The 60,948-nt window shown below is 44.0% G+C and overlaps 3 protein-coding genes and 2 pseudogenes across 6 annotated transcripts in view; 2 read left to right on the top strand and 3 right to left on the bottom strand.

The window, feature by feature from the left end:
• The first annotated feature begins 464 nt into the window (after positions 1 to 464).
• On the top strand, positions 465 to 10,467 carry LOC132690489 (uncharacterized). Of its 4 annotated transcripts, none has more exons than XM_078438521.1 (5): positions 465 to 705; positions 1,904 to 1,980; positions 6,587 to 6,707; positions 6,946 to 7,032; positions 8,227 to 10,467. In XM_078438521.1, the coding sequence occupies exons 2-5, from the start codon at positions 1,972 to 1,974 to the stop codon at positions 9,702 to 9,704; spliced, it is 1,695 nt and encodes a 564-aa protein (XP_078294647.1). In that variant the 5' UTR covers positions 465 to 705; positions 1,904 to 1,971; the 3' UTR covers positions 9,705 to 10,467. The 4 variants fall into 4 exon arrangements, with proteins under 4 accessions (XP_078294647.1, XP_060506938.1, XP_060506935.1 ...); XM_060650955.2 differs by having other exon boundaries at positions 465 to 1,205; positions 6,949 to 7,032; XM_060650952.2 differs by having other exon boundaries at positions 465 to 1,205.
• Positions 10,468 to 11,599: 1,132 nt separating this feature from the next.
• LOC132690490 (uncharacterized) lies at positions 11,600 to 26,072 on the bottom strand. Its single transcript, XM_078439256.1, has 5 exons — positions 25,843 to 26,072; positions 24,216 to 25,505; positions 20,247 to 20,375; positions 12,576 to 13,650; positions 11,600 to 12,128 (listed from the first exon to the last, which is right to left on the bottom strand). Exons 1-2 carry the CDS (start codon positions 26,070 to 26,072, stop codon positions 24,530 to 24,532), a joined length of 1,206 nt encoding a protein of 401 aa, XP_078295382.1. The 3' UTR covers positions 11,600 to 12,128; positions 12,576 to 13,650; positions 20,247 to 20,375; positions 24,216 to 24,529.
• Positions 26,073 to 31,525: 5,453 nt separating this feature from the next.
• Positions 31,526 to 33,354, bottom strand: LOC144614561 (histo-blood group ABO system transferase pseudogene; annotated as a pseudogene).
• Positions 33,355 to 42,330: 8,976 nt separating this feature from the next.
• Positions 42,331 to 42,460, top strand: LOC144614725 (U1 spliceosomal RNA; annotated as a pseudogene).
• A 17,296-nt stretch (positions 42,461 to 59,756) lies between these two features.
• Positions 59,757 to 60,948, bottom strand: part of LOC132690947 (uncharacterized) — a 2,605-nt gene continuing 1,413 nt past the window's right edge. The window contains exon 2 of the mRNA XM_078438522.2: positions 59,757 to 60,948. This exon is cut by the window's right edge and continues 751 nt beyond it. Coding sequence (XP_078294648.1) covers positions 60,559 to 60,948 — 390 coding nt within the window. The 3' untranslated portion in view covers positions 59,757 to 60,558.

Here is a 60,948-nt window from a genome sequence, read left to right as displayed (position 1 = left end):
ATATTGTAAGCCTTAAGAAGAATCTAGGTGGTGTCACAGTGTTTTTGCACACTACTCTTGCTATAGGAATTAAGCACCACACCCACAAGATACATACCGAGGTGGAGGCACACTGATGAATCTGATACACACAAGTACTTGAAATACACAAGAAAATTCATAGCCACACAATTTATCATTTAAAAATAAGTACAATTGAAATCAACAATTACAAATTAAAAGAAAGTAAAGGATAAACCCACAGATACACCCGCAGTAGGCTGCTTTGGCCTGCGGACAACTGCAGGTGGCGCGCGTTTGGGTGGGCGGGGCGAGGTCAGCGCTTCTGGAGACAGAGGTGGGGGAGGCTCTGCCCGTTATCGGAGGAGTGAAGATCTTTTTCCTCAAAGCGTTCGCTCGAGCCTGTCATTTCTGAGTCCTTCGAGGACCTGTACGCGTGACGGCGGCAGTCAGTGTCACAGCCGCGACGCGACCGCACACATTTCCGGGAAGTGGCGTCTGTGCGCTGACAACTGTTGCCATGAAAGCCCGGACACAGGGCATTTTAGGGAACGACAGGACTGGGCAAGCGGACGCCGAACACTCAAGACCCTCACGTGCTGACCACAGTGGCCCAGGCTTTTGTACGAGAGGAGACCTTCCGCTGGCAGAGGCCAGCTCTCCGCCGGCACCAAGCAAGGGTGGCCCACGTCCCGGCAGGAGGACGTACGCGTGAGCAGACCGGCGACCCGGAAGACCTTTCGCGGCCGCCTAATTTTCTGGGAAGTGTAGTTTCGTGGTTCGGGCGCCATTGTACTTAAGAAGCAAGCAGAGGGCGATCCTGTTGTCCCCTGGATACTTCGCGTGCGCGTCCCGGTGGAGCAGCTTTGCGACGAGAGCCATCCGCCGGGGCGTTCCTCAGACAGCGCGGCCGTTTTTCTCGCCGGGCGCCCGGAGCTCGCACGGCCGCGCAGCCTTCTGGGAAGTGTGGTTTTACGGGGGGACGTACGAAGCGCCGGTAACTTCCCTGACGCGGAGGCGTCTGGGAAATGCCGAGCTGGTGTGGGCTCTGTCCTCCGTCCACCCCGCGGTAGTGTCGGGAAGGCGGCCGAATTTTCCAGGGATAGTGCGGTTCTCGTGACGGCGGCGGCCCTGGTCCGCGGAGGTGCGGGCTCTGGTCCGCCCGGCCCGGGCCTCGGGGCCAGGGAGGGCCCGCCGGAACTCAGGCAAGTGTGAGTCCCAGCAGGGCGGCGGGGCGCCGGGCACGCTGGTGCCTAGTCTACCCCGCGGGGGGAGCACCGCCTGGGCCTTAGCCTCCTGGACCTCTCTGTAAAAGGGGTATCGCTTACCGCCTAGAGCTGTGACAAGGAAATGGGCGAGTGAGTGTGCAGGGTACGCACTGAAAGAAAACCCCATCCGCGGTGGTGTTTAGCCAGTCCGGTCATGAAACTGACGCTTTTCACGTGTGCAGCCTTCAACAGATGGGTTCAGTATCGCTTAGTTTCAGTTTTCTCCCCCTTTAGAAGAGAAATATGGAATAATGTGAATGTCCACCATGCATAGTTGTGAAGATTGAACGAGCTCTTCACATGATTGCTGTTGTTCCGTGAGCCTGTCTCTTGTGTGTGTGTATAAATGTATACTTATATACATACACACATATATATATATATATATATATACATATATATATATATATACATACACATAAATACACACACACACACACATATATAGTAGATTTACACACCGTTGGCGCCTGGTGAATGATTACCTCGTGCTAAGGAACACTCTGCTAGTTCAGGGGAAGAATGGAGTCTTAGAAAGTGATTCCCAGTGTACTTTTCCTTGCAAGTGTGTTACAGAGCTGCAAGATAAGCCTCATTTTTCATGGCTTCTTTTTTGTGTTGATCTGCCTTCTCAGGACACTACTCTTCTTTAAGACAAGAGCCTGAAAAGAGGACTGTGTTGACTATTGGAAATTGCAAAGCCATGTTCCAGGTAAGTCGGTAAGGTCCCCGGATCTTCCTGAAACACCTTAGCAGAACTCTTGAGTGTTTGCTTTGCTTCTCTTGCCAGTTCCTACCTAACGAAGTCCATTTAGGGACCGGATCTATGATTCCTTTCATTATAGCAAAGGATGGAGCCCACAGAAGAACTCCCAAAGTACTGTCTACTCTCAGTGCTCCTCTTTTGCCATTTTTCTGCTTGAAGCCTCTGTAGAATCTTGAGCAAAAAAAAAAAAAAAAAAATTTTAATTACAATTCAGAATTCATGTTTAGAATTTTAGGTTATTTGCTTTACAGTTGTCAAAGCAGTATCATGTGGTCTCAGTTAATGGTATGCCAGTCCTTTCAGTTGTTCAAGTCAAGAGATGTTTGGAGTCATCTTTGATTCTTTCCTTTCTCTTGTAACACATTCAGACGCCCTAGTTGAATCTGAAATACATCCCGGATATCTACAGAATCTCACCAGTGGTTGCAACATCACCATCACCACCACCGCCACCACCATCCTGTCATTCCTCAGCTTAAAACTCTTCAGTGACCCTAACTCAAGTCAGAGTTCTATAGTGACTTTAAACGCTTTGTGCAGGGGCGCCTGGGTGGCTCCGTTGGTTAAGTGTCCAACTCTTGATTTCGGCTCAGGTCATGATCTCACATTCGTTAGATTGAGCCCTGCATCGGGATCCTTGTTGAAACCTAAGAACCTAAGAGTCTCTCTTTCCTTCTCTCTCTGTGCCTCCCCTGCTGGCTTCTTGCATTTGTTCTCTTGAAAGAAAGAAAGAGAGAGAGAGAGAGAGAAAGAGAGAGAGAAAGAAAGAAAGAGAAAGAAAGAAAGAAAGAAACCAAAATGCTTTGTGCAATTACGCTTTTATTCCTCTGATCTCATCTTACTACTCTGTCTCCTTGTTCCCGTGAGCTCTAGCCACACTGGCTACGGCTTCCAGGCCTTGGAAATTGCTGTACCATCTGCTTGGAATATTCTTTCCCCAGATATGTAGAAGCTTGATTCTTACCCCCTTCATAGCTTTGCTCAGTGGTTACTTTCTCAGGAAAGCTTCTCCTAACACCTGCAGTCAACTTTTCTAACAATCACTTCTACTCCTCCTCACTGCTTTGTTGTTTTCCAAAGTGGTTATCACTCACTAGATAACACGCTATTTAGTAAGTGCATATGCTCGTTGTTGGTCTCCTCCCTCTAGGAGGGATTTTTTTCCCCCTGTCTTGACTGTTTTCAGGACCCAGTGTGGCATCTGACACAAAACTGATGCTTGGTTGTTCAAAATAATAAGTTTTCACCATAGCCGCACTTTTGTTTTCATGGAGGAAGACTTTATTAATTATAAGGGAATGGGAATATAAGGAATTAAACAATTATAGTAAACATAAAGAGGGAGAGAAGTATAGAGAAGAACAGAGAAGGCTTAATACAGCAAATCAGGTACTTAAAACATCTGACCTTCTGGCTCGGGAAACCCTGCGGTGACCAGCCCAGTTGGAGTCCCAAGGGTCCTGGAAGGAGCATCCTCCCCTCAAGTGAGACTTCCGAGTAGCTATCCTGCCAGGGCAATATATACATATACTACCCTTGTGTGATTTATGGTTAGTCATTAAGTTTGCCCAAGTGCAGTGCTGAGCAACCTGTTTTTGTTTCTCTTATCGTATCTCACCCAGGAGCCTGGCATCTGTATATTCCTTTTCCCTTCCTGATCCATTCTAGGAGGCCAGCCTGATTTGGCTCAAGGAGGAACATGAGGCACATTAATCCCTCTTGGCGTCAGGAACAGAAGGGCCAGTTTTGATCTTGAGGCCAGATACGGCATACAAGCTGACTAAGCCCCCATGATTTGTATGTGTGGCTCTGGGCAGAAATGCGAAACAAGTCACATGAACAGCTTTACACGGAACATTGGTAAATCGTTGTTGAGTGAATGAACTTTGAAACAAACGGTTAGGATCCTTGAAAAAAAAGGGTAGGATCATCAGGTGGAAGGTGAAGCCTGGCATAGTGTTAGTGGCATATGTACACGTTGGGCAGAGTCTGGTTTCTTGGGAATATTATTAGATAACTAGGGAAAAAACTTTTTAAGTAAAAGCTAAAGTGAACTAGTTGCCAACATCATTCATTGATACATTTTGTAAACACTTGTGAAATATCTGTTGGGAAGAATCTTACATAGGTTTGAGCGTCCTATCCCGTGACATGTAGGACTTCGTAATCTAGTGCAATACTAAGAGAACTTTTCTTTTCTTTTTTCTTTTTTGTCTTTTATTTCTTTTCTTTCTTTCTCTTTCTTTCTTTCTTTCTTTCTTTTCTTTTCTTTTCTTTTCTTTTCCTTCCTTCCTTCCTTCCTTCCTTCCTTCCTTCCTTCCTTTCATTTGTTTTACTTATTTAGAGCACAGGAAGGGCAGAGAGAGGAGAGAGAGGGAATCCCAAGCAGGCTCCTCACTGTCAGCGTGGAGCCTGATGTGGGCCTCGAACTTGTGAACCATGAGGTCATGACCAGAGCCAGAATCAAGAATTGGACACTTAACTGACTGAGCCACCCAGGCACCCCCTAAGAGAACTGTGGTGGAAATGTTCTTTTTGTGTACCGTCCAATATGGAGCCACCGGCCCTATGTGACTATTGAGTACTTGAACTGTGACTAAAGTGACTCAGGAACTAAATTTTAAAGTTTAATTTTTAATTTTTATTAATTTAAACGTACATAGCCAAATGTGGCTAGTGGCTACTGTTTTGAGCCAGTACAGGGCTGGTAGAAAAGTAAGAAAGCATAAGAAATTAAGATAGGTGCTGGAATAAAGATCCTAAGTTCTTCTGGGGACAAAGATGAATGAATATCCCAGGCTGCCCAGGCAACTGAAGGGGCAGGAAGAGTTGAAGCATCCCTGAGGAGGCAAGGCTGGAACTGGTTTTGGTGACCCAGGGTACCAGGGAGGCAGAGATAGGAGTGAAGTTATACCAGACTGAGAGAACATCTTGAGCACAGGTACATAGGGCTAAGAATCTTTCAAGGAACTGTGAAAATTTTCTAAAGTGGTGGTTCTCCAACAGGGGTGATTTTGTCTCCTTTAGCCCTACCCATAGGGGACATTTGATAATGTCTGGAGGAAACATTTTTGGTTGTCACAGCCCTGGGGTGCAGCGGAATGGGTAGAGGCTAAGGGTGCTACTAACTAAACACTCTGCAATGCATAGGACAGCTCCCACCACGATTATCCAGCCTGAAGTGTCTATTGACATTGGTCAATAGACCAATGTACTTGAACTGTGACTTCAGCTCGGGTCATGATCTCACGGTTCGTGAGTTCAAGCCCTGCGTTGGGCTCTGTGCTGACAGCTCGGAGCCTGGAGCCTGCTTCTGATTCTGTGTCTGCCTCACTCTCTGCCCCCTGTCCTGTTCACACTCTGTCTCTGTCTCTCAAAAAGTGAAGAAATGTTAACAAAAATTTTTTAAAAGTAAATAAATACACTTAAATAAATAAAACCAAAGACCAGTATCACTAATGAATATACAGGCCGAATATCCAAATAAAATAATAGAATATTGAATCAGCCACTTGGAGTGAAAAATGTATCATAGCCAAACAATGTCCACATCATCAATGAAAGATGATAATAATGCCATTTTAAATGTATACATTTTTTGCACATATTATAGTTTGACTAATGAGTAAGCTGTTACTGAACATTTAAGCTTTTTCTAAAGGTTTGCTATTTTGCTATTTTCTAAAGGTTTGCTATTCCTTGAAATGTGTTCTCTGATTCTTTGCCTGTACTTTTCAATGTTTTTTTTTGGGTTTTTTTTTGGTTTTTTTTTTTTAATTTTAGTGTTTATTTTTGAGAGAGAGAGAGTGCACAAGTTGGGGAGGAACAGAGAGAGAGGGAGACACAGAATCCAAAGCAGGCTCCAGGCTCTGAGCTGTCAGCACAGAGCCTGACGTGGGGCTGGAGCCCACAAACCCTGAGATCATGACCTGAGCCGAAGTCGGATGTTTAACCGACTGAGCCACCCAGGCGCCCCTCTTTGCCTGTACTTTAAGGTCCAATTCAAGGACTGCCTATGGCATGAAACTGTTCTTTAGTTTTCTTGCCCATGGGTCTCAATTTTTTTAAATTTCAGATCACCAATACAAGGTTTAATTATATACCATAAATGGTTTTTGTTTATAAACTAGTTACATATGTATCTTTCTTTAATATAAAGATGTCTTTTTTCTGAACATACTGGATCATTCTTTTGAACCTTATTGGATCATCATTTTTTATTTACCTGTCATGTAAGCTATAAAAAAAATACAACTAAGTACTTGACTGTATGCTGTCACATGTTGAATGCTGATTTTAAAAATTTTAGAATTTTCTTCCCTTTGGCAGAACAAACTCTCCTGAAGCAAAAGCTCTCATATTTCTCTTACCCTTATTGTAAAACAATGCCAAACACATAATTATCCAATTACTATGTAACTTAGATCCCTGGTCATTGCTATAACTACTGAATCTTGTTCCCTTTCTTCTACAACCAGGGTAATTTTGTTCCTTAGTCAGTGACAGAAGTGGCCCTGGCTATGACTGAGCCTAAATATGTTTGCTCTTTCAGGTGACATTTAGTGATGTGGCCATAGACTTCTCTCATGAAGAGTGGGGATGGCTAGATTCTGCTCAGAGGGATTTATACAAGGATGTGATGGTCCAGAATTATGAGAACCTGGTTTCTCTAGGTAAGCACAGCTCCCTCTCTACCCCAGTTGGGGGAGACTTTCTGTCAATTACTGGAGATCCTCCTGAGTAAATGGCTGAAATTTTGTTTCAGATTCCCAAGGATGTGTAGAGTTCTTTTGTGCCCTGCCTGAAGCTTATCTTCCCATTTCAGTGAAACTTCCTTTCGTTCCTTTTATGATGATGGCCTCTCCTTCATGAGGACCACAGTTTAAACAGGTTCTGTATTTTTCCTGTAAGCAGGTCTTTCCATACCTAAGCCGTATGTGATCAGTTTATTGGAGGATGGAAAAGAACCTTGGATGGTGGAGAAGAAACTGTCAAAAGGTATGTTTCCAGATGCGTCGTGGAGAATCAGGCAAAAGAAGTCTTTGTTAAACATGCTTGTGGAAAGTATGGAGGCATTTTTGCATATTTTAGGGGTACTCTCTTCAGAGACCCCAAATGTAACATATGAGGGATCCTTAGATTTCAAAACAGCCATTCCTCCACCCCGGGTTATTATCTTTCTGCATTACTTATGTTATCTAATAAAAAATGGAGGTTTTGCCATCATTATAATTCAGATTGTTATTTTACTTGCAACAAAATAAAGCAAGTTATTCTCTTTAAGTCCACTTAAGGAAAACTATACCAATGGTTTTAGGCAAAGAAAGGCTGTCAGTCAGATGGCAAATGAGTTTTCCCCTAAGGCTGAGCTTCGAGGGCCAAATGTGGACATGAGTGATAGAGGAAGTGAAGAATGTATAAAAAAGTTTCTAGGAACAATGTTTTCTAATGTCCAATAAATGATACGATTTTACACAGATCCTACACAAACAAAGCCTAAATCTTTTAGAGCGATAAAGAATATTTATTTTGTTCGTTGTTAACTGTGTAATGCAGTACTGTAAATTGTGCATTTTGGGGAGATGGGGTGGCTCAGTCGGTTGGGCATCCAGCTCTTGATTTTGGCTAAGGTCATGCATGATCTCATGGTTTATGGGATCAAGCCCCATGTTGGACTCCGGACTCAGCATCGAGCCTGCTTGGGATTCTCGGTTTCCCTCTCTCTGCCCCTCCCCTGTCTAAAAATAAATAAATAAACTTAAGAAAATGTGCATTTTAAGCATACTAACTGACAGTAAATTGAGAATAACTGAAGGTTGGAGAACCAAGGCTGTGAGACCAAAACGTGGTCTTTCACATAAGTGTAGGTACAGAATAGAACGTTGGCTTGGAATCCAGAATACCTTGTGCGTTTTTTTTCCTTACAGTTTCACTTTTTTTCCACAGACTGTTTGCCTGTATTTAACTCATTTTCCTTATTACTCTCTGTTCCCGTCTCTCTGAGCTCTCTCTGTTTTCTGCTCCATTTGAACTTTGTTCAGAAATGATTGAATACATGAGAATTGTCAGTTATGTGCTTTCTGGGGATGAAGATGTGCTCTATTTTTCCTCTAGTTCTCTAATCCTTCCATAGAAGTTTCTTTTTAAGAAGTACAGAAAAAAGCAGTGTTTTGCTTTCTTGATATATTTCAGATTGGGAATCAAGATGGGAAAACAAGGAATTATTAATGAAGGAGGATATTTATGATGAAGATTCACCCCAAATGGTAATAATAGAAAAAATTACAAAACAAAATCATGAATTTTCAAATTTTAACAAGGACTGGGAATTTATAGAGGCGTTGGAGGGGAAGCATGAAAATCAGGTAGAACATTTCAGACCTGTGACCCTCACCTTTAGAGAAAGTCCCACTGGGGAAAGTATTCACAAATTTAGAAGCATCCTCCATTTAAAGTCTATTCTTTCTGAACCACAAAGAATTTCTGCTGAAGGGAAATCACATAAACATGATATATTTAAGAAGAGCTTACCAAAAAAACCTGTTATAAAAAATGACGGTATCAATGGTGGAAAGAAACTTTTGAATTCTAAAGAAAGTGTGGCAGCCTTCAGCCAGAGCAAATCTCTTACCCTTAACCATTCTTATAATAGAGAGAAGGTCTATACATGCAATGAATGTGGGAAAGCCTTTGGCAAGCAGTCCATCCTTAATCGCCATTGGAGAATTCATACCGGAGAGAAACCATACGAATGTCATGAATGTGGGAAGACGTTTAGCCATGGCTCATCCCTAACTCGACATCAGATAAGTCACAGTGGAGAGAAACCTTACAAATGTATTGAATGTGGGAAGGCCTTCAGCCACGTGTCATCACTTACTAATCATCAGAGTACTCACACTGGGGAGAAACCGTATGAATGTATGAACTGTGGAAAGTCGTTCAGTCGTGTTTCACATCTCATCGAACATCTGAGAATTCATACTCAAGAAAAACTCTATGAGTGTCGAATATGTGAGAAGGCCTTCATTCATAGGTCGTCTCTCATTCACCATCAGAAGATTCACACTGGAGAGAAACCTTATGAATGTAGTGAATGTGGAAAAGCCTTTTGCTGTAGCTCACACCTTACCCGACATCAGAGAATTCACACTGTAGAGAAACAGTTCGAATGCAACAAATGTCTGAAAGTCTTTAGCAGCTTGTCATTTCTTATTCAGCATCAGAGTATTCATAATGAAGAAAAACCTTTTGAATGTCAGAAATGCAGGAAATCCTTCAACCAGCCAGAATCACTGAACATGCATTTAAGAAATCACACTAGATTGAAACCTTATGAATGCAGTATATGTGGGAAAGCGTTCAGTCATAGGTCATCCCTGCTTCAACATCACAGAATTCACACTGGAGAGAAGCCCTATGAATGTATTAAATGTGGGAAGACCTTCAGCTGTAGTTCAAACCTTACTGTACATCAGAGAATTCATACTGGAGAAAAGCCATATAAATGTAATGAGTGTGGGAAGGCTTTTAGCAAAGGTTCAAATCTTACTGCCCATCAGAAAATCCATAATGGAGAGAAACCCAGTAGTGCAATAACTGTGGAAAAGCCTTTAGGCCACATGAACCTTTCTACGTGTGAAAAACCATATAAGCGAGAAACTGTATGAATGCGATATTTGTCATAATACGCTTAGCCATAGATCCTTCCTGAAAATTTATACCGGAGAAAAGTCTTTTGAATGTAATGAATGTGGGAAGGTCTTTAGCAGTAAAACAAGCCTTACTGTCTATCACAGTTCACACTGTAGAGAGAATGTTTATTGCCTTCATAAAGGCAATAAATACGGGAAAGCCATTAGCCACTGTTAATCCCTTAATTGACAGAAGTAAGTACACACAGGAGAAAAACCCTATATATGTAGCATATGGGAAAGACATTAGGCAATATGAATCTCTTATTGAACACACAGGAGAGAAGCAATATGAATATAAAAATTGTGGGAAGTCCTTCAGTGAAAGTGTATCCCTTATTCTGTCTCAGTTCACACTGGAGAGAAAGCTTGTATGAGAAATGTAGCAAACTGTTCATTGCGTTATCTTGCTAGACCTCACAAGATTAATGCTAGAACAGCCTGAAAGACGTAGGAGTTATGTGTAAATCTTTCTTTACAATGATGTTATTTGTAAGCAGTTCTACAGGAGAGCAAATGAGTAGATTATAAATGAATATGCATTTCTTATAGCAATAGCAAACAATTTTACTCGAGTCCTGCATAGAAGTTTCTTTAGCTAATGGGCATGTGAAGATAATTTAGTCACCCAGTGGATCCAGGAAATGTTTTAAAGTTAAAAATTAAAGCTGCAAAAGAAGTAAAAGGTGGTGTGAATAAAGTTTTTGGTCTCTAATAAAATCAGTTTGTATATAATGAACTCTTTCACTGTGACACTGATATTTCTTGCAAAGTTTTTTACTTTCCTCTTGAAGCATTAAGCCTTTCCTCTTGAAGCATTAAGGAGAATATCCTTATCCTTACTGTGTGCTTTAGCGGGAGACTAGCTAAGCTAGAGAAAAATGGCTTGATCTCTGTGCTGAGAATATCCTTATTTTCGTGAAGATAATTCACAGTCCATTTCCAGTTGGCTTAATTCACACATTTTAATTACCAGTGCAGTGAGAACATAGCCAAGAAACAACAAACTATGAGAGATCAGAGCAGGCTTAATGGTGGATGTGCTTTTCAATCTGAATCTTAAAGGATGAGTACTAATTACCTGTGTGTGGGCACATACACTCTGGGAGTCGTTCTAGGCAAAGCACACAGGCCTGTTCTGTCATGTTAACTCTATCTGGACTCCATGATCCAGAGTCTAGTTTCATGCTTTGTGGCTTTAAGGTATCCCTGCTGGGAGCATGACTGATAACAGCAACAGTCATTTCTCCATCCTGGATCATAGTTATGGGAGTTTACATTGAAATTAATAGTACAGAGCTGTCCCCATTACCCTTCCTCCAGCCTGCCTACCAAGTTTGAAAACAGCTACTTATAATATGTGCCTTCTTGAAATGCTTGAGAGGCATTTTATTTTCTACACTGAACCTTGACAGATAATTATGGTTTGTAAAGGGGCTGGCTTCAAGTAGTCTTAAGTTTTAGATAAATGGAATAGTCTTACTTGTCTCATGGTTTCCTATCTTGTGACTAGAAGGATAGTACAGAATCCTGTCTGGATTGGATTAGGACTGTCTGGACACTTGGGAGTAAACGACACTTATGTAGCTTATATTTCAGGTTATGCTCTCTATGGTGTTTCGTGTCATAAGAAAAATTATTTTAAAAAGGAGTATTATATCACATGTAATTGTGATGTGGAATGAGTGATAGGGTTTCCAACTTTAGACAAAATACTCTAGTATATGTGCAACCCTAACAAAGCCAAGAGATGAAGGCACATTCCATAGCAATTCTCAATAGAGATAGTAGATTTGGAATGGGATGGTGAGTTTTTAAAAAGCAGACATTTATCTTTCCTTTGATTTAGTTTTATTTAAGAGATTGTGAAATTCTAAGGAATGTTGAAGGATCTTTGAGAGACTTAAGCACAGCATGGTGTCAAGGATTAAGAACTGTTATAATTATGGATAGATTGGCCACTATATATGTACAGTTGTGGGATAATGGCAAGTGTTCTGTTTCTCCCATTCTTTGTCCTTCCTCCTGTCTCAAGCACTGGTACCACACAGTTGAAGTAGTACTTTAATCCTAGATTTTGCTTTCACTGCATGTAGTTTGATGTTACCTTGTTATTTTGTTATGAGAGGATTCATCCAAATATTCAAACTTTGAATGAATTAAACACATACAATTAAAAAGCATAAGCATGCACATGATAACGTTTTACAATTCTTGGTTTAAAGTGCCTTCACAGTGATACTGTGGTTCAGGTTGTGCAGATTGTTGTGTTAATCCTCATACCGGTTTTCTAGCAAGATAGTTTAATGTTGATCTGGCTGCATTTCAGGGACGAGAGACACACAAAAAAACTTCATGCTGTTCTGCCATCTTGGCCCCTCTCTTCACAGTGATACTGAACTAGGAAAAGCAAGCCAGGGTTAAATCAAGACAGTGAGGACTTAAAGTGGTGAGAGTGTATTACCTTGCTGCAGATTGGGCTAAGATCATGATGTTACAGTGTCACTGATGGAGAATCCTACTCCATCATTTCTGTTAACCATTTCTTGAGCATCTGTGAGCCAGGTAAATAAAACACACTCTATACCTTTCAAGAGCTCAAAAGTGTATGCCTGCATGTGTGTGAAGACTATGCCCAGAAGTCATGTCACCCGACTATAAATCCAAGTTGCATGCTTTATATGATCTTGGACAAATTACTTCAACATCTATAAATGGTGATAGTAATACCTCACAGGATTTTATGAAGATAAATGAGTTAATTTGTATAAAATGTTTGCAGTGTCTTGTACCTCAAAAGCATTCAGTGAATATTAGCTCTTAATTTCATCACTCTTATCTACTTACCGTTTCACTTTTCGCGGGGTCCTTATAAGACACTCCCATTTCCTTCCAACACATCCACCTTTCATATTTGAGCCATTTCCAGAGGGAATATGTTTATTACCCCGTATACTCCCAAGGAGACACAAAGAGCACCAGATAAGAGAAGATGAGACGAAAATCCACCTGGGCTGCAGGAAGGAAGAATGGTGCCCTAAAGATGGTTTTGGAGAAAAGGCAGAATAAGGGAGACATTGTCAATTAAACAGTAATGTTTTGAAAATGATCTTTTTTCTTTTCTTTGAGCAGTACTGTGGACGTAAAATACTCAGTAAACCATGTTGTAAACAGATGTGCTGTCATCAGGCTTTGATGTTCCATTTATAGAGCACAGGCAGAGCAGATTTAGCATAATCCTTAAGGGTCCTAGGATTTTCAGAATGGTAAATGAACACTGGTTTCTGCTTAAAGTCATCAGGTGCATTTGCCCTTAATAAGAGTCAGCTTGTTTGAAACTGAAGCCAGGCATTGACTTTTCTCTAGCTATGAAAGTCCTAGATGACATCTTTTTCCATTGAAGATCTTTTGCTTAGTGTAGCCACCTTCAGTAATGATTTTAGCCACATCTTCTGGACAACTTGCTGCAGCTTCCACATCAGAACTTACTACTTCACCTTGTACTTGTACAGAGATGGCTTCTTAAACTGCACGAATCCACCTCCGTTAGCCCCATTTCCTCTCTGTAGCTTCCTCGCCTCTCCCAGCCTACCAAGAACTGAAGAGTTCGCACTCTGGATCAGGCTTTGGTTTATGGGAATATTGTGACTTCTGTTCACACATTTGTGTGTTCACTGGAGTAGCACTTTTAATTTTCTTCAAGAAATTTTCCTTTGCATTTACAACTTGGCTGTTTGGTGCAAGAGGCCTAGCTGCTTTCAGCCTAACTTGGCTTTTGACCACCTTCCTCACTAAGCTTAATCATAGCTTTTGATTTCAAGTGACAGATGTGTAACTCTTCCTTTCACTTGAACACTTAGAGGCCATTGTAGGGTTATCTGTTGGCCTAATTTCCATATTGTGTCTCAGGGAACAGGGAGGCCTAAGGACCAGACAGAGATGAGCAGGTGGTTAGTGGAGCAGTCAGAACGCACTATTGGTTAAGTTCATGGTCTTATATGTGTGCAGTTTCTGGCACCCCAAAACCATGACGACTGTAACATCAAAGATCACTGATCACAGATCACCATAACAAATATAATAATAAAGAAAAAAAATATTGTGGGAATTACCAAAATGTGACAGAGACATGAAAAGACAAATGCTGTTTGAAAAATGATGTTGACATTTGTTTGATGCAGGATTGCCACCAATCTTCATCAGTTTGTAAACAATGCAATATCCGCAAACCACAGTAAAGTGAAGTACAAGAAAATGAGGTGTGCCTGTATAACCTCGGGGAAGTCCTTTCATTTCTCAAGCCTTGATTTCTACATCAAACCAAGATTAATTCCTATTTTACCAGGTGTTTTTGAGAATTGAAGAGAAAATACTCCTAAAGCAAACAGTGGAGTGCCTGGTACATGTGAGTTGCTTGGTGTGTTTTTCTTACTTTTATTAATCCTCCCACTGACTATGAGGTGAGTGTCATAATCATCTCCATGGCATTGTCCGCAACCTGAGATTTGACAGCTCTAGTAAGTTTCCCAGAGTCACACATCTCAAACGTAGGCTAAATTTGAACACCCCCCCCCCCCCCCCCCGCCAAGAGACCATGCAACTGCCTCATGACGGTACTGTGTCTCAGAAGATTAAGGTTTCTTTTGCAACCACACAGGTCCTCTCCTGCCTTTTTGAACAAAAAAATATTCCCTTTAGCATGCTGTTCCTTCAGCCTAGAATGCCCTTCTTATCCCCCTTTTTACCACGCTCATCTGTCAGAGTGACTACTGTTCACCTTGCAAAGTTCACTTCAGTTGTCACCCAGGCTTGCTCAGGCACTAATTGAGGAAATGAGGGATAAAAATGCTGTCGGTCATATAGAAAACCAAGAGCAAAAAGGCAGAAGTTCTTACTCTCCAGTAATTACTTTTAATGTAAATAGATTAAGTTCTCCAATAAGAGATTGACAGAATGGATTAGAAAAATGTTCCAACCAGATGCTGTCTACAAGTGAGTCACAGTGGGCCCAAAGACACAAATATGTTAAAAGAGTGGGAAAAGCTCTTTTATGCAAAGAGTAACCAAAACAGAGCTCTGGTGCCTATATTAATATCAGACAAAATAGACTTTAAATCTAAAAGATTTCAAGTGACAGGATCACTGTATATTACTAAAATGTTCAACACAGGAAAAATATATACCAATTATAAGCGTTTGCACATCTAATAACAGGCCCATAAAAATATGTGAGGCAAAGTTGACAGAATTGAAGGGAGAAATAGACTGTTGTATTAATAGTTGGAGACTTCAGGACTCCACTTTAAATAATGGGTAGATCACCACACAAAAGATAAAGGAATAAAGGACATAAACAACTCAACAAGCCAACTACACCTAACAGACAAATAACATTCCACCTCAAAACTGCACCATACACATTCTTCTCAATTGCACATGGCATATTTTTCATGATGGATTTATATATTAGCCCATAAAACAAATATCAATAGCTTTAACATATATAAAGTAACTTTGTTGATCATAACAGGAGGAAGTTAGAAATTAAGGAAAAGTGGACAATTCACAAATAAGCAAAAATTAAACTATACACTCATAAATAACTGTTATGGCCTGAATGTGTCTTCCCCCAAGTTCCTATGTTGAAGTCCTACTGTCTGATGTGTTGGTATTAAAAGGTGGGGCTTCTGAGAGATGCTTAGGTCATAATGGTAGAACCCTCATGAATGGGATGGGTGCTTTTAGAAAAGAGATCCCACAGAACTCTCTTGTTCCTTCTGCCTGTGAGGATACAAAACAAATCCTGCAACCTGAAAACCTGACAATGCTGGCACCTTGATCTCTGACTTCCACCCTCAAGAACTGTGAAAAATAGGTTTATCCTGCTTACAAGCTATCCAATCTCTGGTATCTTATTATAGTAGCCTGAATGGACTAAGAAAACAACCAATGGGTCAACGAATAGATCACAAATTAAATCAGAAAATACTTAAAGACTAATGAAAACACAGCATACCAAAATTAATGTCGTATAGCAAAAGCAGTGCTAGGAGGGAAATTTGTAACATAAATTGCCTATATGAGAAAAGATCTGGGAATCCATAACCTAACTTTACACCAAAAAGCTATGGAAGAAGGAAATAATAAAAGACAAAGTGGAGATAAACCAAATAGAAAAACAGAGAAAATCAGTGAAACCAAAAGTTGGCTCTGAAAAAAATCAACAGAATTGACAGAACGTTACCTAGACTGACACAAAAAAAGAAAACACAAATAACCAGAAATGAAAATGGAGATCTTGCTACCAACCTTACAGAGGTAAAAAGGATTATAAGACAATATTAAGAACAACTGTACACCAACAAATTATTTTCTTTCTCTAAATTTTTATTTAGATTCCAGTTAACACACAGTGTAATATTGGTGCACCAACAAATTATATAATCAAGAAGTGGTCAAATTCCTTGAAACACAAAGATTACCTAAACTAACTCGAGGAAATAGAATATTTCAACAGATCTGCTTTATAAAAGTTAAAAAAAAAAAACAGATTTACTCTATAAAAAGTAAAGAGATTGAGTCAGTAATCAGAAACCTCCCAACAAAGAAAAGTCCTGTACCAAATGGCTGTACAAGTGAATTCTACCAAATATTTAATGAAGATTTAACACCAATCATTCTTCTCAAGCTTCTAAACAATTAGAGGAAAAAAATTCTCTATGAGAACATTGTTCTCATACCAAAGCCAGATAAAGAAATCACATGAAAAGAAAATTACAGAGCAGTATTCTTTGTGGATATAGATGCAAAAATCCTCAACAAAATATTAGCAAATAGAATCCACCAGTATATTAAAAGATTTATTCACCATGACCAAGTACAATTTACCCCAGTAATGCAAGAGTGAGAAGAAAATCAACCAATGTAATCCATTCCATTAATAAAATGAAGGAGAAAACTCACATGATCATCTCACTTTATGCAGAAAAGGCATTTGACAAAACTCAATAACCTTCATGATAAAAATGCTCAGAAAACTAGGAATAGAGGGAAAACTCCTCAACATGATGAAGGCTATGTGTAAAACCCACAGCTAAAATCATCTTCAGTGGTGAAAGACTGAAAGCTTTTCCTCTAAGGTCAGAAAAAGACAAGTAGACCTGCTTTCACAGTTACTATTCATCATTGTTCTCAGAGTTTTATCTCAGAGCTATAAGGCAAGAAAAGGAAATAAAAGGTACCCAAAATGGAAAGGAAGTTGTAAAACTATCTTTTTGCAGTTGAAATGATCCCGTATATAGAAAGGATTCACAAAAGAATTCCCCAAAACTAATAAGGCTAATAGATGAATTCAGCAAAGTTGCAAGGAAAAATCAATACCCCAAGTCAATGGTATATCCATGGAACAGCAATGAATGATACAAAAAGGAAATTAGGAAAGTCCTTCCATTTATAATAGTACCTACAAGAGGAAGATATTTGGTAGTAAGTCTAATCAAGGTGAAAGATTTGTATGCTCAAAACAAAACAAAACAAAAATGCTGGACAAAATCAAAGATGACCCAAATAAATGGAAAGATATCTCATGTTCAGAAAAACCCAGAAAGACTTAACATTGTTAAGATGTTAATACTACCCAAAGAGACACACAGATTCAATGCTATTAAAATTCCAGCTGCCCTTTTTTTTTTTTTTTTTTAGAAAAGGTAAAGTCAATCCCCAAATTCATACAGAATTATAAAGGGCCCCAAATAGCCAAAACAATCCTAAGAAGAATAAAGAATAAAGTTACCCAACTTCACAATTTATTACAGTGCTACATTAATTACAGCAGTATGGCAGTGACATAAGGACAGACATACAGACCAGTGCAATAGAATAGAAAGCCCAGAAATAAACCCTCACATGTATGGTCAATTAATTTTCAACAAGATGCCAAGACCTTTTAAGGGGAGGGACACTCTGAAAAAGTTGAAGAGCAGGCAACATTTCCTAACTCATTTTATGATGCCAGAATTGTCCTGATACCAAAATCAGACAAAGATACTATAAGACAGAAAGAAGGGAAGGGAACGAGGGAGGGAGGGAGGGAAAGAAGGGAAAGAAGAAAGAAAGAAAGAAGAAAGAGAAAAGAAAAGGAAAAAGAGAAAGAAAGGAAGTAAGAAAGGAAAACTACAGACCAGTATCCCTTACAAATATGATGCAAACATACTGAAAAGACTAGCAACAAACATTTCTCCAAAGAAGATCTATAAATGGCTAATAAACACATGAAAAATGGTCAATATAATTAGTCATTAGGGAAATGCAAACCAAAACCACAATGAGATATCACTGCCAGGATGACTATGAGGAATATTTTAAACAGGGAAAATAAGTGTTAGTGACATTGTGGGGAAAATGGAATCCTTTGTGCAACGCTTATGGGAATGTAAAATGGTATGGCCCTTGTGGAAAACACTGTTGTGATTCCTGAAGAGGTTAAATATAGAACGACCATATATTTCAGCAGTTTCACTTCTAGATATATACTCTAAAGCATTGAAAGCAGGGACTTAAACAGATAATTGATCACCAACATGTATGGTGACAGCATTATTTACATTAGGTGAAAAGGATGAAAAACAATCTAGATATCCACAACACATGAACTGATAGACAAATTGTGGCATATACATGTAATGGAATATTATTCAGCTTTAGAAGGAATAGATTTCTGATGCGTGCTACAATATTTATGAACTTTGGAAACATGCTAAGTGAGATAAACCATACACAAAAGGACAGATATTGTATGATTCCATTTATATGAGGTACCTAGAGTAGGGAAATTCATAGAGATATAGAGGTTACCAGCCGCTCAGGGCAGTGTGGAAGGGGAAGTTGTTGTTTAATTGAACAGTTACTGTTTGGGATGATGAAAAAGTTCTGGAAATGGATAGTGCTGATGGATGCACAGCACTGTGAATGTACTTCATGCTAATAAGTTGTAAATTTAAAAGTGACTAAAATGGTATATATCCTACAATAAAAAGAAAAAAAACCTCAATGCATAATAACATAGCCTTCTTGTTCTTGGGAAGTTCAGTGCTTTGTCTTGATTCCAACAGAAGTAAGGTAAAAGGGAAAAACTTAAGCAAATGATCCAAATCTTCTATAAGATAATATATATTTCATGGTAATTTTCAGAGTGCCACAAACCGTACCTGCTAGCTTTTGCCTCTTTTGGAACTGAGCTAACTTATCTCTGAGGGAATTCATTAGTAGACAAGTTAATGGAAATTACACAATAAGACTGGAATGGAACATGTCAAGAAAATACAGAAGTCTGTAAGTACTCACCAATCACACTGAGAAGAACCTGATTTTTGGAAGGGTGGCAGGTTCTAACATGTAAACACATTATTTGGAGTTTTATTTCTCCTTTAAACATTATTTTTGTAGGAATAATAGTCTCATACAGGATTTCTCATTGATAGTCAGTACTTATGCACGAAAATAACGAAGTGTGCAACCATTGTTGATGACCTTAGGTTGCTAATTATGTAATTATTTAAATTTTGGAATTGATACGGAACATACAAACCCATTTCCTCATTGTAAATCTTGGGAGAATTGAGGCATTGAAATAAGGCCTAAGACATAGACGTGGGAAATGTTCAGAGAATATGTGAATTCTGGTAATAATTGAATGAATCAGTAGTTTATAGTATGGTCCCTGGACCTGCAACATTAGCATCACTTTGAAACCTGGGGTAAATGCAAATTATCAGAACATTGTTCCTGGCAGAGAGAAACACCTGAACAAAAGCCTGATAGCTGGACAGACTGGGATTTAGGGAGGGAAAGAAGGTCTGTTGGGAAGATATAGTTTGGGGTGGTTGGGACAGCATTCATCAAGGTAGAGAGGGGAGGGGTTGGAGCTTAAAGTATTTTTCGTGATATATTAGGGGTTTGGATTTCATCCCAAGAGCAATGGAGAATCTAGAAATAAAAGAGAACCCTCTTCATGCCCCAGGGACAGACTGGGTCATTAATAAGGGGAAAAAATGCTGGGTATGGCTATGGTGTACTGAAGAATGGACCACCTCTAGAAGGCCCTCTTGCAGACTTCCAGCCTCTATAGGAGGGTCTTCTAGTTTTTCCACAGGAGAAAAGGCCCAGAGCTATTTTAAAATTACCCAGATTCTCCACAGTGGAAACTGATTCATACTAGTTGTTTGTTTGTTTGTTTGTTCACATACTGTCTGGGGAGACTAAACCTACCCCTCTAGGCTGAAGGTGGACTCCCAAGAAATAACCTGGTTGGAGACAGAGCAGAGTTTGGTCCTCTAAGCCATTTAGTTACACTTCCATATATCAGATACACATACACTCAGTGCAAATAGAAGGAGTATGAATAGATTACTCATGACTATACAAATGCTATACATCTGAAAAGGTTTCCTTTTACTAAAACATAAATGCTAATCAGCAATCACCTGAGCCGCCAGGAGACATACTAGAAGACAGACTTACAGGTGCATAAATGCAGAGAATAGAGAGAGATCTTCATGGCCCTTCTGAGGACCCACCTTTCAAAGGTACTTCCAGAGTTGTCAGTTTACATTTGTTTATGTAATTTTTGCAAGGATGCCAGTCTTCCCACTGGAATATTTACAGAAATACAAACATATTCACAGATCATGTCTGAAATCTAATAAAAAATAAGTGGTGATACACAGAAACAAAATATAACCCAACTGAGGAGAAAAATCATTCGAAATAAGCACAGAATGGCAAAGTGGAAGACATTAAAACAGAAAAATGTAGGGGTGTCTGGGTGGCTCAGTCGAGTGTCTGATTCTTGTTTTCGGCTCAGGTCATGATCTTGAGGTTGTGGGATCAAGTCCTGCGTCAGTGCTGAGTGTGGAGCCTGCTTGGGATTCTCTTTATCTCTCCCTCTGCCCCTCTTCCCCACTCACCCCCTCTCTCTTCCTCTAAAAAAACAAAAACAAAAACAAAGACGTGTTCCATATGTCCAAGAATCAAGAAGACTGAACATGTTAAGTAGAGACATGAAAGATTTAAGGAAGACCCTAATCTAAGTAAAAGAGATAAAAACTATAAATTATGGTATGAAATGATGTCACTAAGGGCAAAGTGGACATTGCAGAAGAAAAGATCAGGAAAATGGAAGATGTAGCAGTAGAAACTATTCAAAATGAAACAGAAAATACTAAAAAAGAAAAAATTATCAATGAGCAGTGAGACAACTTCAAAAGAACTACTACACATATATAACTGAAGGCCCTGAAAGAGAAGTAGAGGGACAGAAAATCATTGGAAGAAATAATGACTGAAATATTTCCAAATTGGTGGAAACTATAAACCTAAAGAACAAAGGAGCACAAGAAAATTTCACCAAGGCTGGAGCTCGGGAAAATGGTGGAATAGGAGGAAGCTGAGCTCATCTTGTCCCACATTTTCAACTTGGATCCAAAGACGGGCAGGAAAACTCCACAACTAAATACAGGGAAGAAGCTGTATCTCAAAGGTTAGAAAGGTCAGAAAGGTGAAGGGAGGCTGCCTGAAGGAGGGAAGGAGCTGCACTTGCAAAGAGGGCAGAGAAACAGGCCCTCACACCAGGGAGCTCACATGGGGGAAAACTAAGCCCCATAGCATTTGGCTTTAAAAAAACAGAGGGGCTGAGGTGAGCCTGGGTGTATCAGTCAGTTGAGCATCTGACTTTTTATTTTAGCTCAGGTCATGAACCCAGGGTCGTGGAATTGAGCCCTATGTTGGACTCCATGCTGAGCATGGAGCCTGCTTAAGATTTCTCTCTCTCTCTGTCTCTCTGTCTCTCTGTCTCTCTCTCTCTCTCTCTCTCTCCCCTCCTGCCCTTCCCCACTTGTGTGCGTGTGCACTCTCTCTCTCTCAAATAAAAAAATAAAACAATAAAAACCAGGGCTGAATTCTGTGAGTTTGTAAAACCAGTGGGACTTGGAACCTGGAGGTTTGGAGGTCAGCTAACTCAGCATTGGGGGAGCCAGGAAGGTGAGTGATAACTGGGTTGCTGCCCTTAAAAGGACATGAGCCTGCATGGAGAGACAACATAAAAATGGCAGTTTGCACAATGCTGGGGGCAAATAGGAGACAGATCTGTTCATACTGATTTTGGAGTGTGTTAGGGGGACTTCTCCTAAAACAAGGGAGCTGGCACATGCCATTTTCCTCCCTGTCCCCCTAGCATAAGCACAGAGACACCTGCAGGGAGCAGGGCTGCACAGAACTTGTTACCTAACCCACTAGCAGTGTGCCACACCCATGAATTCTCCTGAAGACTTGCCCATTCCAAGCTTGCTAGCCTAGGCCCTGGGCTCAGGGGTTTAAATTTGTTAAAGCCATGAGCACCCTGCCCAGACTTCAAGTGCACATCCACCATGCCACACCCAGTTGTGTGCTCTAGCCACCCCCATGTTTTCCCCAATCACACATGCCAGGGAAGTGTCCCATTCTGTGCCCAGCCACAACTCACGCCCCACCAGGAACCATCAGATGGCCCACCCAGTCATGTGCCCCGACCACCTTTGTGGGTTGTGACCAGTCATGCACCCTGTCACCAGTGTGCACTGTGCCGAGCCACCAGGTGCACAGGTGCTGCCACATGCTGCACCCAGCCACCACGCCAGGCCCAACCACTGCACTCCACCTAGCTTCCCACCCCAGCCAATGTTGTGCACCATGCTCAGACTGGCACATCGAGCCACCGCAGTGATTAGGGAGATCCTGCATAGGACTAGCGGCCCAGTGCAAATTTAGCTAATTTGCTCCCAAGTTCCTAGGCAGGTACTACCCCCAAGAGGTGTCCTGACTGGGTCCCACTAACACCACAGAGAACAAGCACAGCCCACAACAGGCAAAGTCAGTGTAGACAGCAGCACTGAAGAGAAAACTGACTCAGACACAGCAGCAGGGCATAAGCAACGCATGTAGGATACTCTCCTGAAGTGCCAGGTTCTGAACAGGAGACATTGCACTGTAGGGCACTCCAGGACCTCTTCTTCATAAAGTCATACTTTCAAGAGCAGAAGACACAGCTGACATTTTTTTAGCTTTCTTTTTTTTAATGTTTATTTAATTTTGAAAGAGAGGGGGTGGGGAGGGGCAGAGAGAGAGGGAGACAGAAGTTCTGAAGCAGGCTCTGTGCTGAGAGCAGAGAGCCTGATGAGAGGCTTGAACTCACAAACCACGAGATCATGACCTGAGCCGATGTCAGACACTTAACCAACCGAGCCACCCTGGTACCCCTTTATCTGACTTTCTTAACACACAGGAACAGAAACACAGGAGCAGGCAAAATGAGGAGACAAATTTATCCCAAATGAAAGAATAAGACATGGCTATCTATAGCCAGAGATCTAAGCAAAACAGAATAAGTAAATGCCTGATAGAGAATTTAAACCAAAGATAAGGATACTCACTGGACTTGAGAAAAGAGTGGAAGACATGAGTGAGACCCATAACACAGAGATAAGGAATAACAAAGCAGAGATAAAGGACACAATAAATGAAATGAGAGACACACCTGATGGAATGAAGAGCAGAATGGAAGAAGCTGAGGAACGAATTAGTGATCTGGGAGACAGAGTAATGGAAAGTAAGCTGAATAAAAGAAAGAGAAAAGAATTCTGCAAAATGAGGATAGACTTAGGGAACTCAGTGACTCCATCAAACATGATAACACTTACATTATAGGAGTCCCAGAAGAAGGGAGAAGGGGGCAGAAAATTTATAGGAAGAAAGAGTAGTTGAAAACTTTTTTAAGACATGCTCCCCCCCCCCCCTTCCCTGCGGATAGATTTGCTAGCTCTCACCCTATGGGCAATCTGGCAGTCCCAGTACAAGCTCCAGATTTAACCTCTACTGATGCACAAACCCCATCGAGTACTTACAAACAAATTGGCAAAAGCCGTGGAAGACCTAGAGTCCCCAGACCATAGAGCAGTGGCTTCAAACTTTCTCGAAAAAAGCCCGATAACACATATATATTATAGCTTTGTGGATCACAGATCTCTGTCACATATTTCTCTCTCTCTCTCTGTCTCTCTCCCTGTGTGTGTGTGTGTGTGTGTGTGTGTGTGTGTGTGTGCGCGCGCGCGCGCGCGCGCGTGTGCAGGGGTGTTACAACTAAACTTGCCAGCACGGTTCTTAGCTCTGGGGTCTTACAAACACAGGCCATGTGTGGAATCTAGCCCACAGGCCTCACTGTTATCCTAGTACCAAATATTGCCGAGAGAAAATTCCAAAGCCCTGAATAGATGGAGACACAGAGCATCTTTGCCGCCTGGATAAGTTAGCGTGAGTAAACTGCCGAGTTGGACTAGGATTCCGAAGCCTGGTCTATGGACTGATTCTAAGAACTGTCGGTGCCTTCCGGGCAGGAGTTCCCGGGGCAGGGGACCCTGGGCCCCTCCCCCTCCCCCATGTGCACCCCTGTCCCTGCACCTGGGAGAAGACGCCTCACTGACAGCCGCGTGGTTTGCTGCGCGACTCAGTTCCGGGAGCAATCTGCCACCGAGATGTTCTGACCACGCGTGGCCCCCGCCCTCATCTTCTGAGAGACGGAGGCCCGGTGTGCCCAAGGCACACTTGCAAGTGCCCCCGAGTTGGCCCTCCGGGGCGCTCATCCATCACTCGTGTGCCCCGGCGCCGAGCGCCCTAAGGACCATCGAAACAGAACACCACGAAGTAATTCGTGACGTGTGCATGACGAGGACTCGCCAGGATCTGATGGTTCCAGGAGCGCCAGGCAGCCCGGGTCAAGCCCTGGCAGGGCCGCCACCACCTGGGCGAGCCGAGGCAAGTTCTGGGCCTTGAAGACCGTTCGCCCACATGCGTAGAGCTAAGTGAAGAGGCCCTGCCCTCCGGGACCGGCTGACGTGGGGGCGGCGGGCGGGCAGGTCGGGGCACCTGGGTGCCACCTCAGGATCCCGGCGGCCCGGCCGCGGGTGCCGCGGGCTCAGCTTCCCCGGGCGGCCGCGCCGCCGCCGGCTCCGGGATGCCGGGCCACCCCGTGAAGCATCTGCAGGTGGCTGTCCCGGGCCCTGGGCTACCCGCACGCGGCGGCGGGGCGCCGGCCTAACTGCTGTCCTCTGCGGCGGCGCTTGGAGAGACGCGCCCGGGGGCTCTGGCGCCCGGGGCCGCTCCGTCCCGTGTCGCTCAGCACCTGGACGCTGGCCCCGCTGCCGCCTGCCCGGCGACCTGGGGCTCTCCCTCCCGGGGCCAGCTCCCCCACGTCCCCCGCATCCGGCCGAACCCGGCTGGCCCCGCCGCTGAGCCCGGTCCCCCATCGGAGGGTCCCGGCTGCCGCCCTCGGGGACCCAAGGGAAAGGGCGGAGGACCCAGGGCGCTGAGGCGGCGGTTGGGCGCCCACGCCGCGGTCGTGGCCGGTCCCAACGAGCGAGGCGACGCCTGGTCCCTCCAAATGCAGCCCGGTGCTCGCGGCCAGAGGCTAGCGAGTCCCGCGGGGCCAGACCGTTGGCCTCGCCCTTTGCCCTCGTCGACTTTTCTGGAGCCCTTGCGTGGCCCGCTGCACGCCCGTTCTCTGTCACCCGGCCCGGTGGCCCTCGCGAGCCTGGGGCGAAGGGCGCGCTGGCCGCCGACGGGTTGCAAGCTAGGACACCCGCTGACTTTTCTACAGAGTCCAGGGATTCGCCCGCAAGCGGACGGCTCTTCGTGCCACCTTGTGCAGGCAGCTCCCCCGCCCGCCGGTGCCCCCCAGTGTCCCCATGGATCCTGGGTCACCCCTGCCCCGCCCCTCACCTCGGATGCTTGCAGCCTCCTGGGCCTGCACCCCTCGCTGTTGGGTCGCCCCCCAGGGGCCGTATCTGGCCCCGTGGCTCCCCTCGGGGTGCCTGCTCTGTGGGGACTCTGCAGGCGGCACTCCCAGAGAGAAGCCACTGTGTCTGCTGGCACCTCCAGTGTGTTGGCCGCTCAGGAAGGATAAAGATCCTTCCCCAAGGGCGCAAATACTCTCCTCGGCCAGCCCTCCTGCCCCACCGGGGGAGAGGAACTTCTATGAAGCTCTGCTGTCCCAGTCACTCTCCCAGACCCTCGTCCAAAGGAGGCTGACCTGAGAGACACCTGGAAGGGCGAGGACGAGGATGAAAAGTGGCAGTGGCAGTGGCAGGATGATGAGAGAGGGGCCACACCAGGGCTGGAGCACATCCCATCTACGTCTAAGTCCTTGGAGACCACATCTTTCTGGTGAACTCCTGGATTCCAAGGGAAACCTCCATTTCTAAGAATACTCTGTGGTAAGGGTAGATGAATTCCAGACCATGGGTCAGGTATATGTGTCATCTCCGGACACTCCAAAACCTCATCACATGTCCGGAGATGACAGCCAAGGAAGAATTCTAGAAGACACCTTTGGTGCAAAAGGTGATTTTATTAAAGCACAGGACCGGGCCCATGTTGGCAGGAAGGGCTGCAGTGGGATTGTGTAGAAAGGCTGGTTATATCCCAGGGACTTGAGGGAGGTAAAGTCAAAAGGGAAGTTTCCAAGGACTTTCATATGCTAAAGACTCAGAGATCACTGCAGGCCTGCTGTTGCCAAGCTAAGGTTGTTTTTCCTCTAGCAAAGCATTAACATCAAGTAGGTAGGGAGTCCCTGGAGAAATGGTTTCCTCTGCCAGCCTCAAGTATTTGTCAATGGGCCCCAGGTTATAAGGAAATTCAACACTGTCTGCCATTCCCTTCTTGCCTTTGTTCCCTACATCACTCTGGATCCAGGGGAGGGTGAGGTTGGGGCTCCAGGAAACTGAGTCTATAGGGCTCTGGAGATCCGGCTGGCTGGCCGTTGATAAGATTGCCTTTTTCTTGTAATTTACTAAAATATGTGTAAACTAATGAAGACTCCCCCCCCCCGCCCCCCCCCCCCCCCCCCCCCCCCCCCCCCCGTCCTGCAGGACCGTGATCTCTATCAGTTAACCATTTGTTTTCTTTCCTTTCCTTTGGTCTTGGGCAGCCAGGAGTGACTAAGGGATATCACACAGATCCCACCTGTGGGGGAGGGGTGTGTGAGCTTGTATGTCGCCCTTATCCTGCCTTATGCTCCCCCATCTCATATATATTCTCATATATATATATATATATATATATATATTCCTTTTTAGACAAATTACAAGAACAATAAGAGATTCACATTCTTTTTAAAATTTTACCTTTCATTTTATATGTATGTTTAATGTCTTTAAATGCTCTTAAAAACATTTTCAATATTCCACCATTCTCATTTCACTTTTTTAAATTTTTTTTAACGTTTATTTATTTTTGAGACAGAGAGAGACAGAGCATGAACAGGGGAGGGTCAGAGAGAGGGAGACACAGAATCCGAAACAGGCTCCAGGCTCTGAGCTGTCAGCACAGAGCCCGATGCGGGGCTCGGACTCACGGACCGAGAGATCATGACCTGAGCTGAAGTCGGACGCCCAACCGACTGAGCCACCCAGGCGCCCCTCTCATTTCACTTTTAAGTGGCTTTCTTTTTTTGCTGGGTTAGATTACATTCTCGGGCTTTATTTAGGAAGTGACCATCATTGTCATGAAGATGCTTTCGTTGCTGGTGGTAATGATGTGAAATGTTCAGGTCCGGAGTAAATGGTCAACAAAGAATTCTTGCAGGGTTTTCGGTGCAAAAAGGGAGGTTTTAGGAAAGCACAGGGACAGGACCGTTGGGCAGAAAGAGCTGCACTGGGTTGTGTGAAGTGGCCCATTATATACTTTCAAGTCGGGAGGGGGTTAGGGATAGCAGAAGTGTAACGAATTGGGAAGGAAAGTTTCCAGGTCCTCCAGGTGCTCACTGGTGTTAGGAAAAGGTCATTTATTACTTTCTAGAAACACCTCAGTCATGAGATACTTCAGATGTATGTCAGTGGACCATATGCTTGGAGGATGATTGCTAACATACATCTGGGGGAGGGTGGGTAGAGATAAAGGAAGTTTCCAAGGGAATTTTTATTATGTTAAAAGAGACTTACAGGATCTAGGAGGTTGGACTAATGTTAAGCTAAGACTGCTTTTTGCCCTTAGCAAACTACTAACATGCAGGCAGCTGAGTTCCTAGAAGGTCACTGTCTGTCGTCTCAAGGACTTGTCAATGGGCTGTAAGTTGTAAGGCTGTTCAATTGTTTTTCTTCTGCCTTTGTTTTCCACATCAGTAAATGTGGCCTGGAAGCTGGAAACAGGAGGAGGAAGAGGTGCTTCGTGAGCGTCCCCTGGGCCCTGGGCAGGGCTTCCCAATCCCCTCAGAGGAGCAACCACAGCCCCCCCGACAGACCCCCTTCTCTCCTGTTCCTCAGAGCTAGTTTGCCTTTGGCACAACGGAACAATGGCCAAGGTACACAGAACATTAGACCTGCTTTCTTCAAACTTAAAACATGGTGAAGGCAGATCATTCCAGGTAGAGTCCACATTAAAAAAATTTTTTTTTGTTTATTTGTTTTTGAGACAGAGAGACAGAGCATGAACGGGGGCGGGTCAGAGAGAGGGAGACCCAGAATCTGAAGCAGGCTCCAGGCTCCAAGCTGTCAGCACAGAGCCCCACGCGGGGCTCAATCACACGGATCGTGAGATCATGATCTGAGCCTAAGTCGGATGCTTAACCGACTGAGCCACCCAGGCGCTCCGGTAGAGTCTACATTGTAAACAATAGATGGCTTTCAACGGGAGATGGTCACACTTTACAAAAGCAACCAATGTTTTGGCTAAAGCCCAACATGAGCAATGAGAAGGGATAGAGCCACAACCCTGTTCCTTTGCAGCTGAGTTGCGAGGTCAGAGGTGGGCATGAGGCCTCTGGGGGTAGACAGGGCTTGAAAGGTCTGAGAGGCCAGCTCTGGGAACCCCCTCCACTCTGAAGATGTGGCTGCAGGGCAGAGGGAGGAAGGGGACAGGAAGGCCTGAGAGCAGGATTTCCTTCTGCCGCCACAGGGTCTGAAGCTCCACTAGCCCCACAGGGACACCGCAAGTTTGCATTAGGGACTGTAATAGGTCAACTTATGAGATATCAGAAAGCTTATTGTATATAAGTTCAGCTTACACTCACCTTTCATGAATAATTGAGATAAAAGCTTATGTGGTTCCCTATTAGGGTTATCGGAAATTACTAACAGCCCTATCTCCCCTATCTTGCTTCTGTAACTTCGCCTGCTTGCTAAATAGATAACTTAGGTTGCAAAACGCTCCCCCCACCCCTTCTACCAAGATCTGGCCTAGGCAAGACCAACATGTAAAAAGTCACAAACTCACTGCCCCACTGTATCTTAGGTGTCTAACTATGACCTCTGTAAGTTTAGAAGGACCCCCGAGTATGAGATGCTGAACCAGTGTTTGTTTTGGGCTTTCATAGAAGTGCTGTTCCTGTTCCCTAAATATTAGTTCTGCTTAAAACCACATTTGCTGAGTTACTGAGAAATAAAACTTCCTCTTAACTGCTTGTTTGAGCTTCTGTAAACCTGCTCGGCGTAATCACCCTTCCCCATTTTCAGGCACGGCATCCTGTTCGAACTAGATAGAAGACTAATATTGTAAACCACATGATTCAGCATTCAACTAGCTAGAGTCATCAAGTTATATTTTAAAATTCTTCAGGACTGTGTGATTGGTGCCCGCCTTATATTTTAAAAACCTACAACATTGTGTGATTGGTGCCTGCCCTTTCAAACTGCCACCCTTTGCAACCCGATTGGTCGATACAGGCTTTATAAGACATTCCCAAAGCTTGTTCGCAGCCAGATTTTCAGGACCTGTTGTATTTCCCTGTCTGGCCTGGCCGTAATAAACTTGTTTTGATCCTGTTTTTGCTGTCCGGAGTTCATAAGTGATCACGACCTACAACAGGGACAAAATACGTTCCCGAATGTTCTTATGGAAAATTTGTTACTCAGCAGTGGCACAGAAAAACATACAATTTAGAATTAGAGTTTAAAAGAAAGAAAGATAAAGATAAAAAATAAAAATAATTAAAAAAATAATAATAATATAAAAAAATAAAAAATAAAAGCAAGAAAGAGCCACTAACATTAGGAAAACTGAACAACCACAGAAGAGAAATAAAGATTGCTAGTGGTGACTTCCCTCTGTGTTTTGCATGTGAAAAGGAAAAAGCAGGTCAGGGAAATGCAGGATTCCAGGCTCTGGATGAAGGGCAGTGAAATCCCTTCTAAATAAGAGAGGTTTCCATGACAATTATCATCTAAAAGTACATATGTTTTCAGAAAACAGGGAACTGGCAAGTCCCCAAAAGTTACTAAATTGCTACCTTGAGTGTGGGGCAAGGCAAGCAGGGAGGGGGTGGGGGAAGCCAGGAGAGACCTGCTTTGCTCCACTGGACAGACAGCAGCGCTGTGGGGTGAAGAAACCAAACGTGAGGAAAGGGGACCTTTGTGTGGCTCTGTGGTCTGCCCCCGCCTGCATCCTAAAGGGACTCTTCAACCTCACAGGTTGTTTTCAGCTTCTGAAATGAGGTGATGATTTGGCTTAAAGCCGAAGACTTTTACTGCTCAGAGAAAATATTCGCGCATCATATATTTGAAAAGGGTTAATATCCAAAATATATAAGGAACTCTTACAATTCAATAGAAAACAAACAAACAAACAATCCAAATAAAAAATAGGCAGAGGATCTTAACCGACATTTTTCCAAAGAAGACATACAGATGGCCAACAGACACATGAAAAGCTGCTCAACATTACTCAGTATCAGGGAAATGCAAATCAAAACAACAATGAGATATCACCTCACATCTGTCAGAATGGCTTTATGAAAAGGACAAGAAATAACAAATGTTGACCAGGCTCTGCAGAAAAGGGAACGCTTGGGCATTGTTGGTGGGTATTTACCTCCATCAGGTACAGCCAGTAAGGAAAACCATATGGAGATTTCTCAAAATATTGAAAACAGAACTATCATATGATTTGGCAATTCCACTTCTAGGTATTTACCGAAGAAAATGAAAACACTAACTCCAAAAGACAGCTCTACCCCGCTTCACTGCAATATCATTTACAATAGCCAAGATTTGGAAACAACTTAAGTGTCCATCCATAGATGAATGGATAAAGGTTTGGTATATCTACACACACACACACACACACACACACACACACACACACAGGACTATGCCTCAGCCATTAAAAGGAATGAAATCTTGCCATTTGCAACAACAGGGATGGACCTTGAGGGCATGATGCTAAATTAAATGAAGTCAGACAGAAAGGTAAATACTGTATGATATCACGTACATCAGGAATCTAAAAAACAAAACAAACACCAACAACAAATCAAACTCACAGAGACCGAGAACACATTGGTGATTGCCATAGGGGGAATTGGAGGGTGTGCAAAACCGGTTAAAGGGGTCAAAAACTATAAACATCCAGTTAGAAATTATTCATGGGGATATAATGCACAGCATATGACTATAATTTGTATTGTATTGCATATTTGAAAGTTGCTAAAAGAGTAGATCTTAAAAATCTTCACCCCAAGAAAAAAATGAAAAAAAAATGTTTGTAACTATGTATGGTGAGGGATGTTGACCAACCTTATTGTGGTGATCTGTGTGTCTGAAGGCCTCCTACCTTGTTCTGGAAAAGATCTCATCTCTGATCCTTTGTCAGGACAGACTCAGACCACCCACCTCCTCCATCCTGAGGGGTGGTGGTATCACACAGTGAGAAGCTAGAGGTGGTGGAAACCCTGGGAATTTGTGCCTGAATCCAAGAATCAGGCCAGCCTAAACGTGTGTGCATTCGGTGGTTGCAGGAGGGGTGGGGAGGGGATGGTATTAGGCCTACGTTAGGAGAGGTGGTTCTAGGCCTCCATCAGGTAGGAAAAGCAGAGTCACACCCTTTGTGCTAAAACTGGTTTAATGAAGAATACCATGCCAGAAGGAAGGAAGACCCAGGCTAGCTAAGCATTACCTCTCTCCGAGCCCTTCCTAGAAGTTCTGCTCATCAGTCTTTCAGTTGGTAATTCATCTCTAAGACCTTAAATCTTCTCCACTTTATGATTTTGGACAAGTTAAATTTTTGTGGTTTAAAATAATACGTTAGCTGCTGATTCCACAGGTACTCGGGGGAGAGGACCTTGGAGGGTTTGTGGTAAAGCAGATACTCGTTCCGGTGGCTCTCACCATGCCTCGCAGCCTTGACGTGGTTGGCTTGGTTGGCCATTAGTGCCTCGTGGCGGGGCCTTGCTGAGCCTGTAAACCTCTGGCACTGACCCCCCTCCCCCAAAAGGCCCCTGTGTAATAAAAGTCCCCTTCATCTTCAGGAATATGGGCTTGTGACTGAGGCCAACGTTCATAGGGGAAGTGGGTCCGACTGAGCCCACGGTAGCCAGGATGCAGGGTGCGGAACAAGGAGGAGAGGATCTCCACGCCCGTGTGGTCGCTGAGCTTCATGTCCGCATCCACACACACAAGGTAATCCGCTTCCTGGTGGAAGCGTGCCGGGGAAAATTGATGTGCGGAGCGTGGAGATGTCCTCCCAGCGGGCATGGCTCTGGACCTTGAGGATGATTGTCTGCCTTCCTTTTTGAATGTTAATATGAGGAACGTAGTCTGGCCGGTCAGTGAAGACGTAGTAGTTCACCCTGTGTCCCGCCATGAAGTACATCTCTGCAGTTCCAGCAATATCTTCAGGTGGGTTTGGGGTTTTTTAGCAGGAAACGTGATGAATCCAATGGTGGCATTCTGGAGCCGGAACTGCTCATTCAGGATGTCAGTTTTGAAAGTCCCCTCCCAGAGGATGGGAGCCAGCCGAGGGGTCATGACAAGGACATCCTTCCTAGAGGGTGTTAGCACCTGTGACTGTTGATACACCATCCTTGGTAAATTTTACACTTTTCAGACCATTCTGGTCTCTAACAGCGATGCTTGCATCAACCTGGACGCTTTCCAGCTTCTGGCTTCTTGGGTTCAGGTAACCCTTAGACCTGAAGATAATGATGATAAGAGCTAGGAGAAGAAGAAAGGTCACTCGATGAAGTGAACGGCATTTCTGTGTTGCAGCCAGTATGTGCATTAGCTGGGCCATGTCTGCATGACCCAAGGACGCAGCTCTTGTCTCCTCCAAGATACAAGGGTACTTGTCTCTCCTAACTTTCCCCTCTCGGTGGTTGAGGCAAGTTGGAGCTGATCGCCCGACCCTAAAGCACCCACACTCCCACTTCCTGCTCACTACTCCAGCAGCCCAGGTTCCCCTGAGGCCTGAACCGGTGCAAGTGAGTACCTGAGCACAGGGATGTCCTGGATGCCCTCGGAGAAAGGAAGGATCTGAGGAGACCCTAATAAATTTAGGTTCCTCCTGAAGTGCTGTCAAAGAAACCAGGTGTCAGGACTTAGCCAACAGACAGCTAGAACTTAAGGACGAGCAGGAAGAAGACAAGTCAGGGCCCCCGAAACAGATTCAGGGGACTGGCTCAAGGTAGACCACTGAGCAGGTAAAGGCCAGAGACTGTGACGAAAGCAAGGCAGGGCAGTAGTCACCAGTGATGCCCTGGTCAGGACTTATGGTGTGGCCCTCCCTTGTTAACAGCTGAGAGCTAAGCACCGAGTTTCCTGAAAAAATCCTCAAGGTCAAGATCAGACTGTTTTCAAGATCATATCCATACAGCTAACATGGGCAATTGCTCGGAGGCCTGATTTGGAAGCCATGGTGGAGGGAACAGAAAACCTACAGATTAGGAATGCTTTCCTTCATTCTCTTAATAATTACTTAAAATCCACTAGCATTTGCTTTTTATGCTACAGACCTCACACCATTGTTAGGATTAGGCTGCTGAGCTTAATGTGCATTATCTTGTTCAATCCTTACAATAAGCTTGGGGGATGGGTGCTATGTTACCCACGTTGTACAGGTGGGTGACTGGCCCACAAGTACATGGCTGGCGGGTAAGTGCTGAAGCTGCCTTAGCAGCCCGATTTGAGAATATTCTGTATTCTGTCCCTTCGTCTCACTTGTGTCTTCAAGGTTTCCCTTATTGGGTTCTTTCTAAAGTCAGGTTCTTTGGTTTTCTCGCTGAGCCTTCACATGTCAGCTGTTCCTCAGACAGAGGCCTCAAGACACGACCCTTTGTTGACGCAGGGCTTATTCTATTGCCACTTCATACACCTCCTCCCGCTGATGTCCTGGGAAACTCCAAACATGTGCCTCCTAGAAAATGAAGCCTCAGACACAGACTTCTGATGCCACAGTGGGGAGCCAACAGCAGGTGAAAAAGGGCCCCTTGGTGGAGAAGGAGCACCTGCCACCTGCACCACGAAGTGGGCTGGTGCTCTCAGGACACCTTGCTCTCTCTGTGACACCTTGCTCCTGCTTTCATGCAGAAGTGCTGGCTTGGGGCGCCTGGGTGGCTCAGTCGGTTAAGCGGCCGACTTCGGCTCGGGTCATGATCTCGCGGTCCGTGAGTTCGAGCCCCATGTCGGGCTCTGTGCTGACAGCTCAGAACCTGGAGCCTGTTTCAGATTCTGTGTCTCCCTCTCTCTCTGACCCTCCCCCGTTCATGCTCTGTCTCTCTCTGTCTCAAAAATAAATAAACGTTAAAAAAAAAAAAGAAGTGCTGGCTGGAGATGTGGGTTTTCAGGGGTTAAAAAGTCTTCTCAGAACAGTTCTTATTGTGTTGGAAGAGGGAGGGAAGAGTGTTCTGAGTGTCTTTTACTGCAGTCATCTTCTCTTTGTGGTGTGGATCATGACATTCGCCTGGGTGTGCATAAGAATGACAGTGTACCGCCAGCCTCACGACCCTTCCGCCACAGCACTTCAGGGGGTCCAGCATAGCATTAGTGGCCCAGCGTAATTTTTTCCAACATCTCTGACCTGCTCACAGTGCCCCAGCAGGCCTGCCTCCTCGGAGATAACCTGCCTGGGTCCCACTAACACCACAGAGGACAAGCATAGCCCATAACAGGCAGAGAGTCCATGCAGATGACTGCAGTGAAAGGAAAAGTGACTCAGACACAACAGCAGGGCATAATCAACACCCAAAGGATACTCTCCTGATGTGCCAGGTCTGGGTGGACAAGGGATACTGCACTGCAAGGTGCTGTAGGACCTCTTCTTCATAAAATCACAACCTTCGATAGCAGAAGACACCGCTAACTTTCTTAACACAGAGAAAGAGACACACAGAGGCAGACAAAATAAGGAGACAGAGAAATTTACCCCAAATGAAATAACAGGACAAGGCCGCAGCCAGAGATCTAAGTGAAACAGATATATGTAACATGCCTGATAGAGAATTGAAAGCAATGATCATAGGATACTCACGGACTTGAGAAAAGAATGGAAGGCATGAGTGAGATCCTTAACACAGAGAAGGAATAACACAGAAGAGATAAAGGGCACAGTTAAAGCAAATGAGAAATGTACTTGATGGAATGAACAGCTGGATGGAAGAAGTGGAGGAATGAATTAGTGACCTAGGGATAGAGTAATGGAATGGAATGAAGCTGAACAAAAAAGAGAAAAGGCTTATGTAGAATGAGAATAGACTTAGGGAACTCAGTAACTCCATTACACAATAACATTCATGTTGTAGGAATCCCAGAGAAAGAGAGAGAAAAGGGATAGAAATTTTATTTGAAGAAATAATAGCGGCAAACTTTCCTAATCTGGTTAAGGAAACAGTACATCAGATCCAGGAGGCACAGAGAACCCCCAACAAAATTGACAAGAACAAACACACACCAAGACATATTGCAATTAAACTTGCAAATTACAGTGATGAAGAAAACATTTTTAGAGCAGCAAGACAAAAGACGTCATTAACTTACAAGGGAAAACCAATAAGGCTAGCAGAAGGTTTTTCAGCAGAAATTTGGTAAGCCAGAAGGGAATGGCATGATATATTCAAAGTGCTGAATGGGAAAAATCTGTAGCCAAGAATACTTTATCCAGCAAGACTATCATTCAGAATATAAAGAGAGATTAAGATTTTCCCAGACAAACAACTAAAGGAGTCATAACCACTAAACCAGCTCTTCAAGAAATATTATAAGGGACACTTTGAGGGGAAAGGAGAGACCAAAAGTGACAGTATGAAGGTAGGAAACACAAAAGCAGTATAAATGAATATTTCTGTAAAAAATCAGTAAAGGAACTCACCAAAAAAAGAACATAGAGTATAATAACATATATCTAACACATGGGGAGGAGAGGAGAAAACAATGGGTTCAAACTTAAATGACCATCAACTTCATATAGACTGCTATATGCAGAAGAGATTATATACAAATTTAATGGTAATCATATATCAAAAACCACTAATAAATATGCAAAGAATAAAGAGAAATAAATCCAAATATATGACTAAAGAAAATCAGCAAAACATGAAAGAGAGACAAGAAAGGATCAGACAAAATCTTTAGAAACAACCACAAAACGTGTAATAAAATGGAAATAAATACATATACTATCAATAATTACTTTGAATATAATTGGACTAAAAATTCCAATCAAAAGAAGGGTGACAAAATGGATAAAAAAAAACAAGACCCATCTATATTCTGCCCACAAGAGACTCATCTTAGACCTAAACACACCTGCAGAATGAAGGTAAGAGGACGGAGAAACATCCATCATGCAAATGGATGTCAAAAGAAAGCTGGCGCAGCAATACTTACTTTGAACAAAATAGACTTTAAAACAGAGACTGTGACAAGAGCCAAAGAAGGACTCCATATAATATTAAAGGGGACAATCCAGTGAGAAGATATAACAATTGTAAATATGTATTCACTCAACATAGGGGCATCCAAATACATCCAGCAGTTAATAACAAACATAAAGGAACTAATCAATAACAGTATAAGAATGGTAGGGGACTTTAACACCCTACTTACATCAACGGACAGATCATCTAAACAAAAATCAACAAGGAAACAATGGCACTGAATGACCCACTGGACCAGATCGATTTAACAGATATATTCAGAGCATTCCACCCTAAAATAACAAAATCCACATTCTTTTCAAGTACACGTGGAACATTCTCTAGAATAGATCATATATTAGGCCACAAAACAAACCTCAGCAAATTCAAGATAGAATTCATACTATGCATCTTTCCTGACCACAATGCTATGAAGTTAACCACAAGAAAAAAAAAATCTGGAAAGACCACAAATACATGCAGGTTAAATAACTTGCTACTAAAAAATGAATGGGTCAACCAGGAAATCAAAGAGGAAATTAAAAAGTACATGGAAACAGAGGCACCTGGGTGGCTCAGCCAGTTAAGCGTCCGACTTTAGCTCAGGTCATGATCTCACAGTTCATGTGAATGGGGAGTTCGAGCCCCGCGTCAGGCTCTGTGCTGACAGCTCAGAGCTGGAGCCTGCTTTGGATTCTGTGTCTCCCTCTCTCTCTGCCCTTCCCCTGCTCACACTCTGTCTCTCTCTCTCTCTCTCTCTCTCTCTCTCAAGAATAAATAAACATTAAAAAAAAGTTTTTTAACAAAGTACATGGAAACAAAAGAAATGAAAACACAATGGTCCAAAATCTTTAGGATGCAGAAAAAGTGGTTCTAAGACGGCAGTATATAGCAATACCGGCCTACCTTAAGCAAGAAGCAAAAAATATCTCAAAATAAACAACCTAACGTTGCACCAAAAGGAGCTAGAAAAAGAACAAACAAAACCTAAAGTCAGCATAAGGAAGGAAATAATAAAGATCAGAGCAGAAATAAATTATATAGAAATGAAAATAACAATAGAACAGATCAATGAGGGGCGCCTGGGTGGCTCAGTCAGTTGAGCGTCCGACTGCGGCTCAGGTCATGATCTCGCGGTCTGTGAGTTAGAGCCCCGCGTTGGGCTCTGTGCTGACAACTCAGAGCCTGCAGCCTGCTTCAGATTCTGTGTCTCCCTCTCTGCCCCTCCCCGCTCATGCTCTGTCTCTCTCTCTCTTTCTCTCTCTCTGTCAAAAATAAATGAACGTTAAAAATATTTTTTTTAATACAAAAAGACAGATCAATGAAACCAGGAGCTGATTTGGTTATTTAAAAAAATGAATAAAAATGATAATCCCCTTCCTAGATTTATTAAAAAGAAAAGAGAAAGAACCCAGATAAATAAAATCACAAATGAGAGAGGAGAAATAACAACCAACATCACAGAAATACAATTATAAGAGAATATTATACAAAACTATATGTCAACAAATTGGACAACCTGGAAGAAATGGATAAATTCCTAGAAACATATAAACAACCAAAACTGAAACAGGAAGAAAACCTGAACAGACCAATAACCAGGAAAGAAACTGAACCAGCAATCAAAAACCTCCCAGCAAACAAAAGTCCAGGACCAGATGGCTTCACAGGCGTATTTTATCAAACATTTGAAGAAGAGTTAATACCTGTTCTTCTCAAACCATTCCAAAAAATAGAAGAGGAAGGAGAACTTCCAAATTCATTCTATGATGCCAGCATTACCCTGATTCCAAGACCAGACAGATACAGACTCCACTTGTAAAAGAGAACTGCAGGCCAATATTCCTGATGAACATGGATGCAAAAATTCTCAATCCAAACACTAGGAAACTGAATCCAACAATACATTAAAAGAATCATTCGCCACCTTCACGTGGGATTTATTCCTGGGCTGCAAGGGTGGTTTAATATTCACAAATCAACCAATGTGATACACCACATTAAAAAAAAGAAAAGAACCATATGATCCTTTCAATGGATGCACAAAAAAGCATTTGACAAAATACAACATCCATTCATGATAAAAACCCTCAACAAAGTAGGGTTAGAGGGAACATACCTCAACATGATAAAAGCCATATATGAAAAACCCACAGTTAATATCATCCTCAATGGGGAAAAACACAGTTCCATCCTCTACAGTCAGGAACAAGACAGGGACATTCACTCTCACCACTGTTATTTAACAGTTTATGGGAAGTCCTAGCCACAGCAATTAGACAAAAAAAACAAACAAACAAACAATAAAAGCCATCCAAATTGGCAAGGAAAAAGTCAAATTTTCACTATTTTGATATGATATGATAATCTATATAGAAAACCTGAAAGACTCCACCAAAAAACTGCTAGAACAGATACACGAATTCAGTAATGTTGCAGGATACAATATCAACGTATAGAAATCTATTGATGAAAAAAATTGAAGATAACACAAAGAAATAGAAAAACATTCCATGTTCATGGATTGGGAGAACAAATATTGTTAAAATGTCTATATTACGCAAAGCAATTTGTACATTTAATGTAATCCCTTATCAAAAATATGAACAGCATTGGGGCGCCTGGGTGGCGCAGTCGGTTAAGCGTCCGACTTCAGCCAGGTCACGATCTCGCGGTCCGTGAGTTCGAGCCCCGCGTCAGGCTCTGGGCTGATGGCTCTGAGCCTGGAGCCTGTTTCCGATTCTGTGTCTCCCTCTCTCTCTGCCCCTCCCCCGTTCATGCTCTGTCTCTCTCTGTCCCAAAAATAAATAAAAAACGTTGAAAAAGATTAAAAAAAAAAAAATATGAACAGCATTTTTCACAGAGCTAGAATAAACAATTCTTTTTTTCCCATCAATTCTAAAATTTGTTTGGAACCACAAAAGACCCTAAAATAGCTAAAGCAACCTTGAAGAAGAAATGCAAAACCAGAGGCATCATTATTCTGAAGTTCAAGTTATATTACAAAGCTGTAGTGATCATGACAGTATGGTACTGGCACAAAAACAGATACATAGATCAATGGAACAGAATAGAAAACCCAGAAATGAACCCACAACTATATGGTCCATTAATCTTGGACAAGGCAGGAAAGAATATCCAAATGAAAAAAGACAGTCTCCTCAACAAACGGTGTTGGGAAAACAGAACAGCAACATGCAAAAGAATCAAACTGGACCACTTTCTTACATCACACACAAAAATAAATTCGAAATGGATTAAAGACCTAAATGTGAGACAGGAAACCATCAAAATCCTAGAGAAGAACACCTCTTTGACATCGGCCATAACAACTTCTTACTAGATGTATTTCCTGAGGCAAGGGAAACAAAAGCAAAAACAAACTATTGGGACTTAATCAAAATAAAAAGTTTCTGCACAGCAAAGGCAACAATCAACAAAACTAAAAAGTAACCTACAGAATGGGAGAAGATATTTGCAAATAACAAATCTGATAAAGGGCTCGTATCCAAACAAAATATATAAAGATCTTATAAAACTCAACACTCAAAAAAATGAATAATCCAATTAAAAAATGGGCTGAAGACATGAATAGACATTTTTCCAAAGACGACATAATGACACATGAGGCCAACAGACACATGAAGAGAGGCTCAACACCACCCATCATCCAAGGAAACATAAATAAAACCATACTGAAATATCACCTCACACCAGTCAGAATGGCTAAAACAACAGGTGTTGGTGAGGATGTGGAAAAAGGGGAACCCTCATGCACTGTTGGTGGGAATGCAAACTGGTGCAGCCACTTTTCCTTATTGTTTTCTTAATACCATTTTCTTTTCTCTAGCTACTTTACTGTAGGAATACAGTACATAACACATATTACAAAATACATGTTAATCAACTGTTTGCATTATCAGTAAGGCTTCCAGTCAACAGTAGATGAGTCAAAAAATACATTATTTTGCAGATGGGTCTTACAGAGAAAAGATCTCAGGATCCCCCAGGGTTTCCCTACATTTAAAAAGGGCCACTCCTCAGTAATGAGAGATCTGAAAAATAAGCATCATGAGATTAGTGATCCTTCTGAAATGAAAGGAGGAAAGTTCGTTCCCTAATCTTCTAGGTTAGGTTAGGTTCCTTCCAAAGCTTACATCACAGAGCAAAGAGGACATGCAGTAATTCATTTCAGAAGTCCTAGAAATGCTATTCCTGGAGAGCCAATCTCATTGGATCCCCCACTTCTTTCCTCCCCCAGTTTTATGCATAGCCCCACCCCCCATGGTGTGTCAGTGCCCCATCCCCCACATTGTTCAAGGGTCAGACATAATACAAATCCTTCTCAAACTTCCCAAAAAACAAGAGAGGAGGAAACACCTCCACATTCATTTTACAAGGCCAGCATTACCCTGATAAGAAAACCAGACAAGGACACTACAAGAAAAGAAAAACAGGCCAAAACCCTGATGAACATGGATTCAAAAACTCTCATCAAAATATTAGGACAACAAATTCAACAGTACATCATAAGGATTATATACCATGATCAAGTGAGATTTATTCCATGGATTCAAGAATGATTTGGGGCGCCTGGGTGGCTCAGTCAGTTGAGCGTCCGACTTCGGCTCAGGTCGTGATCTCGTGGTCCGTGAGTTCAAGCCCCGTGTCGGGCCCTGTGCTGACAGCTTGGAGCCTGGAGCCTGTTTCGGATTCCGTGTCTCCCTCTCTCTCTGACCCTCCCCCGTTCATGCTCTGTCTCTCTCTGTCTCAAAAATTAAATAAACGTTAAAAAAAAATCTTTTTTAAAAAAAGAATGATTCAACGTGGGGTGCCTGGATGGGTCAACTGGTTAAGCATCCAACTTTTGGTTTCTGCTCAGGTCATGATCTCATGGTTTGTGAGTTTAAGCCCCACATCTGGCTTGGCATGATCAGTGTGGAACCTCCTTGGGATTCTCTCTCTCCTTCTTTCCCTGCCCCTCCCCCACTTGTTTGCATGCTCTCTCACTCTCAAAATACTTAAAAAAAAAAAAAAGAATGATTCAACATCCACAAATTAATCAATGTGATACACCATATTAACAAAATGAAGGATAAAAATCATAAATCATCTCAATAGATGTAGAAAAAACATTTGAAAATATTTAACATCCTTTTGTGACAAAATTCTCAACCAACTGGGTACAGAGGAATGTACCTCAACATTATAAAGGCCACGTATGATAAGACCACAAGTAACATTACACTGCATGGTGAAAAGCTAAAAGCTTTTCCTGTAAGATCAGAAACAAGTCAAGGATGCCGATTGTCTCCACTTTATTCAACATAGTAGAAGGTCCTAGATCAATCATTAGATAAAAAATAGAAATGAAAGACACCTAAATAAGAAAGGAAGGAATAAAATTTTCTCTATTTACAGATGACATATTAAATACAGAAAAGAGTCCATCAAAAAACCATTAAAATAAATTCAGTAATGTTGCAGAACATAAAATCAATATATAAAAATTGGCTGCATTTTTATAGACTAACAAAAAGAGTAATTATGAAAAATCCCATTCACAAAAGCATCACAAAGACTAAAATATTTAGGAATAAATTTAACCAAGAAGGTAAAAGATCTATATGCTGAAAACTACACAAAATTGATGAACGAAACTGAAGAAGTCACAAATAAGTGATATTATGTGCTTATGTGCTTAATAGGATACTATGTGCTTATAGAGTGGAATAATTAATGTCATGAAAATGTCTGTATTACCCAATGTGATTTACAAATTCAGCGCAATTCCTATCAAAATTCCAATGGCATTTTTCACAGAAAAAAAAAATCCTAAAATTTGTACAGAATCACAAAAGACCCCAAACAGTCAAGGCAATCTTGAGGAATAACAAAGCTGTACTTACCTGGCAGGAGAGATACCATGATCATGAAGGTGGTTTTCCTGGGGCAAGGCTTATCCATTGCACTCTGAATGTACTGATCTCTGTGATTTTCCCAAATGTGGGAAATGAAACAGACTCTTAACTATAGAAAACAAACTGATGGTTACTAGAGGGGAGGTGGGCAGGGGTATGGGTTAAATAGGTGATGGGTATTAAGGAGGGCACTTGTAATGAACACTGGGTGTTGTATGTAAGTGATGAATCACTAAATTCTACACCTGAAACGAATATCACACTGTATTTTAATTAACTGGAATTCAAATAAAAACTTGGAGGGGCACCTGGGTGGCTCAGTCAGTTAAGCTTCTGACTTCAGCTCAGGTCACTATCTCACAGTCCATGAGTTCGAGCCCACATTGGGCTGTGTACTGACAGCTCAGGGCCTGGAGCCTACTTTGAGTTCTGTGTCTCCCTCTCTCTTCACCCCTCCCCTGCTCTCTCTCTCTCTCTCTCTCTCTCTCTCACTCTCTCTCTCTCTCAAAAATAAATAAACATTAAAGGGCACCTGGGTGGCTCAGTTGGTTAAGCCTCCAACTTCGGCTCAGGTCGTGATTTCATGGTTCGTGAGTTTGAGCCCTGCATCAGGCTCTGTGCTGACAGCTCAGAGCCTGAAGTCTGCTTCAGATTCTGTGTCTCCCTCTTTCTCTGCATCTCCCCTGCTCACACTGTCTCTGTCTCAAAAATAAAAATAAACATTAAAAAAATTTTTTAATAAAAATAAAAACTTGGAAAAAAAAGAAATAAACACTTCCTAATTTCAAACTATATTATGAAGCCATGGTAATCAAAACAGTATGGTATTGGCATAAAAGAAGACACAGAGACCAATGTAATAGAATAAAGAGCCCAGAAATAAACCCATTCATACATGGTCAATTAATTTACAACAAAGGGGCCAAGAATATACAATGGAGAAAGGATATTCTCTTCAATAAATGGTTCTAGGATAAGCAGAAAACTACATGCAAAAGAATGAAACTAGACCCCTCTATTACACCATGCACAAAAATCAATTCAAAATGCATTAAAGATTTGACTATAAGACTTGAAAACATAAAACTCCTGGAAAACATAGGGGGTAAGCTCCTTGACATCAGTCTAGGCAATAATTTTTTTTTTAATTTTTTTTCAACGTTTTTTATTTATTTTTGGGACAGAGAGAAACAGAGCATGAACGGGGGAGGGGCAGAGAGAGAGGGAGACACAGAATCGGAAACAGGCTCCAGGCTCCGAGCCATCAGCCCAGAGCCTGACGCGGGGCTCGAACTCACGGACCGCGAGATCGTGACCTGGCTGAAGTCGGACGCTTAACTGACTGCGCCACCCAGGCGCCCCTAGGCAATAATTTTTGTATTTGACATCAAAAGCAAAAGCAGCAGGGGCACCTGGGTGGCGCAGTCGATTAAGCCCCTGACTCTTGATCTTGGCTCAGGTCATGATCTCACAGTTGGTGAGTTCAAGTCCCACATCAGGCTCTGTGCTGACAGTACAGCACCTAGCTTGGGATTCTGTCTCTTCTTCTCTCTGCCCCTCCCCCACTTGTGTTTTTTTTCCCTCTCTCTCTCTCCTCTCAAAATTAAAAAAAATAAAATAACTTAAAAAAATAAAAAATCAAAGGCAGCAAAAAGTAAAATAAACGAGTGGAACTACATCAAACAAACACTCTGTACAGCAAAGGAAATCATCAATAAAATGAAAAGGCCAAATGGGAGAAAATATTTGCAAACTTGTAACAGGTAAGAGGTTAATATCCAAAATATATAAAGAGCCCAAAATATAAAGAATATATAACTATATACACAACTCAATAGTACAAAAACCAAACAATTCAATTAAAAAATGGGCAGAAGGTCTGAATAGGTATTTTTCAAAGGATGATGTATAGATGGCCAAAAGGTACACAAAAAGGTACAAAGTCAGTAATCATCAGGAGAATGCAAATCAAAATCACAATGAGATATCACTTCACACCTGTCAGAATGACTGTCATCAAAAAGATAAGAGATTAACAAGTATTGGTGAGAATGTGGAGAAAAGGGAATCTTTGTGCACTGCTGGTGGGTGTTTAAGTTGGTGTAGCCACTATGCAAAACATTATAGAGATTCCTCAAAAATTATAAACAGAACTACCATTTCTGGGTATATATCTAAAGAAAATACAAATAGGATCTTGAAGAGCCATTTCTACTCTCATGTTCACTGCAGCATTATTCACAATTGCCACAATGTAGAAACAACCTAAGTGTCCATCAATGGATGAAGAGATGAAGATGTGAATATATATACAGGAATTCTAAATATGTATTTAATTCAATATATTTAATTCAGCAGTAAGTAAGAAGAAAATCTTGCCATTTGCCACAATGTGGATTTCACCTTGAGGACATTGTGCTAAATGAAACATGTCAGGCAAAGAAAGATAAATACTGTATGATATCACTTATATGTAGAATCTAAAAAAGTCAAACTCATGGAAACAGAGAAAAGAATGGTGGCTTTCCCGGGGCTTGGGGGTGGGAGAAATGGAGATGAAGAGATGTTGGTCAAAAAGTAAAAACTTTCCATTAGAAGATGAATTAGTTCTGGCAATCTAATGTACAGCACGGTGGTTATAGTTAATAATACTATATTATATACTTGGCAGTTACTAAGACAGCTCTTAAATGTTCTCACCTCAAAAAAAGAAATGGTAACTTATGTGATGAGTTGGAGGTTTTGGCTCACGCTATGTTGGCAATCATGTTGCAATATATAAGTACCAATTCAACAGGTCGCACACTTTAAGCTGACAAAATAGTATACGTCAATGATATCTCAATCAAGTTGAAAAGAAGATAAAATTCAATTAGTTTTCATAGTAAAAAAGGCTGCACCTTGTATGGTTCCAATGGTCTAACATTCAGGAAAAGGCAAAATTGTGGAGATAGTTAAAAAAAAAAAAAAGTGGTTTCCAGGGTTTGGAGGAGGAATAAATTAGCAAAGCACAGATTTTGAGAACAGTTAAATATTCTGTATAATAATATAATACAATGCAGTCGGGCTCTGTGCTTACAGCGTGGAACCTATTTGGGATTTCTCTCTCCCTCTTTCTCTCTCTCAAAAATAAATAAATAAATGAATAAACAAACAAACAAACAAACATTAAAAAGGGGGGTTCACACCCAGGACATATAAAGAATTATAACTCAACAACAACAACAACAACAACAAAACAAGGCAACTAAAAAATAGGCAAAAGTCTTGAATAAACACTTCTCCAAGAAGATATGCAAATGGCCAGTAAGCACATGAAAAGATGTTCAACATTAGGGAATTGCAAATCAAAAACACAGTGAAAAATACTACTTCACTACCCTTAGGACAGCTACTACCAAAAACAGAAAATAAAAATTTTGGATAAAGAACATGTGGTGTCTATATATATATATACACACACACACACACACACACACACACACACACACACATATAGGAATATTATATATATATAATATATTATATATATATAATGGAATGTTATTCAGCCATAAAAAAGAATGAAATGTTGCCATCTGCAATGATGTGGGTGGAGCTAGAGAGTATTATGCTAAGTGAAATTAGTCAGTTAGAGAAGGACAAATATCATATGATTTTACTGACAGGTGGGACTTAAGAAGCAAATCAAATGAGAAAGGGGGGAAAAAGAGAGAAGCAAACCAAGAAATAGACTCTTAACTACAGAGAACAAACTGATGGTTATGAGAAAGGACATGGGTGGAGACAGATAAATAGGTGGCGGGGATTAAGGGGACACATGTGACGAGCACCAAGGGTTGTATGGAAGAGCTGAATCACTGAATTCTAACCCTGAAACTACTATTACACTGCGTGTTAACTACCAGGAATTTATTTTTTTAAGGCTATTTATTTATTTTTGAGAGAGAGAGACAGCACGAGCAGGGGAGGGGCAGAGAAAGAGAGGGAGAAGGAGAGAATCCCAAGCAGACTCCGCACTGTCAGCACAGAGCCTGATGCGGGACTCAAACTTGTGAACCGTGAGATCATAACCCAAGCCGTCATCAAGAGTCAGACCCTTAACCGACCGAGCCCCCCGGGCGCCCCCACTAACTGGAATTTAAATAAAAACTTAAAAAAAAAAATTTGGTGAGGACATGGAGGAACTGCAAGCCTTGTATAATGCTGGCGGGAATGTAAAACGGGACAGAACTATGAAAAGTAGTATGGTACCTCCCCCTCCCCCCAAATTGAAAATATAATTACCATCATGATCCAGAAATTCCACTTCCGGGTACTAACCCAAAGAAGTAGGGACTTGGAAGTTATTTGTACACCCATGTTCATAGTAGCATTATTCGCAATAGCCAAAAGGTGCAAGTGAGCCAAGTGCCTGCTGAGGGATGACAGGATTAGCAAAATGTGGCTTATATATTCAGCCTTAAAATGCGAGGAAATTCTGCCACGTTTCAACATGGATGAAACTTGAAGACATTATGCTAAGTGTAATGCCAGTGATAAAAGGACGAATACTGTATGATTCCACTTATATGAGGTAACTAGAAAGCAGTTGAATTCATAGAGACGGAAAGTGGACTGGTGCTTGTCAGGGGCAGGGGATAAAGGGGATGGGGAGTTATTGTTTAATGGGTAGAGTTTCAGTTTGGGAAGATGAAAAAAGTTCTGGAGATGGATGGTGGTGATGGTTACATTTATGTTAATACACTTAATGTCAATGAATTGTCTCTTAAAAATAGAGTGCAAACTTCGTGTTCTGAATATTTTACTACAATGAATAAAACGATGCCTGAAGCCTCAAGTGTCTCCCATACCTGAATGTTTGCACAGTAACAAAACGGATGCACAGACCAAGAGTGAAAACATAAAGTTTGCTTTTTTTTTTGAATCAGAGGGTAATTGGGGAAGTGTTCTGGGTAAGGATGAAGGATTTCTGGGCATTCCTCAGGTGACCTCAAAAAGAATTCTGTTGAATAATAAGTTTATCCTTCTTTTATACTTTGAAAAGAAAAAAGACATCAAAGAGAATCTTCCGGCTAAGATAACGGCAAACCCAATGCCAATGTGCATTTGCCAATGCCAATCTTCATCACAAGACCTGGCACGAGTACTGTGTATAACTGGGGTAATGGATCTAGGATTTTTCTCTTCTGAGGGACATATCTCAATTCTGTTGCCTCTGTAATGGGAGGCACCCAGAGTTTTTTCCGTGTATTCTCTCTCTGCTCGGGTCGTAGGCCCTGAGCAAGTGGCTAGTGCATCCTTCTGCCTGGAATCCCAAGGATTCCCGTGGGCTGAGGCAAGGAGGGTGCCATAAGAACATGTTGCCAGGACAGTTTGGGCATCTACAATGCATGGCCCCTAGATAAATAAAAGAGAAGAGAAAACCTCTCTACCCAACCAAGGTTCCCTCGGAAGATCAACAGCCATGCCCTGCCCCCACCCTTCACCCCCACTCTTCACTGGCCTTCTATTTGGTTGCCTTCCCTTCCTGCTTAAGAAGCTGTACCTGGTTCACTATGTTAGTTGTGTTCTTGCCAAAGCAGATTCTGAGACAAAGTTCTGGGGACAGGATGTTTATTTGGGGTGTGATTTCAGGGTGAACAGGTATGAAACTGGGAGGGGGAAAAGCCGCCGCTATTAGCAACTAGGTCTCAAACCTGCGGCCAGCCCTCTCAGAGACAGTATGCGACGTATCTCAGAATTGATCCGCTAGAGATCAAGGAGGTGTGTATTTTTTTAAAGGCTGCTCTATGGATATTAAGTACCCCTGCACTTTCAGAGTGAGCCTGACAATGGCCCGCCAAGCTCCCACGTGGCGGAGAAAGCTGCCAAGCAGTAAGAAGACATACAAGTATTTGAGGAGGCACCATGTCTGCTGGGGGGCGGGGGAGGCTGTCCACTATCGCTGCACGTGAACTCGGGCAGGTGAAAATGGGGGGGGGGGCTTCATGATTAATGGAGGAAATGACATGTCAGCAGCAGACATGAAAAGACAAATTGTGGCTTTCACCTCCAAATCCTAAATTTTGGTATCAGAGATTTAGAAGGATGTCCTGTCATGACAATTTCCCCAACACCAGATTAGATAAAGATTCTGTAGTTTGGAAGAGGGAAGTGAGAGGGGAGGCAGCACATGGAAGCACCCGTGCTACTGACGCCTAGTAGTCCTCAGGCAGTTCTGTGGAAGTTGGGCAACAGCCAAGATATTGTCTGTGTTGTGAGAACAAACTACCCTTCATCATCTCTCCTCGTCTTTAGACAAGGCACCCATCATACCTGTACGCTCATCTATAGGTGAGAGTACTTATCTGAGACCTTGCACCCGTCCAACTCATCTGGATGGCTAGCACCGTTCCAGTAAGCCCCCGGAATGGGTGAGCAGTGGAACCTAACTCCTGGTTCACATGCAGTTGGCTGGAGTGTAGATTCTCTGCCCACAACCTCCCTGTGTCACCTTCTTTCCCCTTAGCTTCCACAGAGACAGAGGCTCGTACCCCATTTTAGAAGCAGCCTCTACCCGTGATGTGGAGTGGTGTTGAGGGGTGAAGGCAGCCCCAGGGCCACATCTCATCCCGAGCAAGGTGGCCTTCCATTGCCACCAACAGAGCACACATCACAAGAAGATGAGTGACTGCCAGTGTATCCAGTTTAGGGAGGATCCCATAGGCTCCTTGCCACGAGGATCATAGGAACACTCATCCTGAGAAGGTCCCGGTGGTGAAGGCCTCGCAGGCTCTTCCCTCAGGCAGCTCTCAGTGGGCCATCACTGAACTAGGCGAGAGTGGGGCAGTTAGACATGAGAGAGCTCCAGAATCACGCCTACGGAGCAGAGCCACAGGAGGAGTTCTGAAGCCCTGGGACCCAGGAACCCAGCTCTGTATATAAGACCCACTTTGTAGTAAGAGTATGTGGAGGCAGCTCAGTCCACCACAGAAAAAAAACTGAAATGTAAGAGGCGGTTTCTTGGTCCTGGCCAGGCTCAGCACTTATCCTGCAACCAAGAACCGCATCTTTGTTCTTTTTCTCCGTGTCAGTTGCTTGGGACACAGGAGCCCCTTCGTACCAACGATTTTACTTTCCACTCACCACAGCCATGGAAATGGGAGGTACTTTTTCCCACTTTTTAGATGTATATCAGAGGCCCAGAGGACTGTAATATATGCAGACACAAGTGAGCTCACCGAGCCTGTCTCTCCAACAGGGGGCGGTAGGAGCAGATTCTGCTCCTCAGGAGCCATCAACATTTCTTCACACACTTTCTCTCTCTGAGCCTCCGTTTCCTCACTTGTAAGACTGTGAGGATTACTCCCATTTCTCAAGGTGGCTGAGAGGCTGAACTTTGGTAGATAATGCATGTGACCTGTGGGTCCTGGTCCACAGAAGTGCTCAGACACTCTAGCTGCTGTGATTGCCGTCTTCCCCAGCTTCCCAACCCTATAACAAGTTCAGTTGAGGAACCGCATCCTGAGGGCATCCACATCCAGCCCCAGCCAGAAGTCACAGGTGTGGTCCGTGCAGTATCCCCCCAAAGAGCCCAACCTCTAGCCCAGGGGGTAAGCACTTGCCGGCAGAGTTGCAAGGCTTTATGGGAATCCTCCAGTCAGACATCTGGACGTGGCGGGTTGCTGAGACTACCTATATCAGGCAAATGGCTTCTTTAGGGCTCCCGGCCAGGATGGCTCCAGTAACACAAAGGACATGAGTACGCTGCATCCTAAAAAGAAAAGGTCCTACAACCCGATGAGGCCTCAAGGAGAAAGAGACACCAAGTTGCACGGCAAAATCATTGGACACTTACGGAAAGGGGCCTGACACCTTGTTTGGAGCGTGGCTTTTGGATCTGAGCAAGTAAAGGTGGATTCCTCTCAATCTCGTGCATAAGAGTATCCAAAGGTATGCCTGAAAAGCTCTCTTAAGGCTCCCTCCAATATAGCAAAAAGAGGAGGAAGGGGTAACTCGTCCCATCTGGAGGGATAGGAGTGGGTATTCTGGGGCAGGACAGAATGAAGTTGCTGAGGAGGTCTTGCCAGTATTCCAGATGAGTCTATGGGACTCATCTGGGAGAGGATGGGGGCTGCAATGAACCTGCAGCAATTTATTGTTCCAGGTCAGCTTCCTCCTGCTGTTTTTCCAGGGACTAGCAGCTTGAAGCAGGGCCCTGTCCCCATCGGGTATGACAGCAATTGAGAGAGGATATGTTCTAGTCCTTGTCTTGGTGTGTAACAGGTCTAGGGAGCAGGGGGCCCTTTGGAGAATGTGTCCTGGCATGTAAGCCACAGAATAACCCCCTGGATTCTACAGAAAGAGGTAAAATGAGGATATTAGGGAAGCATGGACAAAGGGTTGGGGGTGCTAGGATAAAGTCTGGACAGTGTAAGTGGCCAGTGGCAGTGGTGACAGTCTAAAGAGGATCCAGGCACTTGTGTTGCTGAGGCTGGAGTCAGGAAGGCCAGAGCCCAGGGCCTGACACACTGGCCACGTGGTGCCATGGAGACAGGCGAGCCTGGAGGTTCTCGGGCTAGTGGCCTGGCATTGCCGAGCAGTCAGGGCTTGCCCGAGTGGTCAGAGGCTACGCTGGTCTCTTTCTCGTCTTTTCCTACATCGCCAGTGTCTGCCCCGTCCCTTCTACCTCTTTATTCTGTGAGGTTCTTGAATCTCCAAGGTTCCCAGGGAAATGCCATGGTGAGCAGGGCAATGGGTTGAGCCTGCCCTGGGAGGAGCAGAGTCCCCAGATAGGCACCAGAGCCACAGACACATACGGCTAGACCCACCAGCATGTCAAGCACATGCTCCTTATCCTCTGGTGCCATTTTTTCCTCAAAGCAGTGTTTCAGTTTTCTGGCATTTGCAACATCACAGGGTTGTCTTGATATTTTTCCACTACATTAGCATCATTGACTAGGGGTGACAATCAGGATTACACAAACATTCTTGGGGCGCCTGGCTGGCTTAGTCAGTAGAGCATCTAACTCTTGATCTCGGGGTTGTGAGTTCAGGCCCCACGTTGGGTACAGAGATTACTTGAAAATAAAATCTTTTTAAAAAAGATTACACAAACGTTCTTATGCACAGCTAGGCAAATGTCACTATCTGGACCACAAGGGCGAAGTGTCAGACCCTTAAGACACTCACCAAAAGTCACTCATTCCTTCCTCCTAACATGCTCAGAACTACCCTAAGAAGATTTCAGAACGCCTGGGAAAACCATGTCTTCAGCCACCTACTTCTGTGGGAGGCAGAAACAAGGTGTCGCAGAGCAACACAAGAACGCCAGCCAGCTTCAGGGTGCAGATGGCAAGTGCTCCCTACCCACCATGGGACTTTTATACCAACTGTTAGTCCCACAGTGCGCTGCAGAAGTCTGTGCCAGACGTTTTATTTTCCAAGAGACATAAGCTTGGAACTCCTAGGACCACAGAGGGGGATACAGGTGTGGGCAGAGTACAATAAGCCCTGAGTCTAAAATCGCCCTGGATCAAGTTCCCTTCTCCACCTTGAGGGCCCTGCCTAGGGTCAATGGACATGACAAGCATAAGGGGGAAAACCAAAGGAACGTGATGGGGGAAAGAGCCCGGAAAAAGGAAACTGCAAAGTCTACACAGGCAAGGCAGAGAATCAGAGTACAGGGTGGCCAAGAACCCAGTCCTGGAGTCTGGCTGCTTAGTTGACACTTGCCAGCTGGCCATGCGGTCATGGGCTGTTCACCCATCTCTCTGAGCGTGTCTCTCCACTTAGACCTTGAGGGTAGTGTACCATCCAGCCCCTGGCCTTGATTTGAGGAGTCGGCAACATAATGCCCATAAGGTTTAGCAGCCTAATCCTGACCACAGTATAAGGCCTGGAATCTGCAGAGTAAGGGCTCAGTGGAATTTTAAGTGATTATTAGAGGAATAAAGGAAAACAATCCTTGATCTGTAGATCCTCTCTCTTGCAGCATGGTTACCAAATCAGGCCTCTTGAATGATGGCCCACATGAGCCTGCCTGGATGTGAACTTGAAGACATTCTGTTCTCAATTTTATTGACTTGCAGGAAATTTTGTGCTTATGTAAAGACCTCACAGCCAGTAAGTGTCAAGGGAAGGCTGGAGCACAAGCCCTCTACCCTCCTGTTCAGGCTCTCTGGTGGCTACTGCCCTGCCCTGCTTTCATCACAATCTCTGCCAGTGTCTTGGCTAAAGCCCAACATAAGCAATGAGAAGGGATAGAGCCACAACCCTGTTCCTTTGCAGCTGAGTTGTGGGGTCATGTAATGCCCCAGATTTCGAATCCGAGAGACCACCAAGGAGCCGATACCGATGCAAGCGCACGAGGGTTTATTTGCAAGCTCGAGCTTGGGCCCAAGTATACCCGACACAGCCGAGCAGGGACTTGGACCCCTAGGTTAAGAGGCGTAGCAGTTTTATAGGGCCAGTGGCCAATGAGATTGTAACACACACAGAAAGTTGCATAGTCATGTCAGTCCACACGCAGGTGGCCAATTGAATTACAATTTACCCTATAGTAACTGAACTAGCCTATCACTCTGGTCAGAATTGGCGTGCAAGTTTGGTGATCAAAAGGCGGGGTTTACATTCTTTGGCAGTTAGGGGTTTTGTATTCCTATATGAGCCGGTTTCCAGTAAGGGTGTGCTCAGCAGCTTGACTAGGGTGGGGGAATGTCTTAGGCAATAAGTAGGTCATGTAGGGGTTATACATGAGATGGTGGGTGTAGCACAAAATGGAATTAGTCTTGCTCTGCTTGTCCAGGGGTAGGGGATTTTTGTTAAATTCTTTGGGTCCCATAGTCAGAGGTGGGCATGAGGCCTCTGGGGATAGACAGGGCTTGAAAGGTCTGAGAGGCCAGCTCTGGGAACCCCCTCCACTCTGAAGATGTGGCTGCAGGACAGAGGGAGGAAGGGGACAGGAAGACCTGAGAGCAGGATTTCCTTCTGCTGCCACAGGGTCTGAAGCTCCACTAGCCCCACAGGGACACTGCACATTTGCATTAGGGACAAAATACGTTCTGAATGATCTTAGGGAAAATTGGTTACTCAGCAGTGGCACAGAAAAACATACAATTTAGAATTAGGGTTTAAAAGCAAGAAAGGGCTATTGGTGACTTCCCTCTGTGTTTTACATGTGAAAGGGAAAAAGCAGGGCAGGGAAATGCAGGATTTCAGGCTCTGGATGAAGGACAGTGAAATCCCTTCTAAGAGAGGTTTCCATGACAATTACCATCTAAAAATACACATATTTTCAGAAAATAGGGAACTGGCAAGTCCCCAAAGTTACTAAATTGCTACCTTGAGTGTGGGGCAAGGCAAGCAGGGAGGGGGTGGGGGAAGCCAGGAGAGACCTGCTTTGCTCCACTGGACAGACAGCAGCGCTGTGGGGTGAAGAAACCAAACGTGAGGAAAGGGGACCTTTGTGTGGCTCTGTGGTCTGCCCCCGCCTGCATCCTAAAGGGACTCTTCAACCTCACAGGTTGTTTTCAGCTTCTGAAATGAGGAGATAATTTGGCTTAAAGCCGAAGACTTTTACCTACTGGTTCAGAGAAAATATTTGCAAATCATGTACAGTAAAACCTTGGCTTTCCCTGTCCAGCCTGCATTACCCAGTTGTAGCAGAAATATTAAGCTGGCTTACCTAAAATCCCCTCCACTCAATATCCAATCAAATTCCTTATCCCCCACAATCTGCCAGGTTCTATCCAATCAACTTGGCCTCCCTTCAATAAGACTCCTATTAAGTCTATTCTGCCAGAATCCCTCTTACCCTTGATACTTCCTGTCAGTAATTTTCTACTCACTGACCTCCCCCCTGTTCCTTGGATATTCTTTAGGGTACCCAGCTGCAATTTCAACATGCACCTGTAGGTTTCCTCCCCACAACACCAAGCAATTTTCAGCTCAACTCTGCCACCGTCTACCTGGAGATAGCAACAGATTCCACAGGTGAAGGGTTCAGTCCTACAAGACACCTTCCACCCCCCACCGCAGATACTTATCACAAGCCCCAGGCTGTTACCTGTCTTTTGACCACCTGCCTACACACCAAAGTTTCCAAGAACCTCCTCCTTAGTTTTTTTTTTAATTTCTTAGAGCAGCATGCAAAACTCAGGGAAACACTCACTTGCATTAACCAGTTTATTAAAAGATGTGATAAAAGATTTGAATCTGTCGCAGACTTTGAGTCTGGAGTTCTCTCTTGTCCAGCCAGAAAGCAGATGCAGAATTAAATGTGAGAGGGGCTAATGTCCGGGTAGAGACAAGAGCCCTGAGTAAGGGTCCTTCCTCCTCTTTTATTTGGATCAGAAGGCTAACAAACATGGTGGACAATGAAACAGTTATCATTAACAGTTATCACACACTCAAGTGTGTGAAAGAGGGTTTTGAAGATATGTGGTGTTAGGGGTTTGGGTCAATACAAAACAAAATCCCAGCGCCAAGCAGATGGCTGTTTATGGCAGGCACTGGACACCAGGCGCCTTGTCTGTTATCTTAACTTGCCTAGGGGACAAGACAGATAGAGCATGCTACCTCAGGGTCAATGAGGCACCTTTCTTTTGCAGATTAGCTCCGCTCTGGGCAATTTCACCCTATGTGGTGGTCTATTACCCTGTTTAGCTATTCTGGACGCTTTTGTCCTAAGCCTTGTTAACCCACTGGTGCAAGCTCAGGGAATTCTTGAACTTATTTCCCACATGAATCAACAGCTAGATGAAGAGATACATAGAGGGAGGTCTGGGGAAAGGGTGTGGAGCTCTCATGCCTTCTCTAGGCCCACCATTCTTCCCAAATCTCCACCTGTTCACCACCAACCGGGAAGCTCTCCAAACCCAGTCCCTTTGCTTTTTATGGAGGCCTCATCGATAGTCACTATTGACTAAATCATTGGCTGATTCAACCTCCAGCCTCTCTCCCCTTCCCAGAGGTGGGGGTGGGGCAGGGCTGAAAGTTCCAGTTCCCTGATTACAGGGTTGGTTTTCCTGTCAACTAGCCCTGCCCTTGGATGGGGTCTAAAAGTCACCATCATTAATAACAAGACACCCCTTTTACATGTATGGCTCTAAGGAGTTTTTAGGAACTGTGGATGAAGAGTAAATATAACTGAGAAATATATATATATATGTGTGTACATATATAAACATACACACACACACACACACACATATATATATACACATGATTTGAATGATGAAATATATTTCTTTTTTTTAATGTGTATTTTTGAGAGGGAGAGAGAGGGAGAGAGAGGGAGACAGGGAGTGAGTGGACAAGGGACAGAGAGGGAGGCACAGAATCCAAAGCAGGCTCCAGGCTCTGAGCTGTCAGCAGAGACCCACATGGGGCTCGAATGCAGAACTGTGGGATCGTGTCCTGAGCCAAATTCAGATGCTTAACCAACTGAGCCACCCAGGTGTCCCTGAAATATATATTTCTTATAAATCATTATATTACAGCTATAAATCCTGACTTTGACTTGTATTCAGAATTGAGCCCAGTTCCATGGAGTCTGAAATCTAGTGTCCCTATTGCAATAGTTCCTAAAGAAAATCTGTTTTTACTACTTAAAGCAGTCTGGTTCTGGTTTGGTGTTTTGTTTTTGTTTGTCTTTTTAAATTTATTGTCAAATTGGCTTACATACAACACCCAGTGCTCATCCCAACAAGTGCCCTCCTCCTCAATGCCCATCACCCACTTTCCCCTCTCCCCCACCCCCCATCAACCCTCAGTTTGTTCTCTGTATTTAATTTTATTTTTATTTTATTTTTTTTTTTTAATTTTTTTCAACGTTTTTTATTTATTTTTGGGACAGAGAGAGACAGAGCATGAACGGGGGAGGGTCAGAGAGAGAGGGAGGCACAGAATCAGAAGCAGGCTCCAGGCTCTGAGCCATCAGCCCAGAGCCCGACGCGGGACTCGAACTCACGGACCGCGAGATCGCGACCTGGCTGAAGTCGGACGCTTAACCGACTGCGCCACCCAGGCGCCCCTGTTCTCTGTATTTAAGAGTCTCTTATGGTTTGCCTCCCTCGTTTGTCTTTGTTTTTAACATACGTAAGCTTATGAATTAAGAAATATTATCAGGATAAGACAGTGTTGCTCCTGGATTGGAAATAGACTGGGAAGTGTTCTGTTTGAACCAGTGGCCCAGCACAACCCTTGTGTTATGCCCAGAATTCGTGATCCCCAAAGACCGCCAGGGAGCCGAGTCAGATGCAAAAGCAAAGAGCCTTTATTCGAGCTAGCTCGAGCTCAATCCCCTACCTGCACCGACGCAGCGGTGAAATGCCGGGGAGAGAGAGCGAGTTTCAAAAGCACAAAGGTTTTATAGGGGTCTAGGGGCAGTTGGTGAGGTAATGGCTGTGGCCTCAGGGCTGGGGAAGGGTGGGAGTCCTGTTACCCAGGTCGCTGGGGCGTGTTTTGATCAGGAAGTTTGAAAGGGTGAGTGGGAGGTTACTCAAGGGGAGGAGGCGTGGTCTGAGGTTTCTGCGATTTTCCTGGGAAAAGGGGCCATGTCGGGACATAGTCACTCAAGGTGGAGGACACAGAACAAGATGGAGTCGGTCGGCATAGGTCCGCTCTTTCATTCCCCCCTTGTCATGTAGCTTGCGGACCCAATCATGGGACCGGCTGCATTTCTATTTTGTAATCTGGGAGCGTATGGTGACAAGGGGAACAGTTTGGAGGTCTACGCGAAGTTCTGGGAACCAAGTGTCCCTGGGGTGGCTCTGGGAGGTCTGATTAAGTATTGTCTCCGAGCTGGTGTCTATGACCTGCCAGGTGATGTCTTGGGGGGCATGGGGACTCCCGGCAGCATGAGCAGTGACAAGCAGAGCTAACAGAGTTACCAATATTAGGTGGGTCGGATGCACTGTAGCTTGAGCTTGAGTGGGTTGTGTTGGTCCTGACTGATGGCCCATCGCGTGACAAAGTCCTTCTGGATCGAGGAGGGGTCCGCTGGCCGAACGTGGGTGTGATGGACCCAGGTCACGATGCCATCTACTTTGAGAGCAGTGGGGGTTGTCAGCACCACGATGTAGGGTCCCTTCCAGCGTGGCTCGAGGGTCTCTCAGTGGTGTCTCTGGACGTAAACCCAATCTTCCGGCCTGTACTGATGAGGTGTCGGGGTCTGGCCAGCCTCGTAGATGGCACGAAGGCGTGGCCAAATGTCCTCGTGCGCCTTCTGGAGCCCTCTCAAGGAAAGAAAAAGTTCTTGATCTTTAAACTCAGCCAAAGTTCAGCTCAAAGGTTGGGAATAGGGGGTGGCCTGCCAAACATGATCTCGTAGGGAGTAAAACCCAAGGTGTAAGAAGTGTTCCTCACCCGGTAAAGGGCATATGGTAGGAGAGTCACCCAGTCCCCGCCAGTCTCCATGGCTAATTTGGTAAGGGTCTCTTTTAGGGTTCTATTCATTCTTTCTACCTGTCCTGAGCTCTGGGGCCTGTAAGCACAATGTAATTTCCAGTTTGCCCCCACCGCCTTGGCTACTGCCTGCGTTACCTATGGGATAAAAGCTGGTCCATTGTCTGATCCTATCGTGGCAGGAAAACCATACCTGGGTAAGATGTCTTCTAGTAGCTTCTTAGCCACCGTCTGAGCCGTTTCATGCTTGGTTGGGTATGCCTCCACCCAGCCAGAGAAGGTGTCTGTAAATACTAAAAGATATTTATAACCATACTTTCCTGGTTTGACTTCAGTGAAGTCGAGTTCCCATTGGGCTCCCAGTCTGGTGCCTCTGAGCCTGGTTCCTTTTTTATTTGATGTGGCTCTTGTATTGGTGAGTTGGCAGGTCTTGCAGGCAGATACGATGTGTTCTATTTTGGTGTCCTGTTGGTGAATCTTGATTCCGGCATGTCGGATTAAGTCTTTTAATTTTCGGGCCCCCGTGTGAGTAGACCGATGCATGTGCTCTAATATTGAGACTCGGAGCCGGTCTGGCAGCACGAGCTCCTTGTTAGGTGTATACCACCATCCCTTTATCTCCTGGGCCATGGGGAGTTTCTTGATCCTCTGTAACTCCTCCTGGGAGTATTTGGGCTGGTCTGGTAAAACTGGGTCTCCCAAGTCCGGTAGTTGTTAAGCCGTTTTCTAGCTCCCCAACATTAGCGCCTTGGTAAGGGCGATGAGCTCTGCTCGCTGGGCTGATGTTCCGGGGGGTAGAGCCTCCGCTCATACGGTGTCCGTTTTGTTGCCCACCGCTGTACCCGCATACCTGTGTCCGTCCCGCACAAAGCTGCTGCCATCAGTGAACCAAGTAGCCTCGGCATCCGGGAGGGGCTGTTCGGTCAGGTCCGTCTGGAATCCATGTACTTGTTTCAGGATTCCTGCACAGTCATGTAGTGGAGCACCTAGGTCAGGGTCAGGCAGCAGGGTTGCAGGATTGAGGGCCGCACTGGGGTGGAACCGCACTCGTGGAGGGTTGAGTAGGAGGCTCTGGTAATGAGTCACACGTGTGTTGCTCATCCATCTATCAGGAGGCTGTTTCAGGACCCCTTCAATGGCGTGTGGGGTCGTGATCCAGATCTCCTGTCCTAGGGTCAGTTTGTCTGTGTCCTTGACTAGGAGTGCTGTCGCCGCAATAATTCTTAGGCATGGCAGCCAGCCGGCAGCCACTGGGTCTAGTTTCTTGGACAGGTAGGCCACCGGGCGGTTCCAAGGGCCCAAGGCTTGAGTTAGAACCCCTTTTGCTATTCCCTTATGTTCGTCTACAAAGAGGTGGAAGGGCTTTGTAATGTCTGGTAGGCCCAGGGCTGGGGCACTTAGGAGGGCCCTTTTTAACTGATTAAAGGCAGTTTCTTCTTTTTTAGCCCATTTAAATGTTTTCCCCTCTTTGGTAGCTTCATATAGGGGCCTGGCGATCTCAGCAAAACCTGGAACCCAGAGGCAGCAGTAGCCGGCTGATCCTAAGAATTCCCTCACTTCTCTTCGGGAGGTGGGAGTAGGGATCTTTAGGACAGTTTCTTTTCTGGCATCTGATAAGCACCGCTGTCCGCCCTCCAGGATATATCCCAGGTAACTTACCCTCTTCCTGCATATCTGAGCCTTCTTCACAGATGCCCGGTACCCTAAGGCCCCCACAGTAGCCAGCAGGTCCTGGGTCCCTCGCTCACAGTCTTTGGGCGAGCCAGCAGCAATCAGGATGCCATCAACGTACTGCAGGAGGGTGAGGCCAGGGTGCTCCCTTCTGTACTCACCCAGGTCCTCGTGTAGTGCCTCGTCGAAGATGGTGGGCGAATTTTTGAATTCCTGAGGTAGCCGTGTCCAGGTGAGTTGCCCACTGTAGCCCTCCTCCGGATCATGCCACTTGAAGGCGAACAAGGGTTGGCTCTGGGGTGCCAGCGGCAGACTGAAGAAGGCGTCCTTTAAATCTAGTACAGTATACCAGACCTTGGAGGGCGCCAAGGAGCTCGAGAGTATATGGATTGGGAACAGTTGGGTGTGTGTCCGCGACCCTCTTATTTACTTCCCGGAGGTCTTGTACCGGTCGGTAGTCATTTGTGTGAGGCTTTTTGACCGGCAGTAGGGGGGTGTACCACGGAGACTGGCAAGGAACTAGTACCCCTAGGCTTCATAGTCTCTGGATGTGTGGCTGGATCCCCTTCCAGGCCTCCTGAGACATGGGGTATTGTTTGATCCTTACCGCACTTTCTCCTGGCTTGAGCTCTACCAAGACCGGGGTCCTGGGAGTGGCTAGTCCTATCCACCCCCCCACCCCCGTCTCTGCCCAAACCAAGGGGAATTCTTGTAGCCATCTGTCTATATTATCCTCTCTCGGGAGCGCCTCCTGGTGGAGGCGGTATTCATCCTCCAGTTTCATGGTCAGGACCTGGATGGGGTGGCCCTTGCCATCGGTGACCTGAGGCCCCCCTTGTCTGAAAGTTATCTGAGCTCCAATCTTGGCCAGTAAGTCCCATCCTAACAGCGGGTAGGGGCATTCTGGTATTACCATAAAGGAGTGGGATACCCGGCCCGTCCCCAAATCTACCGTTCTTCGGGTAGTCCATGAATACTGGCTCATACCAGTTGCCCCTTCTACCCAGGACTTCTTGCTAGCTAGTTTTCCTTGTGGGGTGCCGAGGACCAAATGTTGTGCTCCAGTGTCGATGAGGAAGTCAACAGGGGTCCCCTCCACTTTAAGAGTTACCCTGGGTTCGGGGAGAGGGTCCGAACCCCGACTCCCCTAATCACTCAGTTCATCTAGCTCTAGGACTTTTACTCGATCAGTCTTGCTTCCCTTCCTGCCGGCCTTTTTCGGACAATCTCGGGCCCAATGCCCTATCTCCTTACAGTATGCGCACTGATCTTTCTGCAGCCTCTGCTTCCCCCCCGTGGTGGTTCCTTTACCTTTTCTTGCGTCGTTTGCCAGCTGCCGGAGACGGCGGTCTCGTTCCTCGGGGGAGTCAGCAGTGATAGCTAGTAGTATTCTGGCCAGGTCTCGGGTCTGCTTACTGCTGGCAGCCGCCATGGCACGAGCCTGCTTGTCCTCAGGAGACTCCCGGTTATTATATACCTTTTCGGCTACCACCAGTAAGTCCTGCAGACTTTTTTCTCCTAGTCTATCTATTTTCTG

The sequence above is a fragment of the Panthera onca genome, chromosome E2 (assembly GCF_046562875.1).
Source record: "Panthera onca isolate mPanOnc1 chromosome E2, mPanOnc1 haplotype 2, whole genome shotgun sequence".
Lineage (NCBI taxonomy): Eukaryota > Metazoa > Chordata > Mammalia > Carnivora > Felidae > Panthera > Panthera onca.
The sequence above is the reverse complement of the archived record's forward strand: the minus strand, read 5'-3'. Positions and strand labels throughout refer to the sequence as shown.

Bases quoted from the DNA above. Each gene is read 5' to 3' on its own strand.
- LOC132690489 (XM_078438521.1), top strand. The intron at 6,708-6,945 runs GTAAGCACAGCT...TTTTCCTGTAAG, and splicing joins TGAGAACCTGGTTTCTCTAG to CAGGTCTTTCCATACCTAAG. The intron at 7,033-8,226 runs GTATGTTTCCAG...GATATATTTCAG, and splicing joins GGAGAAGAAACTGTCAAAAG to ATTGGGAATCAAGATGGGAA.
- LOC132690490 (XM_078439256.1), bottom strand. From the start codon at position 26,072: ATGACACATATACCTGACCCATGGTCTGGAATTCATCTACCCTTACCA. The intron at 25,506-25,842 runs GTCAGCCTCCTT...GGGGTGACCCAG, and splicing joins CCCTTCCAGGTGTCTCTCAG to GATCCATGGGGACACTGGGG.